The following is a 59,292-nucleotide window of genomic DNA, read 5'->3' on the forward strand; positions in this document are numbered from 1 at the left end:
GCAAAGGAAAATTGTAGGATATGATTTTAATTACTGAAAATAATGTCAAAAAATAGCTCAAAGTTAGATTCTCATGAAAAGTTGATTTTTTCTCGCTCGCTTCGCTCGCTCGGGACTTATATATAAAGCAGCTTTTTAGCACATGTGCTATACTGCGCCCCTCGTTGTTTTTTTGTTTTGTTTTGTTTTTTACTCTTCACGCTACTGCCGCAAAGAATCCTGTTCACAGTGGCGTACAGACCACCGTGATAAAAAAGGAATCTAAAGAGAGAAGAATTAAATATATTATTTTTTGGATATCATGTCAAAATCTATCACAAAATTTGATTTTTGTATTAAAAAGGTGAAACATTTTCCGACATGCGTTCTCAAATTGCCTCCACCAGCTGGCGCTGTTTAACTTATGATGACAGGCATCATAATATCATTACAATAACTTTCATGGATTTTCTGATGTCCAAAAGTATTCATACCCCTGTCATGAACCACAAGGTAATAATCAATTGAATAGCCTTTAATCGCAATGACTGCCTCCAGACGTCTCCTATAGTTTGTTACTAAGTTCTTGCATGTCTCTACTGGGATTTTGGCCCATTCATCCTTTGCAATCCTCTCCAAGTCCTTCAGGTTGCTGGGCTTCCTTGTGTTGACCTTCACCTTGAGCTCTTTCCAAAGGTTTTCGATTGGGTTCAAGTCAGGACTTTGGCTCGGCCACTCCAGAACGTTGACTGCATGCTCCTGAAACCATGTTTTGACCTTCTTGGCAGTGTGCTTTGGATCGTTGTCCTGTTGGAAGATCCAATAGGGGACAAGTTGAAGTGCTTCAGCAGACTCTTTCATGTTCTCTTGCAGGATTTGGAGGTAGTGCTCCTTCTTCATGATGCCATTGACCTATTAAAAGAAAGATGTTTTAATTTTACTTCAACATGGCTTTAAAAACTCCAAATACACTCAAATACACTAGGAAAAACATTCATAGGGGCATTTCAATGTAGAACTAAGCATACAAGGTAATTGGCATGTGAGTTAGTACTTAACCAGGGAATGTCGTAATTTACCTAAAATGAGAACTTTCAATTCATTTGACTCAAATTTTGGTGTAAGTTAAATATATACTCAAAGATAAGAAAGTCTGTATCATTCTTATTCAATAAAATAATTTCACTACTTGTAAAAAAAAAGAAAAAAGAATTGATGCATTGATAATGTTGTAAACTCACCTTAACAAGATTCCCTGTCCCACTTCCTGAAAAACAGCCCCAGGGTCATTCTCAAAAAAATGTTACAATTCACAAAAACCGTGTCTCGACTATCTTATGGCCGCTAGCTTCACAACCCTGAACATTTTCTACAAAAATATTATCAAGAAAAGGACAATAATAGACTAGCTCCACAAAGCATATGCAACCAGTGACTAATAAAGCTCTAATTTTTTTACAAAAGCCTTTTATTTTTGCTTTTTGTTAGAATCGACGCTGTCTCGGGTCAGTTTTAGATTTTACTATCATTCTCTTTCTTAAGTAGTCTGTATTTCTTACCTACATTAATGTCTGGTGAGGGCAGCTTGGTGTAAACGTCTGACATACTGCGCTTATCCTAGTACTTAATGATCCGTTTGTGATTAATTTCACTTTTAACTTTGTCCCAAATTCATTTTAACCTCCGTAACGAAGACTGCCACAAGTTTTTTCTCCCTTTCAAACTGAATGATATTATGTGATAATGTGTCTGCAAGTAGAGTGATATTCATCAATAAATAATTGATAGGGAATAATCATATGTGTTTCCTGTATTACACGGAAATAAAGGACTATTCTTAAAAAATGAAATGTATGACTATACAGCTTTAACATCCGTAACGCACCTTAAGAAAATATGCACTTTGGCAGTTCTGTTAGGGATTCAGTATTATATAGGATAAGAGACACCTTTCATGATAAATACAATTTTCAAAGTTAGGGCTGCTAAATAAGGACCACGTTGGACCATAAAGCATAAAGACATTAACTTCCGTAACGCATTAACTTCCGTAACTTTTTTTCTTGAATATGCTACAAATTTGTGCTTTACTTAATCACTCTGGATCATACAGATATAAATCATATAAGGTACCCTCCACCTAGGTACCCATAAAAATCATAGCTATTCATCATTGTCAAATTATTATTACACACCTTATTTTCAACATCACTTTGAAAAGAGGGAAAATTGCCAGCGAAAACAATTTCCCGAGAATTAAATATGATATTTAATGTTTTTGGAATTTTAAATGATTCATACTACAAATTTTGAATATTGGCATCTTCTTTAGAACTTAAAATTTCTAACTTCCTTTGCTATATAAAGCGCATTAACTTCCGTAACAATTACTGTTACGGAAGTTAATACACTTCTCTGCTGTACTTTGCTGAGATTGACAGTACGATTCTAGTTCCAGAACAGGTGACATGGCTTTGTCTAATGCTGAAGTCGGCAGAAATGGTGTAGAGGATGGGAAGGAGAAAAAATAAGCTTAAAGAGAAAGAAAAACTGTTTGCAATGACTCATGAGGAGGATTAATGTATCATCGATCAAAAATGTGAGCGCAAAGCGCGAGCTAAAACTTGTGTATAGTTTAACCTGAAAACTTGAAATTCTAGCATTTTTTGTAAAAATGATCAGGATGTTATCTGAATAAACTATTAATGCGAGTTCAAAGTGCTAGCTGATTTTTTTCGTATTCTGACTGAAAGCTTGACATTCTAAACACTCTTTGTACCAATTACAATAATGGGTATCTCTATTGACACGACTGATTTTTTTGGATCTGAAAACAATAATTTTTTGACGTTTTAATTTGAGAACAAGATATATCCAATAAACAATTATTGCAAAGGTAAAACGCGCGCTTTTTGAGGTTTAGTCCCCAAGACGGGACATTCTACTAACTTTTTGTAATCATAAAAAGGATGGATGTCTTGCTAAGGAAATAATGCGCAGTGTGTGCGAAGCGCGAGCTGAAAATATGTGTCATTCCAATATGAAAACCAGACATTTAAGCACACTTTCAAATAAAGAGGATATAAATTGAATAAAAAATAATTTCATGCAATATGATACATAAGAACAAGTGGGGATTACACGTACATGTATGTACACCATCAATCAACTCTTAATATTCATGAAGATATGCATAGACCAAACTGTGTCACTAAAATAATGCAAATCTTTAAAATGCCATAACTTCGTTATTCCTTGTTCGATTTTGATTTTCGATTTTGCAGTATTTTGTTTGTCTGATTATTATCTGTTCAGATCATATTTTCAGCCTGGTTGACCCCTTTACTGCGCATGAAAAGCGTTGAAATAATCGATATAAGCCTACTGACATGAAAACATGGAAAGGGGTATTTTAAACACTCACGGTTTGTTGGAATTTATAAATAAAATACGTACTTCGATAATCAAACATTTTGGCTATTCGTCATTTTTTTAAATCACGAACAGGATGCGTAATTGTGTATCTCGATGAAACAAAATAATAAAAATAAATCGCGATTAGATCATATAGATTCCGTTAATAATTTATGTATTTGTGAATTTTTAGCCTTATGTTTCATTCACCTTACTTTTTTATTATTCATTTCCCCATGTCCTTTTTTTAATGTTTTTTCTTCTTTTTTTTCTATCTTTATTTTGGCTTTTGGCAAGCGGCGGGATTCCTCGTAACCCAGAGAACTCATCCTGGTTACGGGACTGCGATTGCTATATTTTGTTTATTGCCAGAAAATTATAGATGAACTGCAATTCTGTGGCCCGGTTATTCAGTTTTCTCATTCCAACTTTGAACAAGAACGACAATAAAATTACAGTTTCCGTTTCCTGTTATGTTTTTCACATTTTCTTTTTTGGGGGAGGGGTAGCAAATTAAGCTATGCGTTCCACATTTATCTTTATTTATTGAAAAAGGTTATACGAATACCTAAATATGGATTTTCCTAAGCTAACAAATAAATACTACAATTTGTAACTTAATTTAACTTCCGTAACGAAGATTGATAAGGGTAAATGTCACTTGAGGATTTGATGGTAAAGTATCCTGGGATTACCAGAATTGGTCATGCATTGCTTAGGATCTTGCTTATGATTACTTAGGGCCAGAAACTTTTAAGATGAACTACAATTTTGTGGCCCGATTATTCGGTTTTCTCATTCCAACTGTGAACAAGAACGACAACAAAAATGACAGTTGTCCTTTTCCTGTTCTGTTTTTAACATTTAAAAAAAATGGGGGGGGGGATGGGAAAATTAAGCAATGCGTTCCACATTCATCTTCAATAAATAAATGAAAAATGTTATACCAATACATTAATATGGATGTTCAGCTGCTGCTGCTGAAGACTCCGCTCCGTTGGGCAGGACACATCTCAAGAATGGAAGACCATCGCCTGCCCAAGATAGCCCTGTACGGCGAACTTTCTACTGGCAATCGTGACAGAGGGGCTCCAAAGAAACGCTTCAAGGACATCCTGAAGAAGTCCCTCGGTACATGCCATATCGATCATTGCCAGTGGTCTACTCTGGCTGCTGACCGTGCTAGCTGGCGACATATAGTCCATCAGGCTGCCTCTTCTTTCGAGGAATCCCGAAAAGATCACCTGAGGGAGAAACGTCGCCGCAGAAAGAATCGCGAAGCCTCAGCAGCCACACCAAACGTGACTTTTGACTGCGGCCGCTGTGGCCGGGCCTGTCTATCACGTATCGGCCTTGTGAGTCACATGCGTGCCTGCAGTCGACGTGGACTGCCTTTATAAATCTTCGTTCGCGAAGCAAGCCAAGAGAATATGGATGTTCTTAAGCTAACAAAATAAGTATTGCAATTTGTAACTTGATTTTAACTTCCGTAACGAAGGTTGACATGGTTAAATGCCATCGAGAGGATTTAATGGTAAACTATCTTTGGATTCCCAGCATAGGTCATGCATTGCTTAGGATCTCAGGTTATAGATGAAAGTTATTTTAAGGTTGCCTCATTCAAATTATGAACAATAAACTGAACGAAAGATTGCAATATTTTTTATGGTACTTTTAGTTAAATGTTATTTGGTAAAATCCTGCTTCTGAAAAACAATATTGAATATTTTTTCTATCTTGCAAACATTTTGGCTTCAGTAAATAAAATTGTTGATACCACACTGAATCTAAATGGTGCGCATTTCTATTTAATCATTTCAAAAGTGATTTAATTGAGTAACATAAGTGAGCAATGCAAACGATTAACCTCCGTAACATTGATATACAGTGCTCGAGTTAATCCGGTCAGTACTTCAAATTGACGCAACAGCGACTTGCCCCTTTTCTGTTGCCACTTTCTCATACATGGTACTTTCACAATATCTATTTTTCAACCCATTCTGTAGACTTAATTTTTACGATTTTTTCCCCCATCAATTGTAGCATTTTTCTGAGAATGACCCCCCAAAGCATTATGCTCCCTCCACCATGTTTTACTGTGGGCAATGTGTTCTTTGGGTTGAAGGCTTCCACTTTCTTCCTCAAGACGTAGGCGACATTTCTGTGTCCGAAAAGCTCCATCTTCATTTCATCAGACCAAAGAACAGACCTCCAAAACGTTTCATCCTTTACCAAAAGATGTATTCTGGCAAAGTCCAAACGTGATCTTGTGTGGTTGGGTTTTAGGGGTGGAGTCTTCCGTGGCCGTCGTCCATTCAACCCTGCCTTATTCAAGGTCTACTGGATGGTTTGCCTCGAGATCTTGGTCCCTTGGCAATTGAGGTCTTTCAGCATCTCATTTGTGGTGATTATGGGGTTGACATCAGCAGCTCGAACTAAACATCTCGCTTGCCTTGCAGAGACTTTGGGCTTCCGTCCAGGTCTTTGAAGGTTCTGCACTTTGTTGAAACTCTTGAACTTCCTGATGATGCTCTGGACAGTAGCCACGTAACCCTCAAAACGTTTGGATATTGCCTTGTAGCCCAAACCATCTTTGTGAGCATTCACTATTCGTGATCTCAGATCGTCACTAAGTTTCTTCCGCTTGACCATGATGAAGTTTAAGCCGATTCCGATGAACTGACAAAGATCTTGCCACTGATTCTCAATTTATAGAACCACTGATGTTTCTGGAATTAAGACTTTGATTTTCTCAACAAAATTTCATTTAAAAAATTGCGAACCCCCCCCCCCCTTCCTCCCCCAATCTTGAATTGAATTGATTTTTAATCAATTTCATCAACATGGTAACTAACATCTGGACAAACCTCAGAAAAAGGAAGATTTCTGAGATCTCAGGAACTTCCTCTTCCTGGATACCATGCAACATGGCTTCAATTCTTTTGTATTCATGTCTGGCATTATAGGGTCCAGCTTGAAACCATTTGGGGGTAGTAAAGTATTTGAACTATGAAAAATATGGTGTCTTATGCTTGAGAAAGACAGGGGTATGAATAATTTTGAACATCAGAAAATTCAGAAAAGTCATCTTCTCTATCATTATGCAAATGAGATGAAAATAAAATCAGCATGCTTTTGTAGATAATGTCTATTAGTATATAACTACTATACAAGTTATCCAAGTTCAGCTTTCATTTTTATGAAAAATGCAAAAAACACATATTTTCCTAGGGGTATGAATACTTGTGAGCACAACTGTAGTACTATTCTCCCGAGCACTGGCGTAAATCCCGGGGGGATGGGGGGATATATCCCCCCCCCCCACTTTTCGAGGAGGGGGGATGGCCTGTACAAACATCCCCCCCCCCCCACTTTTTACGAAAGAAATGAAAAAAAAATCACAAGAGATGATTGTTTTATTGGTGAAAATTCTTCCTAAAATACCGCTTAACAAATAAAACAATATTATTGAATCATAAAATGCAAATAAAGAGCCAGTTCACCATTTCCAAACGAAATACTTATGTCCTTAATTGTTATAACATTGAAGAGAAACCCCCGTTTCTTGGGGTCTTTGGGAAGGGATTAAGATGGAATGTAAAAAAAAATTGAATGTAATCTCTAATAAAACCATTGAACCATCATGGGGTAAAAAGATAATATTGGAGGTGTATTTGCCATATGGACATACAGTGGCGTAACTACGGGGGGCATGGGGGCACATCCCCCCCCCCCCCCCCCCCATCGGCTGACCAAAAAAAAAACGGGGAAAAGGAGTAAAGAGGGAGAAAGGAAGAGAAACGTAGCGGGAAAGAATAAATTATTTATTGTAATGTTATATTATATTATAATTATGCTATGTTACATTACATAAGAAAGTTTTTTATCATAACTTTATGAAACATCATTTGCCCAGGGCCTACGTCTTCATTGTTCCTGGTGCTCGCATTGTCTGTTTAACGAGATATATAATCCTGTTGTAGTAAAACATTCCGTTTTCAAGTCAATATAAACGAAATATATTTCCTAGCACTTGAGTTATCACTGTTTTATGTAGTAACATGAATTATGCTTCTTTTACATGACTCAAAAAGTGATTGCCCCATGTTATGGTCTTCGTATATAATATGAAACATTTCTTGTCCATGATAACGTTCGCATTAGTGGATTGGTATGATATGTCTGCTCTTCATGAATTCCTGAAATCAGTCCTTAAAATGTCCCTTCTTCTGATCTGAATATAAAAAATTTTCAGCTCGCGCTTCGCGCTCGCATCCTTTGGTTAATGAAATACGTATGGTTCTAATTAATTCCTACAAACATGACAAAGAAACCTTAGAATGCCCCACTTCAGGTCTGAATTATCTAAATTTTCAGCTCGTGCTTCGCGGTCGCAATATTTGATTAGTGAGATGCGTATGATAATCATGATTGCAATGACTGAAAAAAGTGTTTCAAGTGTTCAGATGTTATTCTAATAAAATCAGCAAGCGCTTGTCACTCGTATTAGATGACTATGGTGAGATATGCATACTCTTAATGGATTCCTAAAATACATCCCTTAAAATCTCGCTGTTTGGGGTCAAAATATACGAAAATTTCAGCTCTCGTCTCGCGCTCGCATTGTTTAACGAGACAGGTACCTATAATGATTAAAAAAATTTTATTATAATCCTTTATATATAGCCCTTTTTAGGTGTGAATATAAAAAAATTCAGCTTGCGCTTCGCGCTCGCATTATTTGATCGGTGAGATACATATCCGTTTAATGACATTGTGCCCCCCCCCCATGCCGTGGCCCACGGTACGCCACTAAGGGCATATCAACGACAATTCCTTGCATATCTAAAAATATGATTGCAAAAAAATGCCAAAATATTTCAGTCATCCCCTCACCCATCAACACGGATTTACGCCAGTGCTCCCGAGGGCCAACTGAACACAGTAGAGTGTTGGGTAGTCCACCCCTTCGCTCACAGGATAGTTGACATGTTTAGTGTTAATTAAATGAGGTTTATTGAATGTTCTTCAAGACAACTTCCTCTAGGAAAACTGTGCTAAAACTGAGGCAGAATAATACACTGTTACCATGACAACGCAATTTCCAACACATGCAAAAAATATGTATTGGACATCTTTACCCCAAGACCAAAATATGTACATACACACCAACATTCAACCCCCTCCACCGTCACCCTTCGGCTTGTTTAGCATCTGCATTCAGATATGTGGTGCATTGAGATGTGAGGACAAACAGAACATCTGTTCAGAAGGGGTCTGAATTCAAGAACTAAGCCAATGAAAAATAATGCACTGCTATTGAGTTTTGCACTAGCGCTAGTCTATATATCAGACCAATCTAAACTCATAAATTCTGACATTTTCACCCATTTTTTCTCTGTTCCTGCAGCCAGATTTTTGGGAGCATACCCCATTTTTAATTCTTATACATAAACAAAGGTCTGGAGAAAAATCATGATTTTGTCCACCATGTCCACAAGTAGGGCATTTTTTACGCTAACAGACCGGACTATAAGGAAAAATAGAGTATGCGTGACGTCAGCAAAGAAAATGAATCTCATCATGGCAAACGTTTTTCGTAGTAAAACTATTCTTTTTCTCCTTGTGTAAACTCTCAATACAACAATCTTAAGTAAGGGATATAATAGGGATTGTAAAAGACTTTGTTGTTCAGAATAATGTAAAAATTACAATTATAATAGGTTTATATAGCTTTGAGAGTTGGGTTTTATGTTTGGGTTAGCGTGCAGATTTTCCATCTGAGCAATTGTTGCCTGAGCCCGGGGGGGGGGGCACTTCCATTCACGAGTGGATACCATGCGCGACCATGGGGTCTCGAAAAGCACCCTAAACACGTAATTTCCATATTCTGAAAATGCACCCCTTAACAAGTATTGGCATGTGAAACCCTACCCTTAACAAGTATTGGAAACAAAACGATACTCTTGGCAAATATTCCCTGAAATGAACCCCTAAACATGCAAGTACAGGAATGTTTTATTGTTACGGGTCCTTCGTCGTCGGCTTAACCTTATTTGGTTTAGTACGACCCCACCTTCTACACGTCGCGCAAATCGGACTCTAAACACGAAGTGTTGGGGCAAAAAGGACATCCTTTATAAAACATTTTAATTTTGTTTTATCATTCCCGCAAATTCGACCCTAAACACGTAAATTTCCTAGCGAAATAGACACCCTTTTTTCATTATTTTTGTGTTTTTGACACCCTTATCACGTTACGTACGTAACGTGCCCTATCGTAAAAAGGACATCCTTTTTACGTGTTTTTTTTGGTCGCGCATGGTATCCACTCGTCAATGTAAGTGCCCCCCCCCCCCCCCCGGGTACCTGAGCAAATGTTATCAGTGGAATCCAAAATCCGTTGAATGTTGCGATATCAAAACATGCATGTACCTGTCAATAAAAGTGTTGTAAGTTAATATAGTAAAATCTGGTGACTGACGATTGCAAACTATCAGGCACTCATTGTATACATATTTCCCCGCATGGTTTCATGGCATTATCCATATGATGTTTTGGAGCATGCATTTTGACGATTCATTTCTATTCGTTCTGCGACAAACAAATCTTTTCATGTCATTCTCATTTCCACCGTTTGGTCTGGTTTTCCCCGAACACGTACACTCGGCTCGCTGTGCAGCAAAACTCTGTGCATGTGGGTTTTCCCCGCGAGCATAATGCGCGTGCGCAGAACATGGTGAAAACAGTCAGTCTGCCTGATCGTTTGCCAAACGTGTATTGTTTTCAGTAGTTCAATTCTACAATCATGTTTACTTGACATACACAAAGCAATTTTCATTTAATTTTACAACTGTTACTTCAAACGACATCGTAAATAGGATCTTGTTACCATGGCGACACTGTGCTCTAATGCTGGTGCATACCTTCATCTGCGGCTGGCTGTGTACATCATACTTCTTACTTCGATTACAGGTAAAGCACTATATCACTCCAACATAAATGGCGGCGTGCCCTTTGCCATCATCAACATGAATGTCTCGCTTGCATGCCTTTGTCAAAGAAGCATTGCCCATGATAAATCTACATGGTACAAGCACGGGCAAGGTTAAACTCGATGCATATTGACGATGTATTCCTATTCGTTCTGCGTCAAAGAAATATTTACATGTTATTCCAATTCAATTACCGCCCCTTAGTACCCCACCCCACCCCCACTCCTTTCTATATCCCTACAAGTGCAACTAACTGTTACACCCAAAACAAGAGACAGAGAAATAGGGATGGGCAGATTTGTTGACCTCTGCATTACCAATTATTGAAAAGGTTGTCAGAAATTATATTCATTAACTTTTATTCACTAAAGCTTAAGAGATCAGGAGCAAAGGATGAATAGAAATTTAAGTTTAGATATGAACGTACACTCTTACCCACATTTGCAGAGGGTTAATTCCCGTATAAGGTCAGCACTACCATATTTATATTGTACAACTTTCAATAATCGCTGATTTTTGGTACATTAAATTCTTTTTATCGCGTCGTTTTGTTATGAATTATTCGGGGCGTTGTATAAGATAGGAAGGTGCATATAGTGCTCACTTTTTCAAAGTAAAAGTTGAAAAAATCACTTCGTAACATGCCAGAAATTCTATTAGTGTACCTATTATACATGTTTTATAAAGTTTTCATATTATTTGTATAAATTCCAAAGGTCTGATTATGATTCTCTATCTCTCTCTCTCTCTTTCCTTATGAACAATATTTGAAAATTCCTGGTTGGTTTAAGGAAATTTAATTATAATTTTATTTCTCTCTTTATTTTCTTTATTGAACCTTAATGTTTGATGCGTAAAATATGTAAAAGGCCTGTTCCGTGGGCTAAACTTGTACCCGACATTGCATCAAATAATTTTTTTTTTTTAATCATGTTATTGTTTCCAACAAACATAATGATGATTATTATGTTTTGCTTTGATAAAGAAATATTCATGGAGCTGTGATAAGACAGAGTGATGATAAATAGAAAATTGGGAGAAAAAAAAAATTGTAATTCATTCGCAAGTTCAAATAAAAGTAACGTGGCAGCTAAAGGTCAAAGGCTAAATCACGAAGCTAAAAGTGGGTTTACATGAAAGTGTAGTTATAGGCAAGCCTATTACACACTTTAACACGTACCTAGTATCTCATAAATACCTTTTTTTTAAATAGTTGTCATTATACATAATTTATACGCCTACACAACAAGTTGTTGCTCACTTTAAAAAGTCAACAAACAAGCTAATATTGGGTAAATATTGGGTACTAATTCATTAAGCTAACAAGGAAATGATTGTATTCATCGTATTGAAATTTACATAGACATGGTAGTCGGTAACTCACTGATTTATATCAAAACAAAAAGTTATAAAAAATTGCAACTAAAAGCCATCATCAATACATTTAGAATATGTATGTCATGTCTATAAAATGTGCGTAAGCTGAAATATTCATATTTATTATCAATGAAAAGACAATTGAAAGCGTATAATATCACAGATGATTATATCCCTATACTTCTAAATTGCTTTGAAACGTTATAAAGGACAAAAAGTTGGAAATTTTTATAGACACAGACACAGTATCGACACTTCACTTTCTATTGTGGCGGGGAATCCCCTAAATATTGGAAAACGAAGAGGAAATGAGAAATATTGAAACCATACCCCTTTTCCGGTTAGACATTGAAATAATGACTAAGAAGATCAACGATGACTAATTTTCGCCTGGGGGGAGGGCTTATAAACAAGCATAACAAAAATATTCTACAAATCTCATACTATGTTGAATAGATGACTTTGCCGTCATAATTATCTTTAGAAGAGAGTATCAATGATAAAATATTACATTCGATATAAAGTTTAAACGATAATCTTGGATTAAGTTGATTAATCAGTCACAAGTTAATATCAAAGTCTTCCCTACCAATTACTGTGCGTTTGTGTGTATGTTTGGGGTGAGGGTGTGTGTCAGTACTGGTGTGTGTATGTGTGCGTATTTCGGTTTTACATGTTTTACAGCACCGAAATGCGTGACCCACGGCTCCTTAACCACGATCCTTGCAGAATCAGTTAGAGGACTGTACGTGCATATGTACGCAAACAGCATTATAAAAGTTCAATTCATTTATTTGACATCGTTTAAAAATATACAACAATTATGCACAAGTATAATATGATACAACAACAAAAGAGTAAAAGTATGATTCAAAACAGTATTAGGCCTAAATATAAATGGTGAGAATGTGTCATGTATAAATAGCAATTTCTTGCCCAATGGCGTATACAAGCGACATTCATTTCTGCTCCTTATTCTTTTTATTTTGTTCCTTGTGGTGTATTTTTGTGCTTTTATGACTAGTCTCGAAATGTGAACTTTGCTTAATCACGTCAAAAGTTGAAATGAAGGGAAATGTAAATAATAGCCTGATCATGATGATGCTAAATGTGTATTAGCTGATAAAAGGATTCCCCCGTACTGATTCATACATGTATTTTGCACGTAACGATGGAGGATGGGGTTTCCCCAGCTGGCGAAAGCGCATGCGCCGACATTCTACTTAGACCTGATATGCATGAGATAGTTGTATTGATGTCAGGAATGTTCTTTACACATGCCCATCTTCAACGTTTCTGCTCGAAGCGAGAGTGAACATGATTCCTAATTTTGATCATTTCGGAAAGCCTTGCGAAAACCTATCTTCTACATGTAGCCTCACACAGCATTTATCTTTCAAAAGATGTCTTTACCTTGCCGCTCTGTTCTCATTTTGATTGCATTACACGTGATGATTGGCTCACTCTTTGGTAAGACAATGCATGCTGATGAGTATTTCGATTGTTATTCATAATGATGGCACATTTGCTCCGGCGCCAAATGCTCCAGGTTTAATTTCCTCCAAGATGTATGGTTAGGGCTGCAATACTGGGGGCGGAGGTATGTTAGCTTTAGGGTTAGGTTTAGGTTGCACGGGCCTAATCACAACTGGCAGACCATAGATATTCATTCGAGCCAACCCATTGCTCAATTTTTAAATTTGATATTGCTAATTGACAAAAATTAATGAGTATGACTGACAATCTAACACTGATTCTAAGGAGGGTACCTACTGAACTTACTTTTTCCAAATTGGAAAGATATATCACCACTATGGAACTATATTTTTACTGGCGGAAGAATTAGGGTCATTTTACTCTCTCAAGTGATGGATTTGGTCCCGTCAGGTGTAGTCTTCATAAATGCCGATTTATTTTTCAAATGAGCCGGTCGAGGTACCCCTTTTCTGGTCAGATATGGAATGTCAGACATTTACCCTATCCACTGGTAGTAAACATTCAACACTCGAATTTCCTCCTTATTTTTTATGAATTATTTTTAAGTGCCACGTTAACACATCAGTCTATGGGAAATGAATTAGGCCTGTGAGCCCTATAGTGTAGGGTATGGTATGATAACATTTAAAACCCGCGGTAGAAATTGATCATTCGATTAGTGTGTGGAATTTTGAGCTGAGCAAATGTCATGCACCATTGCTATTCAATTCAATAAAACTCTTTATTTCATTTCCATTTAGACATAATACAAAGTGATATAAATCGGATACAATGTTACAGTCTGTGGAATTTAGAGCTGAACAGTTATCATGGAACCATCCACATATTCAATTCAATTCAATTCTTTATTTCATTTGTATTTAGACATAATACAAAGTAATATAAATCTAATACAATTTTACAGATGAACATTCATTCTTACCTCGTAAAAAACAGTATAAAACTGAGCGTAAAAGGAAATGAGGTGGGTCCTCCAAAAGCAATGCTTGTAAAGTGTGGATCCCCCTTGGAAATGAAAAAAAAACAGTAAATTGTCGACTTAATCGTATAAGCGTATACAGGAAAAAAAAAGAAAAGGAACAAAAAGGTGGAAGTCAGATTGATGTAAATATATTTTACATTACTGACCAGATTCAGGGCTAGTACACAGCAAAAACTGTGGTGTTAACCGGTGTACATAGAGGACCACACCAGTTATTTTACACCGGTGTTAAATTGGTGGTGTTAGTTTTACACCTAAAGGTGTTATTACAACACCTATGGTTGTTACATTTACACTATTTGGTGTTATGTTCAATCTCTAGGGTGTTATTTTAACACCTCAGGGTGTGGTATTCTATTAACACCAATTGGTGTCAGTTTTAACATCACAGTTTTTACAGTGTAACACAAATAGGTCTCCGTATGCAATTAGATATTACCCTATAAAACTGTATAAGCTCATAGTTTTTTTGTTTTTTTTGCATTGATTTGTATTTCTGTATTTTCTATTCATATGTTGAAAATTGTTAAAGAACTGAAATAAACCAATGGATTTTTCAATATTGTTAAAAATAAGGAAAATTATTTGAATGATTATGATATTTAAAATAATCATATAATAGGAATAATAGTGATGATAATAACAATGATCACAATGTTAATATATTGCCAGTGTTGGTTAATATGTACATGTATGACTTTAAACATCTCCATGCACGATTAGAGTACAAAATCACAACAACAAAAACAAAATGAGTAAAAGTAATGGAAAATTGCAGAACAAAGACTCAAACACCTCTCACTGTGATTTAAACCATAAAGAAATACAATACTAATTATCTTTAATGTCTTAAACCTTTATTTCTTTGATATAAACAGATAATGGACTTGAATAAATTAGACAGGGCAGCCTTGCGTTCAACATACTACATAACACACAGTCATATTTTGCTAATCAACTGTTACAAAAATCTCAAACGGAATAAAAACGTAATTTTAGTAGTGTTAAACTGACCCGTTTACTGATGTATTATGGTTGAATGGAACAATCTAAATCGATGGGAATATCCCCACCCAAAAAAAAGAATAAGGAACTATTTTGATTTAAAAGTTAGGCATCATTTCGTTCCAGTATTTGCGACATATTAACAAGAACATACAACGATCGATTGGGCCGATGTTGGCATTTTCTTATTTCATTGTGTTAATTGTATTAAGTGTTAATTATATAATCATAATATATGCAAATTTCCAAAAAGCACGGTGCATAAAAAGTACATCTTATGTCTCAGTAGATCTCACACATTAAATCAGTATGTTATCCTATTTTTACAATCTTCGAGCAGAAAATTCACATAAAATGAAAATGCGGAGACATCATCGTTTCGGTCATTGCATAGACCGAATGCTAATGTAATGTATGTACATTTTGTATTTCATAATTTAAGATCTTGTAGAATTTGTTTTCATGTATTTTATTGTTTTTTGTGTGTATATATAGGAATTTTGTTGGGCTAGCGCCATGAGCATCTTCGGACGTTGTATGCGCTTTATAAGATAACACCAATGTTACATTTTCCTCGAGCCAATTGCTTATTTATTGAATATATATTTTGTGAGGGTACACTTAGACATTTCTTAAATTTTCCAACATTAGACCCTGTTACACCCACAAATGTAATAATCGCCCACAAATGTAATAACGCCCACAAATGTAATAACACTTTACCCACAAATGTAATAATTTCACCCACAAATGTAATAATGCACTTTACCCACAAATGTAATAATTTTTGATCGCCCACAAATGTAATAATGACTTTACCCACAAATGTAATAAATTTGAAGGGATTTTTGGCGAATCTGTTCTAAACTAAAATCCTATAGTAATGCGTTCATATAGCACAAAAGTGCAAAGTTTTTTTTCCAGACCTGCTTAATAAAACATTATAGTACAATTCCAAAGTCTTTTTCCAGACCCGGTTGTTTCAAAATTATAATATACGTCCAAAGTCTTTTTTCCAGACCCGGTTAATTCAAAAATTATAATGCAAGTCCAAAGTCTTTTTTCCAGACCCGGTTGTTTCAAAAATGATAATATACGTCCAAAGTCTTTTTTCCAGACACGGTTAATTAAAAAACTATAATATACGTCCAAAGTCTTTTTTCCAGACCCAGTTAATTAAAAAATTATAATATACGTCCAAATTCTTTTTTCCAGACCCGGTTAATTCAAAAATTATAATATAAGTCCAAAGTCTTTTTTCCAGACCCGGTTGTTTCAAAAATTATAATGCAAGTCCAAAGTCTTTTTTTTTCAGACCCGGTCGTTTCAAACATTATAATATAAGTCCAAAGTTTTTTTTCCAGACCCGGTGTTCCAAAAGTTATAATATACATCGAAAGTCTTTTCTCCAGACCCGGTTAATTAAAAAATTATAATATACGTCCAAAGTCTTTTTTCCAGACCCGGTTAATTAAAAAATTATAATATACGTCCAAAGTCTTTTTTCCAGACCCAGTTAATTAAGACTGGTGGAAAAGTAACAAAGACCCCAACTCTCTTGTAAATATTAAATAACATGGAAATATAGCGTAGTCTTCCATCCATACCCAAATCTTTCAAATAACAAATGAATAATAATAATAATAAATTAGTAATAATAAAAAGAAAGCAACCAAGGACCCATGATCCTATTTATGTTGAATAACATGGACATATAGCGTAGTCTTTCCTCCAGACCCAGATCTTTCAAGTAAGAAATGATGGATAATGAAAATAAATTAGTATTAATTAAAAAAAAAAGCAAACAAAGAACCACGATCCTCTTTATGATGAAAAAATGGAAATATAGCGTAGTCTTTCCTCCAGACCCAGTTATAAAAGTCATTTAAAACACAACAAAACAAAGACCCTGCAATCAACATTGAATAACATGGAAATATGATGTAGTCTTTCCTCCAGACCCAATTATTTCAAAATAACCAAAATCACTAAAAAAGAATAACAGAATCTAAGGCCCAACTATCCTTCAAACTAAGAACCTTCAATAAATAAAAGTTTAGAGAGTTTTCTTTATTCCAGACCTTGTCATTTCAAAAATAAGATAAATGAAATCCTCATAACTAAGACTCAATCATATTCTTGTGCCTGTTCAACATTAATAAGATGATTGGGGGAGTATTTCATCAACATTTATGTCCGACAAGTTGTCAGATGTGACAACTGTTCTTGATGTTGATTGGCTAAGAAGCAGTGCTACCAGTGTCGGATAAAACGTCAGACAACTCCTTTCATGAAATGCTCGCCGGGCTCTAAGTTTTGATTTTTTTTTTTTTATTATAAATTTCTTTGCCTGGAAGAAAAAATGAATTACATCATTTATTACAGGATGTTAGGCTGGAAGAGGGTTAATTTTTTTTTGTTCTGTTTTTTTTTTTTTTTAATAAACTGGTCTGGTCAAATTAAGTATGCGTTATCACAAGGGTTTTATAGTTTGTAAGATGCTGGGGTCTAAGTTTTAAGATTAATGTTTTGCTTAATTTGTATTTTAAAGAGAACTGGGTGAGGGGTAAAGACAACACTCTAAGCCCAAGCATTTTAAGTAGGTTTAATTTTGAAAATTGGTCTTAGCTGTGATTTTTTTTTCAATATTTGTTTATCTTTTAAATAACCGGGTCTAGACGAAAGACTAAGCATTTTTTTTTAACCCACCATGGGCATTTATTATATACATAATTGAACATTCAAAATCACATCACATGCTTACATATTTCTTTTTCAAACAAATATTCCAAATTAAATTCTCGACAATCTTTTCCTGTTTTATTTCTTATAAGTATACATTTATAAATGCACCAAAAAGCAATTGTAAGAAATGAATCAAGTCTGGTTTCTTTGTAAGCCTTGAGTAAATGCAGTTCTGTTATTTGAAGGTCGACATTGTATTCAAACTTAGCTACTGTTGTCAAATAAGAAAAGAATCTCTTATTTAGCTTACACTCAACGAAAGCATGTACATTATCTTCGTCCACGTAACAATGTGGGCATCTCCCATCTGTTACAGCATTCCATTTAAACAAATTCTTTCTTACTGGCAATAAATTATATATAAATTTAAAGTTGAATTCTTTCAGTTTATTTTCTTTACAGTGACACAAGTTTCTTTTAAAAGTTTTTGTCCAATCTAATGGTGACCCTATTATCTGTTCCCAATACAAATAGCATCTGTTAGTGCTCGATGAATCTAAGGATAATAGTCTATAGAATTGTTTGCTTGAAATATCATGAATATTTTTTATTTGATTTTTTGTTCCTACATCTACTTTGGGAAGCTCTAATGAAGGTTTATTATTGCGGTTAGTACAATGTGTTGTAATATCATTTATCCAAATTTTAGGGATAGCCTGACGTAATAAAGTGTAATCAAATATCAATCTTTGCTTACTCTTCTGCGATTTAAGAAGGGAATGAATCTCCATTGTAGGTAAGAAATTTCCATTCCTGAGAATATCTTTCAAAAATACTATCCCAGATTTATACCATCCTTCAAAAAATAGGGTGATGTTACGAAAGGTTACATTTTTATTGTGCCACAAAATTTCGTATTGTATACCATGTACTTTAGGGTGATATTTTAAACAAACATTATTTTTTATCTTTAACCAGGCCTGTAATATTTCAATGTAAAAGACTGGAAGATTGTGCTTGCATATATGTTTTATATTCCAAGCATCAAAGTCTGAATTAAGGAGTAGTTTCAAACCACCTAAAATATTAAACCAATAAAGGCTGAATTTACACCACATTCCTTTACTAGACGCAAGAGTGCGCCCCAGCCATCTTAGTCGAAAGCTCAATTTTTGGGTATATAGATCAATCATGTTGACCCCTCCATTGTCTAGTTTGTTGGTCATTATAGTTCTTTTCACTTTTTCAATCTTTGTTTGCCAAATAAAAGTATATATTAAAGAATTCAGTCTTTTTAACATTTTCTCAGGAATAATATCAACCATGAGAATATGTACTAACTGACTTAAACCTAGAGTTTTGACAATGGTTACTCTTCCAAAAATAGTAAGCTTTCTTTTTCTCCAATTATCTAATAATCTTTGCAATTTCGTTAGTTTATTTTCCCAGTTCATTTTACGTGCTTTTTCTATATCAGGTGAGATGTAAAACCCTAAGTATTTTGTAGGAATATCTGTCCATGATAGACCAATATCATTGAGTGACCATTTGGATTTACTTCTCCCTACCCACATGATCACTGTTTTAGTTTTATTAAGTTTTGGACCTGCTACATTCCCAAATAACTCAAGTTCTACATTTATCAATTCTAGTGATCTTTTATCTAACACAAAGAACAGGGTATCGTCAGCATATTGTAGTACTTTAACCTCACAATTATCTTCTGGTTTAAAAACAGGTATACCTCTTATGTGTTCATTATTTCTTATTTTGTTAGACATAAATTCTGCTGCGAGGACAAAAAGTAATGCTGAAAGTGGACAACCTTGTCTGATTCCTCTTTGTAATGAAAAGGACTCTGATATCCAGCCATTTACTAATACAGAGCTTCGAATATCTGTGTACAATATTTTTATCCATGTCTGGAAAATCTGGAAAAAAAAAAGACTAAGCATAATACTCGTGTTATTCCACAAGAATAAGAATATGACAAAGTCTTTTGTTTTTAAGATTGTTTAAATCATTTTTTAACTTCTGGGTCTGGAATAAAGACAACGCTCTAAACATGTGCTTTTCTACATGCATGGTCTTAATTTGGAGGATTGTTGGTTCTAAGATTCGTTTTGGGGAGTTGGGTTTTATTGATTTTTTATTCTGGAAATAATTGCATCTGGAGGAAAGTCGATCTTCGACAATCGGTCTTCATGTTATTCCACAGTAATTAGATTATAGGGTATTCGTTTTAGAATATTTGTTAAAACTATTTCATTTTTTTCAAATAATAACCAGGTCTGGAGAAAGGATGTTTGCTTTACCCATGCATTATTACAATGTTTTGTAGGGGTCGTATTATTATTTAAAAAACTGGGTGTGGGGTAAAGACATATTTTTTTACTGGGTGAAATCTTTGAAAATTGGTCTTAGATTTGAAGTTTTTAAAACTTTTTTTAGTACCCGGGTCTGGAGGAAAGACTTTGGACTAATATTGTAATTGTTTGATTATCCAGGTCTGGAAAAAAGACTGTGCACGTTTGTGCTATATGAACGCATTGCTATAGGGTTTAGTTTTTAGTTTTAAGTAACCGGGTCTGGAGAAAAGACTATGCTTGATTCTCTTAGCGCATATATTCACAATATACGCCGTATAAGTTGAAACAACAACAAAAACATTAATTCCACTAGTTTTAATTAACTGGGTTTTGGAGAAAAGACTAAGCTCGATTCTCATTTTTATTCCACTGGAATATCATTATCGTACCTTAGTATGGACTTATATTATAATTTTTGAAATAAACGGGTCTGGAAAAAGACTTTGGACTTATATTAAATTTTTTGAAACAACCAGGTCTTTAAAAAAGACTTTGGACTTGCATTATAATTTTTGAATTAACCGGGTCTGGAAAAAAGACTTTCGATTTATATTACAATTTTTGAAACAACCGGGTCTGGAAAAAAGACTTTGGACGTATATTATGATTTTTTTAACAACCGGGTCTGGAAAAAAGACTTTGGACTTATATTATAATTTTTGAAACAACCGGGTCTGAAAAAAAGACTTTGGACTTGCATTATAATTTTTGAATTAACCGGGTCTGGAAAAAGACTTTGGACGTATATTATAATTTTGAAACCACCGGGTCTGGAAAAAGAATTTGGACTTGTACTATAATGTTTGATTAACCGGGTTTGGAAAAAAAAACTTTGCACTTTTGTGCTATATGAACGCATTACTATAGGATTTTAGTTTAGAACGGACTCGCAAAAAATCCCTTCAAATTTATTACATTTGTGGGTAAAGTCATTATTACATTTGTGGGCGATCAAAAATTATTACATTTGTGGGTAAAGTGCATTATTACATTTGTGGGTGAAATTATTACATTTGTGGGTAAAGTGTTATTACATTTGTGGGCGTTGTTACATTTGTGGGTAAAGTGTTATTACATTTGTGGGCGTTATTACATTTGTGGGCGTTATTACATTTGTGGGCGTTATTACATTTGTGGGTGCAACAGACCCCCCCCCCCCCGAAACTGACGCCAGTGTACCTTTTTCAGGATTACTCATCTCTATATATGTGACATACATAGACTCTACACATTTAAAATGTTGGGCAACATACTGTCCACTGTGTTGGTTAATGCATGTTGGTTAAAAAAATATATATTCTGGGCAATTATTATCCAATTGAGCAAATTTATCACCCAATTATTATTTTTTATCCACTTTGGACAGACTTCAACCAATAGTTTTATGGACAGTATCTTGCCCAGGGTTGTTTAAAACTTTGCCATTTTTGCTCAACTATTTTAAGAGTCAACAATCAAGTTTTTGATATTCAAATTTTATGACGAGTAGGATTCATTAAAAAAAGATAAATAAATCATAACTATAATACCATGCAGTGGACACATATTTTTGTTAATTTTTTTCGGTTGTACCTGAATAGAAGGAGTAAACAGACAAACATAATCCCCAAAATATTCAGGTTTACGGGGATTTCTTTGTTAACGTCATATCACAACCCACGAATATAAGCTTCTCACAATTATGAGCAATACAATGGGATTTCGAAACCTCACATGCGAATGGTTTGTACAGTATTCGCTGTCACGCTGTACTGTGTGTACAATGATTACAGACATGGCTTGTTAGCTGTAGCACGAGCTCGAGCAAAGTCCAAAAGCCGCAAAATATCTTTATGATGTTTAAATGATGTGAATAGAAACATGTATATTAATGGACACGAGCGCCAGAAATGAATATATCCATATGAGCTGCACCGTGTAACCCCCGGGGTGTAACCTTAACATCTACGGGCTATGCCTAATGCGAGATGCGAGAGTTGTTGATCGTCGTGCACTAGGGGTCGCGGAGCCCGGACTGGCGGGGGTAATAACCAGGTACCAAACAAAGAAAATTATCGATCCCCAAAAGACAAGCAGAATCTTTAGAGATAATGTATAATCAAATATAATTTGAAAAAAGTAACTTTGAAAACATCGTGGTTTTGTGTGAGTTTTTTTTTTGGGGGGGATGCATTGCATATATTCCTAAGAGGAAAAATAAAATGTATATTCAAACATTAAAGCATTGAAAGTAAAAGTATTTTTATAAAATCCAATGGCATATGTATATATATATATATATACATATATACATGTATATATATAATGTAAGCAGACAGCTACTCATTAACATGACTCTTCTGTCTTGTGACAGATACGTATACGAAATTAGAAAATACAGAACAATTGGGCGTTGCTGATATAAACCAAAAATGTGTGGTCTATATCAGCAACGTCCAATTGTTTTGTCCTAATTTCGTCTACAATTATATTTTGAAAGAAATTAATGAAGATAATATACATTATTGGAGTTTGTAGGCCTTAGTATAGTGAGCCTATTTTGATGATGGTCAAGAACAAGATATGAATTTGACACTTTTCCTTCCAGATACCGTTCAAGCTTCTGAAAATATTCCCGACAATAAAGTCTGGACACCGCCAACAGCAACTTTCTTCTATGGCCAACAGAAGGCGAACATCACCTGTAAATTTCGAGGGACCCCCTACGCGGTTTACTGGATGAAAGGTGTGTTTTCCTCCTTTGGGTAATACCGGTGTTGACCTCTTTATTTAAGAAATTCGATCTGACTATCATGTTCTGTCAATTGCTTAATGTTACGGAGAGGACACTTTTGGACAGAATTTGATATGGCAACATTTGAACGTGAATTGTCTGAAGAGTACGTGGAAGTGGGTGCAGTGAGCATTCTACGTTTGTTGCATATATACAAATGTTCTTACAAGGAAAAAAAACATTAATCAAGTAACATCTAACAATGAATAAAAACATCGCATTCGGAAAGAATCAGGCGCGTAGCCAGGGGGGGCGGTGGGGGCGGTCACCCCCCCCCCCCAAAAAAAAAAAAAAAAAACGTCCCCAAAAAGAAAAAAAGAAGGGAAAAAAGAGAGGAGAAAAGGAAAAGGGAAGGGAGGAAAAGGAAGAAAGGTAGCTTTGTGTTTTTGGGGTTTTTTTATTCTTTTTTTTTCTCAAAAGAGAAACTCCTTCACTCTTGCTCTAAATTTATGATTATGAATTTTGCTTCCGCGCTGCACGCGGTTAAATGAAAATATTGAAGATCTCCATTGTTTCCCCCACCCTTTCTCTAACCCTGTTTTTCTACCTCAGCTATATGTGTTTATTGCCAGTTAAAGTTCAAATGTATACATTAGGGCATGGAATTAGAGTAAGGTTAGGCCGAAGTATATGAAGTTATCTTTTTTTTAATTGATCGCGCAACTTCTGGTCGGGTCGGCTCCGGGCGGGTAAAATCTTTATATCAATTTCTGCCGTCACCTCCATAAAGTCAACTTCTCCCGCTTTTCAGCTCATTACTAAACAACCATAATTTTTGGGGCAAACAGGTTCCTAATCCAAAAAGAGGAAGGTATAAAATTCGTATCGTATAAGGGTATTAAATAAAAAAGTACAATATTTTTTTATCAAATTCTATTCAACTTCATGTCATTTCCCTGTACATTCATCTCCTGTCCTGTTTTTCGCCCTCAGTTTGAAATTTTGAATGACTCTTAAGTTTCTTTATAATTCAAAATGAAGCGCTTCAGGATAAGTCAAAGAAATTAGGCATCCTTTTTATATAATTTCAATAAATCACAGAAGTTTCAACTTTTTGCGCACTATTTTCCTTTTAATGAAGTTCAATAATCTTAGAAAATTAATTGAATTAGAGCCGATGGGGTATTGGAGATATTTGCATTATTTTGATGAAACATCCGCCCTTTGAAATTTCAGAGTTTCGTTGCTCTGCGCGGGGAGAAATATCTTCCTCCTGGCATATACACTTCTTCTCTGTTTTGCGAGTTAAAGATATGCACTGTCGCTAAATTGTTTGTAATCAAATCTGATCTTTCCAAGGGAAGTATTCAATATATGTTTGAGAATATCCTTTTCTCGGGACCCTTTTCATGGCAAAAAAAATGATAAAACGCTTTAGCTTCCGCACTTCGCGCGGGGTTATTATCATTTTAATTTCCTCCATTGTATTCCTTTTTTGTGCGTTCACAATCTTTTTTGAAAACAAGGTTCATGAAAACCAGGTTCAAAATCACAATATAGTCAACTGAATTGGAGCTGATATAGATACTAGAGACAAGAGAGACGACTCCTTTTCATTTTAATTTATGAATCACCAAAAGCTTCGCGCTTCGCAAGGGAGGGGGAAACTCCCCCTCCCTGCACCCACCCCCTAGGGATCGCGCTTCGCGCGCTCTGTAAGCGTTGGCACGCTTCGCGTGCATTTACCGCCCCCTCCAAAATGAAATCCTGGCTACGCGGTTGGAAAGAATACTTTTGTACAGAATTGGCACCCCATTTTGGGGGTTGTAGTCTCACGAATGAAGTACCTTTACATATTTGGGGTTTTTCAGTTTGTAAACAATTGCATTTCAATAATCCATTCTGATAAATTGGTAGGCCTATACCATTGCGTATTGATTGCTTACAATAAAGATTCGAGGGCTCGAAATGGGGGACGAAGTGTCGCAAAATATTGAAATCCAAAAATGTGTACCTCTCAAACTCTTTCAAGGAAGCACTGCGGATACAGCGACCACCTTGATCTCACTGGTCAACGGAGAGGTAAAGAGACCAGCGTCTGATGCCGGATCGCTAAACATCGACGATGAGTATACTCTGATATTTAACAACATTCAGGCTGGAGATGCAGGCAATTACATCTGTAGAGTTTCAAATTATAGAGGGTTCCTCATCGTTAATAACACGGACGTCAGAGTTCTGGGTAAGCTTGGAGTACACTTTATTTTCATATTAATCTTAAGTGAATATGGGAAGTTTATCCCTCGTTCTTTAATGCAATCATCGTTCTTGTGTGTGTGTGTGTGTGTGTGTGTGTGTGTGTGTGTGTGTGTGTGTGTGTTACCGATCAGTGGATGACTCATTTATCATCAAGCATCCCAAAACATTATTAACTGCCTGGGCAGGATAAGTATGACAGTTGTCTTCACCATTAAATAATCAGTAAAGAGTACAGTAAACATGAGAAGCATACACTGTAGACAAAATTTTGAAATGTTTGGCTTCCCATAATAGTAGCACATAGTTAGACCATGGTCTAAGTTAAACCCGACTTCAGAATACGGGCCATTATATCTAGTATCACATTTAACTGAACCAGTCGCATGTCATCTTCTTCCAAATATCTCAAATACCTAGACCCTGATGTAGTCAGCATATTCACTGAGCCTAACATGACAGGATGGGCTGGATCTTCCATCAGTATCCAGTGCACCTTCGTGGGCACCCCAGAACGGGTCCTATGGAACAGAGCTCAGAAAAACTCTGAGATCAACAGTGTAGAAACTGTCATGAGGTACACAACTAATGGATATGAGGTCTTGGGCGATCGGAGATATACTTGGAGCAACAGCTTTGGCCTGATCATCAAGGATCTGCAGATCATGGACGAGGGCAATTTCACCTGTATGGTCTCCAAGCCAGGGGGTACTGAAATTGAGAATACTACGGTCCTGAACGTAAACGGTGAGACTTCTATACCTATATCTTGGGAGCAACATTACTTTTGTCCATAAGTTTAAAAAAAAGCTTGATTAATTTATTCAATGTACCAAGTGCCTTTGGGACTGGAGCTATTGCCGGAGTAATACAAACTGCGCCATTGAATAGGCAACTAGATAATCGGCGCCTCATAAATGCTATATTATTATTATTACCATCATTATTATTATTATTATTGTTTAGTGACGAGAGCAAAGCGTTGTTGGCCTATGGTTCTGACTCGCACCTTTAAAACCGAGGGTTGTGGGTTGTAGGTTCGAATCCCATCCATGGCGTAATTTCATTCAAAAAGAAATTGATCCACAATGGGTTTCTGCATTCAGGTGAGGGAAAGTCTCTGCTCAAAAAGTTGTGAGCACCGGAATCGGTAGCCTGACTTAGATATAGACGGAGTAATATTCGATCGCCTTGAGCACCTAAAAGGCGGGCATATATGAATGAATCATACACATCCTCTATTATTGTTAAGATAATTAGTTTGGTCAGCGAAAACATTACAATCACAAGGAAGTTCGCTTTCAAAGGCATTACAATAAGATACATAAATGCACCATGTCCAACGTGGCAAAATTTCAACTTAAAAAAATATAATGTATAAACTTATTTTGGAAAGATAAGCACACATCAAAGGGACACAATGAAATGTCATCAAAGTAATCGTAACAAAATTTTAAAAAGTGACTACTATTTCATCGTTTAATCATTACCCCGATGTTTTAGTTATTAATAAAATCAGATGTTCTTTTCTGATGACGAATGGTTGTTCAAAATGTGTTACTAGATATTTACTCAGCATATCTTGCTACCTCGTTCAAACTCAAGTTTAGACAATGGTGTGCAAAAGGATGGTAAATTTTAAGATTACCATCCTTACGTTATTATTATTACTTTCTAATTAAAACTATCGTATTAAGTGTATATAACCTGTAATTTCTTTCTAATATATGTGCTGTATTTCATTTCATTTAGCTCGTGCTGAGAAGCCGTATTTTCAGATCCCAGGGTGTAGTCATGATCCTGAGAGAGAAATGAATAAATCAACTCCTGAACCCTGTGAGATCAAGGTGTCCAAGGATGAGGAATTCTTTGATCTTCAGTGCTCAGTCATACGAGTCAAGCCACAGGTTGATCTGCTTTGGCAAGAAGGATCAAGGAACCTAACTGAACTTACACCAATCATCACAGCTAGGAAAGATGGCGGATTTGACATCTCGGTCACACTTACTAGGCGGACGAAGCAAACCTCAACTCACCCAATGTCTTTCAAGTGCCTTGCGTCTGGGATAGCTGTCGATGGCACTGCAGAGCAAACTGTGATTGTTACAATCACAGAGCCAGAAGGTACGAAGGTTACCCAAAATATGAGAATAGGGAGTCTCCTAAGAAATGGAGCTATAGAAATGTTCGTATTATTGTTACTATTTCTATTATTTTATTATTATCATCATTATGATTGCTTTTATCATTACCAATAGTAGTAGTATTGTTGTGATTACTATTTTTATCATTAATGTCATTTTTCTTTGTGTGGTATTCAAGCACCCCCATCGAAATCGAAAGGACCACTGGTTGAAATCATTTTCATCGTCATCATTTTCCTGGCTATTCTTGTGTTTCTGATATTCATTGTTGTTAGGTGGTGGCAGTATCATCAAAGCCAAACTGAGTCAGGTAAATGCTTAGTATTTTATTCTTCTGTCTTTAATATTTGTCTTATCATATGTGATCATGATTATAAAGCTTTGTGTTCTATCATCCTGTTTCTCTATGATAACATATTATCCTTCTGTGAATTTATTAGTTTTCTAGTATATAACTATCACGTATCATAAGTATTCACGTTTCAATATTGTCCATAGTAGAAAAGATTATCATTTCGCATATAGCTTGTAAACAAAAATCGAATAAAATAATCGTAGGTATGAAATCGACTAAAGTAACACCAGGGAAATGCTTCACATAGGTTTAAGTGTGACTTCAAGTTCATTTAAATTCCTCGTTGCGCGCTATAGGATTTAAAGGTATGTTTTGTTGTTGTTTTTGTTTAAGGTTACTCTGAGGTTGAGTCACAAGCCAATGGCGAACCGAGAAACAGATTTGGCTTTAGATTGCCATTATCGAAAGGTAAATTTACTTGTGAATGATCTTGATTGACACATGATTTAAGATCACGGTCTCCCCAGTGTTCACAGTGTGGAACACAATGTGAAATCGCCTTCACATTGTTCAATTTGAGTATTTCAACAATGTGAATCACATAGTCGACCATGTGAACACGATGTGAACAGTCACACTGCTGGGGCGTCCACAGTATGAAAATATATTCGCGCTGTTGAATTTGAGCATTTTAACAGTGTGCACAATATTTTCACATAGCCCACTATGTGAACACACGAACAGTCACACTGTCGAGGTATCCACAGTGTGAAAATATCTTCACACTGTTGAAATTGAGCATTTGAACAGTGTGAATCACAACTTTACATAGTCCACAATGTAAACACACTCCGAACACAATGTGAACATACTTTTAACACACTTTGAACACATTGTGTGACACTGTTCTTTCCAGCAGGGTTATCATGACTATAAAGACGTGTAAGGATTGTTTTACAATCAGGGTATACCTATGATGAATGTGATGAATTTTATATTATCTAGCTATTCTCTGGTCTCCAGAAGATACTGCAGAGGCCGTTTATAGAATTGTTGTTATATATTTTTATTCGAATTAATAGTTGTTATTCATATGTTTTCAAGTTCCGAACATTAAATCTAAATAACATGTTTGTGAACCGGAATTGTGACAGACTTACTTTTGTAGCAAAACTTAGATATATGATATCACGTTTGAATTTGAATAGTGTAAAAATCAACATATTGATTAAATAATTGTTAGAAAGTAATTGCTTTGGCATACTGGCCGCCCATATATTTTGACATAAAGTTCAAGTCAAGTGAAGTATAACAACATGATCTCGACTGGTATCCACATCAGCGTCACCAATCTTTTATCTTTCAGATTGTATTAGCTGGATGTTCTGTTGCGGTACCAAAGTGGGTACGTCAGGTGGCACCGATCTGGAAGAAGTAAAAGGACTGAGTAAGTGTACAGAGTAGATCGACACGCTGAAATGACGAAATGACTTTGATTGAATATGCTAAAAAAATGCATTGGGGTTATATTTGTGTGTAAGGGTGTGTTTGGAGGGTCGAAATGGTGGGTGTGTGTGTGAGAGAGAGAGAGAGAAAGTCGGTGGGTGTGGGTATGTGTGCGTGTTAATCTAATATCTGCAATACTGTAGAAAGTACGAGTTAAAAGAAAGTCTTGTCGTTTCCAGAACCCATCTTCAGATTCACATACAATTTATCTGGTTATGTGATACCTCTTAAGATCTCACGTGTCATCTAGAATAAGCCTACAATTAACCATGTCCTCAATTAATATCTGTTTTATCACACTGGTACTAGCTAACCATGGCCTCTTACCCAGGTGTCCTCAGTATGTCCCAAGAACATCGGCGATTGTTATGTATGGAAGGTGTCCTCATAGCTTGAGTGGTTGTATAATTACCAAGTCCTTTACCTAACGATGTCCTCATAACATAGATTGTTGTTATAATAGCACTAGATAACAAGTCTATTACCCGCCAAAGTCCTCAGAACATAGATGATTTCTATGCTTGAAATAATATAAATGGTTATGTGTACAGAACAATCCAGTCAGAGCATTTTCTTTCTATAGTCACTGACAGTTAACAAGTTGGTGTGATGATGTCCTCGGAATGTAGATGATTGTTATGTGAAGTTTACAGGTCTCGTACCATACTATACTTCGGAAACATAGATGATAGATGGTAGTTATGTGTACATAACGAGTCTCTTACCAAACAATGTCCTCAAAAAGTAGATGGTTGTAGTGTAGTTAACACGTCTCTAACGTATTAAAGTCCCCAGGAAACATAGATGTTAGTCATTTAACTGGTCTTTTGATTATTTATGTCATCATATTGGTTGTTATGCATAGTTAACAAGTCTATGTCCTCAGAACATAGTTGTAAAGTCTCTTACCCATCATGTCCTCAAAACGTATAGGCACATTTCTCTTACTTGTTTATGGATTCAGAACATAATTGTTATGTGTACTTAAGAAGTTTCTTCCCTATCGATGTCTTAAAAATGAAAATGACCACAACTTTAGACTAGAGTCTGAATTAAAAACGAATTCATAATACGGGTCCAAATGTCTGCCCTTTTACGGCTTTTACATGTACCATCTTAGCCACATGATATTTTTTCATAGAAAAAAAGGAAAACACAAATCGGGATAATAATCAATCAACATCGGAGGGGTCAACAACATTTTCTAAAGAGATAAATAAACTAATCCGAAATATCTTAAGTAAAATGTTACAGGAATTATCGATCATTGTTTATGTTAATTTTTGTCAGCTGCGGAAGAGACAGAATTGAGAGACCTTCGAGAAAAGCTCGAGAAATATCGACCAGGCAGACACGGAATGGCACGGGTCGACATACCAGACTCGTCTGTCCACATCGGTGTTTTCGGCATCATGGGTGCAGGGAAGTCATCGTTCATCAATTCATTGAACTTCGCTCTAACGGGTAAGTGATACCCCTGTAACGAATCCACCCTTTTTCATAAACCCAAAACCTTTGTAACACAACCGGAACACAGCAAAAATTGCGGTGTTAACCGGTGCAGATTGGCCAAGATGGGCCACATTAGTCACTTTAATCCGGTGTTCATGGTGTTATATTAACAGAGTTAGTTCAACTCCTATGGGTGATATTACAACACATTTGGTCGGGCTTATTATAATCACTCGGGTCGCGTTCGCGTTCGAAATCACTCGGGTCGCGTTCGAAATCACTCGGGTTTTTTATTTTTGGCGATTTTTTTTTATTTCGATGCGATTTTTTTTCTAACGGTGTCTTCAATGGGACAAACACGCTGGGCAAATAAAATGAAATTGAAATTCTAGTTTCGTTTTAAGCCAGCAAATGCCTTAAATATAATGCATCATCTTAAAGGCGCAAGTGCAATTAAAATGTAATAGAAGTCGCAAGCACGCGCGATGATTCGGAACATGTTATTAAAATGCTTTGGGGAGCTAACGTTTTCAAATCAATTTATTACTATCTTCAGAAATTAACTTTTGATAACCAAGAACAAATATAAAAGAAGCGGGGTCCGCTATCACCACGAGGTTGAAGAGAAGTGTCTATCATCATAAAGGAGGTAAGAGAGTAGTGCAGTGATGTCCGTCGGTAATACGAGCTTTAAAAGTTCACGGCGGCGTCCGCTATCACCACGAGGTTGAAGAGAAGATATCTATCCTCGTAAACATCGTCAGAGATAATACTGCGTCTTTCTCCCTGATTAATGCGACCTCTAAATAGCTAGCACCTCAAAACAATCTTGAAATATGTTCTGAACGATCACGCACTGTAACTAGATCTACGCCGATATTTTATATCCGATTTTTCCTTCAAGGGGCATGATCGAAGATTGGCAGGTGATCGCGCCGATTGTGGTAAAATCGGGAGCCGATTTTAAAATCGGTTAATTAGAACAGGTACAATTACGATTTTAAAATTAATTTAAAATCGATTTCCAAAATCAATTTTAAAATCGATCTAAGATCAATTTTAGATCAGTTTTAGTATTAGTTTTTAAAAGCCCATTCACATTTTTACTGATGCTGACGAAAAGTTAGTTTGGTTGTCAGAGCATTATTTGTCCTGCGTCTAAATAACTATGTCCGATCGAAGGACCGTTTTAATTTCGGAAAGGTAGGAGAGACAGAGAGAGAGACTGATCCCCGTTCAGCTCAACGTATACGTTTGGCACGCGAGCACAAAGAAGATCAATTAAGCACATCACCTAATGCAATTTTTCGAGAATTTAGGTAGGGAATTTTTTAGGTCTCCAGTTACTTAAAACATGATATGGCGATTTTATCTATAAAATAAGACAAATTTTATGAGAAATGGACAATAGTTAAGAGCAGAATTTTAAAACGCCTATCGGAAAGATCGTCCTCAAAGCTCATTACGTATTAGACAGCTGGCAGCCGTCTGTTTCGAGTTTTTTAACATTTTTATTTCTCCTCGTACACAGACGGCTCGCTATGGTGCAACCATCATTACGGGGTTAACAATGCAAAATCCCCCAGACAGCGCTCATCGATTTTTGTCTTTATTTCATAAAAATATATGGAAAGAACTGTATCAAATAAATATCATTATTCCGTTTTGTCCTAAAATGCACCAAAAAAAGAGAAAATAAACTTAAAAGGGGAAAAACAGTAACTAATTGCATCGGCTGTCGCGCAACTTCACTTCCCCGTTTTATTGGAACTTAATGCATAAACATATGGCCATTGAGTCCCTGTACAGATCGAGCTAGAACTTCGGTCTCTGTATTGGTGAGTGGAGCTAATGGAGTTCAGCGGAACAACGAACATTACAGACTGGAGACCGAAGCTTTTGGTCTAACTGCGTATATATGCATTAAACCACGGATGGCTGGCTATGCATACCGCTGAATAAAATACTTTCGGACGAGCTGCAGACTGACTGGAACTATAACGTGGGATCTAACTCGGCTGGACTCACGTTACATTGCTCCATGCTACCGATGCACGCCGTGTCCGACCGTGGCCGGGTCCCGCCTTGGGGCCATTGCATGCAGGCATACATGTCCGTACATGTGAATGACGATGTAATATCGATGTGGCAGATATGGCAAGTTCCGACTCGGAGTCCTCGCCTAAAAACAGTAGAAGTCTGGATGTATTCTAGGATAGTTGAGCCACATGGCTGATTTGCTTGTTTGTTATGTTAAGCAGTAGGCGAGTGCCTTTTTTTTAAGGCACTTGCCGGCTTAAAACGAAACTAGAATTTGAATTTCATTTTATTTTCCCAGCGTGTTTGTCCCATTGAAGACACCGTTAGAAAAAAAAATCGCATCGAAATAAAAAAAAAATCGCCAAAAATCCAAAACCCGAGTGATTTCGAACGCGAACGCGACCCGAGTGATTATAACAAGCCTTTGGTCGTTACTGTTACTCTTTGGTGTTCAGACCCTAAGGTGTTATTTTTTTTCAAATAACACCATAAAGTAACGACGTTAAAACATTGTAGGTTGTGGCTCTCCTGGGACACCAACCTTTTCGGAATGTAAGTGTATCACTTTCTGTGTCTTCGTTGTTAAAGATGAGTATAAGAATGTTAATTGCTTAAATCTACTAGGAATGTAATTGTACCACTTGCTATGTTTTTTTTGTTATAGAAGAGTATAAAAACGTTTCGATCGAGGCTGACAGAGAACAAGGGGGTAGTGAGACCAAGTTCCGAGATGTCATTCAGCTAACAGAATACATACACGTAGTAGACAATAGAGGAATGAAGGACCTCAACATTAAACAGATCGAGAAAGACCTCATGCCTCAGATTCGTAAGTTACCTTCTAAACATTTTATCTTTAATTTTTGACTAGTCATCCGAAAACAATGGTCGGCTGAAATAAATTTTGCGACTTTAATTGAGTTTGAATAAGCACATCCTAAGACCAAGTTAGGAAAGGATAAACAACTTTCAACTCTTAAAAACTGATCAACAACAACCCAAACAAAAGGTAGGAATGCAGAAGAAAATAAGGACTTCGAGGAATAAGGAGAAAACATTTGAACTTTTTTGTTCATTCAAGCATGGGATCTGGGGCCCGTAACACAAAACTTAGCAATAATCGTAGTACATTTTTCTGCGATTGATTGCATTGACTACAATGTACAATCAATCGTAAAAATCAAGCGTACGATCAATTGCTATCCTCTGTGTTACAGGACCCTGCAAACTGTACAATCTCTTTGAAATTTCCAGCAGTCCGCAAAAACCTGTGTCAGAAAACCTCTCGTACCTTTTTTATTTTTGTATTCAACTTCACGACATGAAGTTTCGATATTTCAATAAGAATTGGTTTTCAGATAAGCCTTTTTTTTTCATTTCTGCTTTTTGAATGACTATTTACAGAGAACCTTCCAAGGTGACATATTGTTGGTTTTGGGGATAGCTGTTCACAGTGGCGTAACTACGGGGGGAACGCGCCCCAATCGACTCGCAAAAAAAAAACAGGGGAACATTTAGGATCTGAATATAAAACATTTCTAGTCCATGCTTACGTTTGCATTAGTAGATTGGTAATATATGTCTACTCTTCTTAAATTCCTAAAAACAGTCTTTAACATGTCCCTTTTCTGATCTAAATATCAAAATTTTTAAGCTCGCGCTTAGTGCTCACACTGTTTTAGTTAGTGAAATACGTGTGGTCTTAATAAATTCCTACAAACAAGCCTTAAGGTCTGAATAGAAAAAAAATAGCACGCGCTGCGCGTTCGCAATATTTGATTAGTGAAATACGTGTCATATTCATGATTACAATGACTACAAACGTTCTTCATGTGTTTAGATGTAATTCTTTGAAAAATAGATGACTGGTGAGACATGTATGCTTTATGAATTCCGAAAGAATAGTCCTTGATATATCCATGTTTAGGTTCGCATTGTTTGTTTAGTGTCTAGTTACGTATCGTTTTTTTTTAAATTGCTTAAAATGTCCCTTTTTTAGTTCTGCATATCAAAAATTTTCAGCTCGCGCTTCGCGCTCGCATTATTTGATCAATGAGATACATATTTTTTTCTGCATTATGTCAGTATTCCGGACTAGTAACTCAAATTTTTGCTGGTGCCCTCCTTACAACACACCAATTCCTTTGAAAATGCATGTTAAGTCACAATGGATAGTTAAAAGGCTTTTGTCGAAAGTTGGTGGACCGAGACAGCATCAAAATCTCTTGACGCTGGACAACGACATATTTGCAATTGTTTGTCTGGTGCAAATCTCTAGATGATCTGCTGTCCCAATCCACCAACTTTCGAAAAAAGCCTCCCTGCTCTCCATTGTGATTTTAATTGCATTTTCAAAGGAATCGATGCGTTCTAGAGTTTCCCTCGTGGTGAATTTCCTTCAAACTTATTTTGTTTACAAAGAACATTGAATTAGGAAATATATAAAAACTCTATAAGGACTATATAATTTAACCTCTTGGTTTTGTTCTGTTATAAAACTGTCACAGTTATAATCATAACGCAAAGCACAGGGCTTATGTGGTCATTACTAGTAGTATTAACTTTCATAATTTTCGTAAAGAATATAATTCTTATAATTAAACTCTTTCATTTCTTTTCATATACCAATAAAATCACACAAAATACTTTCATAATAGAAGGCATATATAGAAGAATAAACATACAAAAACAAAATAATATACTCGGAAGGGTACCTTGTACATAAACTCAACCGAGTTGGAAATCACACAGTTGATAAAATTGATAAACTGTCCAAATAGTATAGTTAAACAGTGAATGACATCGTTAAATTGACGTTTAATCAATATTTCATACCCAGGTGGAAAACGTGGACTTAATCCAGAGGATAAAGTAAAGGGAGGAAAGAAGATTCACTGTCCGGTCATTGTGTGCGATCCAAGGTAACTACTTTCTTTCAACACCAAACTTTCATTTTGTACTAATAATTCTGACAGTGGTTTACTCCAGGCTGAAAGATTATGACTTACACAAAAAGTAGTAGGATCTGACAGAAAAAAATGCAAAAAACTCCAATATGAGGAAAAACAGAAGAATTTTTTTTTACTTTTTCCATTAAAATTATGCATGTTTCCAAATTATTTTTACGCGATGGGGGAGCGTTTCATCAACCTTTTTCGTCCGACAAGTTGTCAAGTCTGACAACTTTCCTTGATTATGATTGGCTGAGAGGCGCTGTTACCATTGTAACTGTCGGAGTAAACAGAACTTGTCGGATAAAACGTCTAGTGACAACTCCTTTCATGAAACGCTACCCGGAAGATGCCGTTTCCCAGTTGATTATATGGCTATAATTATTATATTTATTCCCAAAGATTGTCGTTTAAGAACATGAATAATTTGTAAGATTGAGTTTTGATTACGCGTGTGTCAAATTCTGAGGCAAATATCGAGAATTTTAGGACTTTGAAACTTTTTTTATTTATCGAAGAGAGTAATGATATGTTCATCCGTTTGTTGTCGAAGATAACAAAATATTTAACAAAGTGCCCCCCCCTCCCATCTTGATCAATATCGTTGTCATTCTTATTATCATTATAATGCAAAAACGCCAGTTTTAATTCAACACCAGTCCGGAATCTATTATGTCTACACCAGAGAAAAGTTACAACAACACCAGTTTGGTTTTAATCTAACACCAGATAGGTGTTTATACAACACCAATTAGTATTAACACGGCATCGGTTTGATTCCAAACTGGTGTTGTTTAAATACTGCTCTGGTGTGGACATATATAGGTTCCGGGCTGGTGTTGAACTAACACCGGCGTTTTTTGCAGTGTACATTGATAACCATCATTTTCTCTTTTATCAATACAGTGGCCCGGTTAAGTTTGATGACACTCTGAGGTTTATCAATGCCTTTACTCAAGCTGTTAATGATTCCTTTGGTATGTAAAACTATGTAAATTTTATATTTCCCCCATTGAAAATGAATTTAAGGTCATCTAATCCATTTTTTTTTTTTTTTTTTTTACCATTTTTAAACTAGGTTTTAATAAAATGTCGACTAGACACGACGTGCCAAATTATTTTGATTGATGCAAAAAGCAGAGTTTTCTTCTATGTGTTATCACAAAATCACCGATCATGAAAAAAAAACTAGATTTATATTCCACTAAATCATTCTCTAGTCACATTTTGTTATGATTAATATTAAAAGATAATTTTGTGGTAAAGTATTCTTAAGGTCCTTATTTAGTTCAAAAAATGGTCGTCAGTCCTGCTTTACAGCTCACGATGGCGGTCTCCTGCGTTCATAATCATACTAGTAATAATACTTTATAATACTTCTAGTGATCATTTCTATAGTATGTATTGTTCTCTTACGACACACTAGGGTTCCACACTAGTGTTCACTACAAAACAAAAGTTCCAACACCTAGTATATCATTATTAGTATGATTATTAATAAGATTATACTCACATCATTATTTTGTATATGCATTATGTATAATGACTACATTGTTTATTTTATGGATTATTTTTGATATTGCATTATTTTAATGCAGAAATAAAAGCAAATAAACAAACGTCGTTCTTAAAGGTCAAGTCCACCCCAGAAAATTGTCGATTTGAATCGATAGAGAAAAATCAAACAAACATAACGCTGCAAATGTCATCGAAATCGGATGTAAAATAAGAAAGTTATGACATTTCGCTTATTTTTCATAAAACAGTTAAATGCACAACTCAGCGATATGCAAATAAAAAAGTCGATGATGTCCGTCACTTACTATTTCTTTTGCCTTTTATTGTTTGAATTTTACAATATTTCAATTTTTACAGCTTTGACAGTCAAGGCAACTTGACTTAACCATAAACTGCTAAAATAATGGTAATTCTGCATATTCAGGGAGGAATAAAATTTTGTTTCACATTACAATGAGGAGAATATTACACTTTTTATATTTCATATAATAAAATACAAAAGAAATAGTGAGTGTGTGACATAATTCCACCAATTTACATACCGACCAAGATGTGTATAACTGTTTTGTGAAATTAAACGAAACTTTAAAATGTCATAACTTTCTTATTTTACATGCGATTTTAATGAAATTTTCAGTTTTTGCTAATTGTTTTTTTCTCTATTTATTCAAATCAACCTATTGTTGGGTGGACTTGTCCTTTAACTTACTAACAGCTTTTATAATGATAAAGCACCCACCGGGTCCTCGGAAATGACCTTAACCCAGAGAAAAGCCCGTGGTCCTCTGTTTGCTTGTAAGCATTATTGTTTGATAATTAGCTAGTATCAGGTTTTTAAAAAAAAGAACTCCATCATCATCAATTATATCCATTTGATTTTCTAGGTCGTCATCTAATGGTAGTCATCACCCATGAAAGTAAGCTCCGTAATCCAGACATGCCAGAAGAACCGGATAGTCTAACCGTTGAGGGTGCTGTGGAGAAGATCAAGCAACAAGGAGGTGTCCCAAAGAACTATATCCAGACATTCGAGAACTACACTGAAGCCTCTCACGAGCCTGATATCAAACGGAACACGGAATATTTGAAGTTTCTGGTTCGCTGTTTGGACATAGGGGAAAGAAATATTCGTTTTAGATTGGATCATGAAGCTGAGCGTCCGTCGTTTTCGAGTCGCGTTCGAAAGAGTTTTTCCCGCCCCATCAGTGCATTAAAGGGTAACGCAGAATGATTGTACATCGCATGGTATTTTAATATGGCCATTTAGCTTGAAAAGCAATGAGAGACATGAGAGCTTCGTAATGTTTGAAGTTTGGGGTTCACTCAAACATGGACGTGATGTGCACACTTTCTGCAATTGGTGTCAAAGAACCTCTTGAATCTTGTCTTTTTTGCAACTTTCCAACTTTTTTACAAGTTTGACAGTATGGAGAAAAGAATTACTCAGTCACATAACTAAATTTTCTCTTCTTTGATACCGATCTTCTCTTTTTGGCTATTACAAAGAACCTTCCCTGGCGAATTATTGGGGTGGTTGCATTTGGCTGAATATCTTGAATATCTTGGAATTGAAATTTACATTTGGTATTATATTGTATACAGTGCATGTATATACTGACTTTCCTGAGCATTGATTCCTCGGCCGTATTCCAAAATACAATGTATACATGTATATATAAAAACAAGTTTTGGTATAACTTGTACATAATGCACATTTCCTTGCATGTACATGTATTAGAGATGTGTATTATTATTCGGTTCCCATGGTATGTGTAGCAGTTATATACATATAATTAAGAATAGCACAGAATATGACAATACCAATAATGATATTGCACTGTATTCCATAACAAAATATAGTTATTTGAAGTTATAAATTTCCCCTGTATATCTTATTCTGTGTCGTACAAAGTCATGTACATAATTCAAGCTACATGTAAATGCAATGAAATGGGAAGTTGTGAGTTGATTCAGATCGAGTTTCGAGCCCATCAGGGGCCCGTTACACAAAGCTTAGCGATCATCGTAAAACATATTTTACGATTGATTGCATTGAATACAATGAAGAGTAATCGTGATAATCAAGTGTACGATTAATCGCTAACCTTTGTGTTATACACTGTAAAAAAAATCTTTGAATCAGTAGTTAACACTTAATGTATTTAAGTAGAATTTACAACTTGTAATTATTTTTCGTTGTTTTTAAGTAGTTTCAACTTGTCTTTTAATTTACTTGATTTATTTGGGTTCAATATACATTTAAGAAAATTCACGTATTGATAGCTTGCTTTGATTGAGTAAATCTAACTCAATTAGGCAAAGATGATTGTTACTTATAAAATCATGTTGAATGTACTTATATTTTTCAATTAACGCCATATTTAAATAATGCATGAATATTCATTAGAGCAAGTAAATGTTTTTTTTTTTTTTAATAACTGTCATATCTATTTGTGTTTGAAATTGTTTTGGATAAGGGTGTGCTAACTATTGTATTCTTTTGTTGAATCAATGAAAAGGCAATATTAAATAGTCATTTAGCAGAAAATTATTCTCACTGTTTTATTTGTAAGAATGAAACGATCGCGTATAAATATAAATGTCAGTACCTATACATGTACAGGTAAGTGACAATTCACAAAGTCTAATATTTGGATAAAACATGTCTAAAATGAAAATGATGCCACCAAAAGTGGGACGATGGGGGAGCGGACTTTCGAATCACGAAAGTCCACTCCCCCATTTGATATTTTCAAATATTTTGTTGATTGTTTTACTTAATTGAATTAAGTTATTGTAACTTAATTTTCTTGAGTAAAATGGAAGCAAAGAAAATAAGTAAATTTTACTTAAAACTGCCAAAGTCATAAATACTTGAAAAAATTAAGGCAATTTTTTGCCACAATTTTATTAAGTAATTTCTACTAATTTTGTTTTACAGTGTACGGCGCCCTGCATGATCACATCATTCGAGTTGTGACCGCAAACGTTGGTCCCAAACGAATTATGTGACTGTTTTGTTTTTTTTTTTCAAATGATATCTTATTCATTCCTCTTCAAACATGAAAATCATTACAAGAAATCGTATACCATCAATGAACTTTTAAACGTTCAATTATACATAGATGTTTTTAAACCAAACACTTAGAACAATAAAATAGTTATTCAAAACTACTTAACATTAAATACATGTAATAACAAAATTAGTGAAAATTACGTTTTTCTTCCTTTTCCATTAAAGACGTTCATTAAGCCTAATTTTCCAAACTAACAGTTTAAGCAAATTAAGAGGTAGATACACGTTGGTAAATATTCAGCCACCCCCCCTCCCCCTACATACACACACACATCCACGCACCCCCACTCACATTCACACACATACCCACACACGCGCATGTACCATCTTTCATTGATTTATTTATTAAGAATGTATGTATTTTTTCCACATGACCTGTGAATATTTGTAAATTTTCTTGTTAGGTCTTGTTTTAATTGTCAAAGTCTATCACAATTTGTAAATATAGTTCTGATGTTTAGATAGAAGTGTGTAAATTTTATGAAGTACGTGCTATCTAATGCAAAAGAATATTGTATTTTAAACATTTCTTTGTTTCTGTTAATGTTGTCGATGATGATGATGATTGATGATGATTCATGCTCTAAATGGGAGTTAGAGCAAATGCAGTGCGTGGTTGACACTGTCGCAACATTTGACAATATCTTACTCCCAGCATTATTCGCAAAATTATGAAAACAAGGAAACTGAGGTCATTTAAACAGTATCAATATATTCCAGATATAAGTCTATCAGACCTCAGCAGAACAGCCTGTGGCTGAAGAGGGTCATCCAGCCCACGAGTGGAAAATAAATAAATCAATCAATCAATAAATAAAAATCACAAATCTTTGAAATAGGTATTGCGTCTTACATGCTTAAGTGATGTTTATGTGTGTCTTTAACGCAATACGTTATCTTAATGAGTTAACATGGGTGAAATGAATTTGTAGATATGATGTAGATAATGTATGATATCATTAACAAAAAGACAATGAGCTTATTTGCATACTTGGGACAAGTTGTGAATAATAGGCCTACACTGTAAAAACGCTGTTTAAAATTTTAAGAATGTTGTTTAAGCCCATCACTCTTACAACTATTGTTTAAACTTTTAAACAAGTTGTTTAAAAAGTTGTTTAAGCAAGTTGTTTAAAAAGTTGTTTAAATAAGTTTTAAAAGATGTTTAAACAAGTTGTTTAAAAAGGTTTAAACAATTACAAAATAAAGTTTTAAACAGGTGTTAGAGTGATGAGCTTAAACAACGTGCTTAAAATTTTAAACAGCGTTTTTACAGTGTATATAATAAGTTCTGAAACTTGTTTGTAGTTTTGTTGACATTGAGATATATCTTTGTTTTATATGCATGTACACGATCATGATTAATAGGATATGTGATTGTAAACTTATTGATTTGCAGATGTGGAAATCAAATATGATTTAGAACGAAAATGACCATAATAAACATATGATTAGATAAAAATGGTAATGATAATGATGATGATAATAATGTTGATGATAATAAGTAATGATGATGATAATATAGTAATTTTGATAAAAATGATAACAAAATAATATAGATAATAATATCAATTATGATAAAAGAACAAGAATGATATTATTAATAATGATGTAAAGAAATAATGATAATGATAACCAAAGCAATAACTATGGTCATGGGCGGAAATCCCAGGAGGGACAGGGGGACGTGTCCCCCCTACCCAAAATAGTCGGGGGACATAATATCAAATGTCCCATCTTCTATTTCTGGTCTTTTATGATGGAGCAAAATACATCACTTCACGATCGAAAAAATACATGTATTTTGGACTAAATGCCCTTACATTTTGGGTGAAAACCTTTTTTTTTTTTTTTTTTTTTGCTTGTCAAATTTTTTGTATTAAAATTACCCCTAACATTTTGGGTGATAACCTTTTTTTTTTGCTTGTTAAATTTTCCAGACCCTGGTCCCCCTACCTCTGGGGACAGATTTCCGCCCATGACTATGGTTCATGTCGAAATAAACATGATGATAATTACATTAGAGTGAGAAATATTAATTAAAAAAATGATGCACCGTATTATATTGTAATTATAAACTGGTTCATAAGATGGCTTATGTATATCACCCTTTTGTTCTGTTGTAGAAGAAAATCTTCGTTCAGATTGCCCTTATTTATACTGATTTGAATAGCTTTCAAAAGATATGTTTTTTTTTATTATTCGTGTTTTGATTGTTATAGGCCTATTGCTTGCAAATATAATTATTGATTTATGTAAAAATCTTGCTTTGTGAAATACAATAACTATAACAATGTACTTATTATACCTTTGTTATGAATATGGTGTATTGAATTCCGAATAAAGGCAAAAATATTATAGCCAGGCCTTCGAGTGGTAGTATTCATTTCTCTTTCGCCCCACCCCCTCTCCCCTCCCCTGCCCTTCATATCCCCTCTCTCTCTCTCTCTCTCTGAAATTCTTATGTGAGACAAATTTTACGGTTACAATTCATTTGTAGTCTTTTGAGCCTGAAATTGCTTTGTTTTTAAATGGTTTCTTGTACAAGATCTTGATTTATGATTACAAACAATGATTTGAAGAGGAAGAAATGAAATATATTAAACGAAAATAACCACAATAAAATATATTAGTAATAATGGTAATAATGACACTACTCATAAGAGAAAGAATGATGATGATACTGATACTAATAATAAGATAGATTGATAATCTAGTGTACCCCCCCCCCCCCCAACCGAGTTTGTCTACACTATTGAGTATTGGTATATGAATTTCAATAATTAATAGCCTACATGTATTTGATTTATCGCTTTGTCTAAATTCCACTTATAGACTTTACTCATTTCTTGTAATAAAAAACTGATCAACTAAATGAATAAATAGATAAGATTATTAACAAATATGCATTATTATTAAATTTCCAATAAACTTAATACTCACCATTCCAGTTCATCCAATGAATTAGATCCGAAATGTATCCACACCATCAAAACTCGACTAAAAGAAGCAGTCATCAAACATCCAGTATAACTGATAGAACGAGTCGTTGAGGGCACTATACAGATTGCAACGCGAATAACATGAACTTCAAGAGCTCTTTCTAGATCTACGGGGCTTTCACAATTGCTCATGTGACCGTTTGCAGTCAAAATATTCAAAATATATTTTGTACACGATCGCAACGGTAGTAAGCAGTCGCATCATTGTGAAAATACGTCGTTTAGTTTAGTTTATTGCAGCGATGTTGTAGGACTAAGCCTGTTCATCGATCAAAGTAGAATGTCTATTGCTGCTCTCATAGCTTTAGTTAAGTCGTAGTTGATAATATTAGTACCGTTTAAATCTCTGCGAAAGTGAAATCCAAGGTTGTTGCACAAATCTCAACATTGTAAAATAAACGTATCGGGTTATAGAAGTGGACTCCTCAAGATCGTAAGAAGTGAAGCTAAAACGTTCTTCAAAAAATGGTTCCGATCAAGCCACGCCTTTAAGTAAAATGATTGGTTAAACGAAGTTTGTTGACCGTAAACAATAGCTGTAATTCGTTGGTAGCTTGAAAACAATTGTTCAGAAAATGGTGTGCCAGCTTTGGAATTCGCGTACATGTAAAGGCATCACAAAACAGGAATGTTTGTACGTTCAAAAATATGTGAAACATGTACCTTACAAAGGTGAACGGACTTAAAAAAAAAAAAAAAAAGTTATGTGCGATGCACTTGCTACGATTGTATTATGAACCAAACTTTCATTTCAAAAGGTGGAATTTAGAACATCTTTCCATTACACTAAATTCCAGTCAGGCCACCGCACACCTTACGACTTGTCCACGATCCGGTTTTGAAAGAAACCGCATTTTGCTCATTTTATGAAAATGTGAATTTGAGGCTCAAATTAACTGAAAGAATACTAATAGAACGATTTTGGATAATTGCAAGCCTACATGTTGGAGTAAAGGCAAAATTAGCTTCAAATCGCAGCCAATCGTGCGATTGTTTTGATGGCATTACGACTAGGCCCTAAGTATTAACTTTTATTCTAAGGATGATCAAGCTGGTCACAGATTTGAACATAGGTATTCTTAAGATGATTTAGAACATTACACAGTAAGATATTCCATGTCTCAATATTAGCATCACATTCTACTACGTTTTATTCCAAAATCGGGTCGCAGACCTATGGTGAGGTGTGCGGTGGCCTTTAAAGGGATGGTCCATGCTGGAGATATTTATATCTCAATAAATAGAGTAAACTTCACAGAGCAAAATGATGCTCAAAATTTGATCAAAATCGGAAAACAAATAAAGTTATTGAATTTTAAACATTTGCATTATTCTGGTGAAACAGTTCTAGGCATGTCTTCATGAATATTCATGAGGTGGGCTGATGATGTCATATCCCCACTTGTTCTTTTGTATTTTATTACATGAAATTAGGTTTATTCAACATTTTTCTCTCAAGACCTAAAACAATTGGATTGACAACTGATTAGGTGCATTAGTTATTCATTGCCGCAACTTATTTAATCATAATGGAGACACATCATTTACACATGTACGAAAAAATGAAACAATTATGATTTCATGTAATAACATTAAAAACAGGAAAGTGGGGATGTGACATCATCAGCCCACCCAATGAATATTCATGACGATGTGCATTTAACTGTTTTCACAAAATATTGATAAACTTTAAAATTCAATAACTTCGTTATCCAATTTTGATGAAATTTTCAGCATTGTGCTCTGTGAATTTTACTCTTTTTTATTTATAATTATTTTCAGCCCGGACCATCCCTTTAAACCAAGTAATGGTTCAACCAAATAGTAAGAAACCAAGTGGGTTTAGCCATGATGGTGTCAGAAGACCCAAGAATGAGCCCAAGTGGATTTAGCCATGGTGGTGTCAGAAGATCCAAGAATTAGACCAAGTGGGTTTAGCCATGATGGTGTCAGAAGATCCAAGAATTAGACCAAGTGGGTTTAGCCATGGTGGTGTCAGAAGATCCAAGAATTAGACCAAGTGGGTTTAGCCATGGTGGTGTCAGAAGACCCAAGAATGAGCCCAAGTGGATTTAGCCATGGTGGTGTCAGAAGATCCAAGAATTAGACCAAGTGGGTTTAGCCATGGTGGTGTCAGAAGATCCAAGAATTAGACCAAGTGGGTTTAGCCATGATGGTGTCAGAAGATCCAAGAATTAGACCAAGTGGGTTTAGCCATGGTGGTGTCAGAAGATCCAAGAATTAGACCAAGTGGGTTTAGCCATGGTGGTGTCAGAAGACCCAAGAATGAGCCCAAGTGGATTTAGCCATGGTGGTGTCAGAAGATCCAAGAATTAGACCAAGTGGGTTTAGCCATGGTGGTGTCAGAAGATCCAAGAATTAGACCAAGTGGGTTTAGCCATGATGGTGTCAGAAGATCCCAGAATTAGACCAAGTGGGTTTAGCCATGATGGTATCAAAAGATCCAAGAATTAGCCCATCTGCTTGTAGACCAAGCAGATATAAACTGGAGACCAGTGGGATATTTTGAAGGTTTAAGAAAACTTTTCATCTCATCCATGTCGATCAATGAAAAACATCAAACATCTCATCCTGCATTCACAACTCATAGGTGTTCGTAAGTTAAAGGGGTATATACTCCAGGCTGAAAATGATATGATTTGAACAGATTATTAAAGAAAAATTAGACAAACAAACACTGAAAATTTGATCAAAATGGGACAAGAATAACAAAGTTATGGTGTTTTCAAGATTTGCATAATATTCCAGTGGAACAGTTCTAGGCATGTCTCCATGAATATTTAATGAGCAAACTGAAGTCATATCCCCCACTTGTTCTTTTTATTATATGAAATTAGGTTTGTTCATTTTTTTTCTTTCAAGAACCAAAAATATTGGAATAACTGATTACTTGCATAAGATATTCGTTGCTGTAAATGTTCCATTATAAGGGAGACATATCATTCACACAAGTATGAAAAATGAGAGAATTCTGATTTCATGTAATAACATAAAAAAATGAAAGTGGGGATGTGACATCATCAGCCTATCTAATGAATATTCATGACAACGTACATACAACTTTTTTTCGCAATATATTGCTAATCTTTAAAATTAAATAACTTTATTTGTTATCAGATTTTGTTGAAATTTTCAGCATTTTGCTCTGAATTTTACTCTATTCATCGAGGTATAAATATTCTCAGCCCAGAGCATCCCTTTAAGAGTGACTAGTGATCCTTTCTTGTGGTTAATTATATTCACCATCAAATGTTCATTGGTGATTATTTAGTGCGTATGAAAGGTTCAGTCGCTCTTAATTTATAAACAGCTTTATGAAACACCTACCAGGGATGTAGTCGAGGCCTGCCTTGAGGCCAAATCTTGCCAGCCTTGGCCTCGGCCCCAGTCAAGTGTACAAAGTCTATGAGAGAAGAAATTCTCCAGCAGCGTCTTGACTCAAAGTACTACCAGCCTCAACTACATCAATGCAACCGATTCTCAATCTCCTCTTGCTCTTTCTTGCTAGATACTTTCATCTGTATCACTACACCACCCAACAGTCCTCTTAGCAGGGATGTAGTCGAAGCCGGTACTTTCGAGTCGTGATGCTAATGGAGAATAAAAAACCTTCTCCCATACGCTTGGTACAATACAGTATGTGAATCAGGCTGAGGCCGAGGCCAATGCTGGCAAAAATATGGCCTCGACGACGTCCCTGCCTTTTTGGACTACCCACATGGTGAACTGCAAGCCTCTCCCACATCTCTTGCATTTTCCTTTTCTATTCTTCTCTCTTGCCAAAATTTCTTCTTGATATTCTCATCTCTTCTCTTCTGATTACAAAAGAGGTGGAATACTTCTGATCGTTCTGATGCAAATGTCAGTAGATGATAGGGGCAGTCTCAATTTAAGCATTTCCTAATTCATGTGCCAGCAATGTTTATTATCGCGAGAGGCTATTTTGGTTGACCACTTTTTTTCCCTTAAGAAATACAAACTAACACAGGTTGCAAATGAGAAAGGAAAGAATAAAAAAATTGAACTTAAGGCTGAATCCCAAGCGCAGAGAATATGAATTAATCAGTAGAATAAGCAATGAGATCCCAATGAAAATGATAGTGCTTGAATAAGGTCATAGTCAGATTAACGGAGAAACACTGTGATATATTCTTTGTGTTGGGTTGGTCGACCAAACTCTCAGGATGAACGTATATTAGTGACGTCACAAGAAGGGCACAACTTGCGTGTATGGACTATGAATGGCGCAAGCTTAAACTCCCAGGGGAGCGTTTCATCAACATTTTGTCCGATAAGTTGTCAGATCTGACACTTTTCCTTACATTTGATTGGCCGAGAGGCATGGTTACTATGGTAACAGTTGGATGAAACGGGACTTGTCTGATAAAACGCATGACAAGTCCTTTCATGAAACGCTCCCCATGTCAAAAATATCCAGAGACAAAGTTTGACATGCAGCTTTTTCAAACAGCGTTTGTCAATGGTACATGTATACAAGTAACGCACAGCCCTGCGGACTTGTCAGACGTTTTATCCAATGAGTCTTTTTATCCGACAGTTGCCACAGTTTAAGAACAGTGCTTCTCAGTCAATATCAAGGAAAGCTGTCAAATCCGAATGTCGATGAAACGCTCCCCTCAGTGCATTGGGTCAAATTAGCACATACAAGATTTAATTCTCTATAGTGCAGCAGAGTGACTTACTTTGGAGTGGACAATTTTGAAGTTATCAAATGAGCTTGTTTGAAAAGATGCATGAACAAGAACACAAACATGGATAAAGTCTATACATCATTTATTCAAACACTGATAGAATTTCAGTGCATTGCTACGATATCTTCACATGTATAAATTCAATATAACACTCTTCCAATCCTATAACATGGCGTGAATCAACCCCAAATGCTCACAAATGCATCAAATAGCATCTCTATTCAATTTTTTTCATCGAATCAAATTGCCATTCTGTCATATCCGGTCATGTACAGTATGTAAAAATACCCCCCCCCCCCCCCACTTCAAAAAAGAGATGAAGAGATAATACTCCTAAAAGCAGATTACGTGCTTAAGAGCCCATCAAATGCAATCTTGATATTACAGAGGTTCATGGAAATGATGAAATGTTGCTGCTACAAGAGTACGTTGCTGCCAAAATGGGTATGTTGCTCTCAAAATGAGTACGCTGCTGCCAAATAAACTATGTTGCTGCAACAGAGTATTTTACTCCCCCAATAGAATATGTTGCTGCAACACAGAGACGGTTGCTGCCAAATGGAGTACGTTGCTGACACATACAATATGTTGCTACCACATATATTATGTTGCTGCCACATAGAGTATATGCCTGGATGGATGAGACGAGATCATTTCTCTCTGGTATTCACTGCACAAAGGTATATAGATAATGAATGGCATTTATCTATTTCATTGAGTCTCTATGTACACAATGATGACTTCTCACTTATTTCTTCTCTTCCACGGCAAAGTCAATATCTATAAACAGAAAAGAGAAAATAAAGATCAAATTATGAATAGGAGATATATAATAGACGATGATCAGATGTTAGAAATTACAAACAAAAATCATATCCTGAAATTTTCTGCCAATTCCATGGATTGGAATATGTTTTACATCAAAATGAAAAAAAAAATACACAAAGAGTACCTGATGTCCTGATCAAAATATTTTTTAGTGAAATTGAAAATTTACAATGTAAAACACATAGATCCTATCATCCACATCAAACCTGTTTTGGGTCATTTAGAATTACATTCATATTATCTTGTATTAGTAATGTAAGCAAGAGCATGGATTTACCAACAGTCTTTAATATCGTTACTCTGCCATTACATTTATAGTAATTACTCGGGCTCCACAGTATTGCATGTTTGGGTATTCAATTCACCATAACTGTAAAAATAACCCTATGACAGGCAGTATACTATTATTTTGCATTAATTTCTTTTTTTTCGGGGGGGGGGGGCTACTTTTCATTCACAATTTACTGTCTAAATCTGCAATACAGGATAAGCTTTAACACTGAGATGAATGGGGATTTTCAGGGATCCTTTTCTTAAGTTTCAAAATTTTGGCTTTTTTCATCATTTTGTGGGCAAAATCACCCCCAGCCCCCATGCATCTTTTTTACCTGCCCATGATAATGAATAAGTCACATATTGTTATTTAAAGTTATGTTCACATGCCACCTTTTTTTTGGGGGGGGTGAGGGGGGGGGGGCAAAGAACTACAGAATGTAGATGGGAGAAGGTATATATATATATATATTGGTTGGGTGACACATTCATGATCCTTTTGCTGGGACCCTAGCTTGAATAAGAATGACGGGAATACTGTCCATGTTTAATAACAGCTCAAAGTACATTTCTTGTATGAAATGTATAAAACTTAAGTTGTTTATAATATCGGGAATGGAGATATATAATTGACCTAAAATTGACTACTAAATATAATAATGTCACAGAATTTTAGTATTATCATCTTGTGCTGCCTTATTAATTACTAAATACAGTTGTGCTCAAAAGGTTAGTGAACCCCACCACAAAATGCACTCCTTATCGCTGAGTGTCAAATGAAGACAACAGCACTACAATGTTCGACAAGCCCAGAAAAACAAACTTGATTTAATGTACTAGTAATATGTTCTCATCTGACTTTACATTTAAACATCTAAAACATGGCAGAACTTGAATACTTTGAATATGTCCATTTTCTGGTGGGATTCCCTAACTTTTGAGCAGCAATGTACAAACCTTAATTTTCATTGGCAACTTTGGTTCTGTTATGGCATAGTGTAAAATTCACTTTAATGCAGAATGGCGGTTAAGAAGATCTCACCTTTGAATTCAAATGTAGGGAATTGCGTCATGTCACCTCCTCCAAACATCTTGTTGAGTTTTCCGATCTCCGTCTGCATCTGTTTCTCTGTCTGAGCGTCAGAGTCTACCAATTTACCGCCAGCTGACCTGTAATATCATGACACGTGAGAGTAAATTGCAAAGCGTGACCTGCCACCCAAAAATCATACATGTACATGTAAGTCGCCAAGAACAGTGTATTAGCTACAGTGGACGGCGGTGGTCAGGGCAAAACCAGCACAGATTTCTTGCTTATGTCAGAGTGTTATTACATTGATATTCCTTCACTTTTGGCTTTAAGACCGCTATCTCAGCCTGAAAAAAAATCTGTAATGCCGTGAAATAGCAACCATCAGTAAATGAGTATAGCTAGAACACTGGCCCAGAATGATATTTAAGATTTCGATTGAACTTGAAAAAAACGCATCCTTAGCTTTGAAATGAAGAATAGCTTGTCAAAATTGATCAACAATACCCAACACACGTGCTTGGTTGAATGTAGAATCAAATGAGTGAGAGCTTCAAACAATATAAGGAGAAAACAAGTTTTAAAGTGTAAGGTTCTCTCAAGCATGAGATGTGCACACTGTACAAATCTCATTGAAACTTCCAAGCAGTTCACAAAACGTGATATCAGATAAACTCTCGTATCTTTCCGTTTTTAACTTTACAACTTCAGATTTTGACGGTAGGAAGAAATTGTTCTTTCAGATAAGCTTATTTTCTCACTAGTGCTGCAAGTCAGGCGGCATGTTCGGGTTCTGTTCGGTTCGGCAGGGTTCGGCAAATTTTTTCCGAACTTTGGTTCGGTTCGGCGTTCGGCAATAAATGCGCAATTAAATTATCAACATATAAAACCAAGGATTGCCAACCCTCGATAAAATTATCATATGCAATTTCTGTCGTTTATTTATAATAAATTTTGTTTCTAAAAAGAATGGTTATAAAAATTGCTGCATAACTTTCTTTTATTTATTTCAATCTTGAAACCAAAAATAAGAGTCATTTCTACTTTCATTTTTAAATTGAATAAAAAAAAACAAAGAAAATAATATTGATAACGAGAGAATGAGGACAGAAACAGAATTACAAAGAACAGAATATTTTTTGTTCATTGATTATTCCATGTAGATATGATCATGATTGATTACAATGCCATTGCAAACGCAGCTTCTCCGATTGGAAAGTGTTGATCGGGATTGTCGGAACAGTAGACAAACAACCTCCACTCAACTGTTATTATACTGGTAAAATTCACATTCCAACGAATATGAAATCTTTTAGAAAGTCCCTATTTTCTGAAAAGTGGTTAAATCTGGTCAATCAATTACTTTAAAAAGATAAAATATCAGTCCATTCTTGGTCCCGAAAGATCGACACTCGAGTGACTTCAAACATATTTCCAACACGAAAATGAGTACATGGGACTGTACTGTGTATTTTAGTGTTATGAAATCACTCGGCGTTGATCGTCAGAACCAAGACGGAACTGAAAGTTTATCATTTCATTTTCAGTAAATGACCAGATTAAACCACTTTTTAGCAAATATTGACAATGGAAAAACATTTCAAATTCGGAATATGAATTTTACCAGCGTAATAGCAACTGAGAGCAGGTTGTTTGGACTTCCTGTTTCAACTTTCCTTATCAACCATTTCCAGTACACGATCAGGGAACATGCGTTGACTTGCTTTGAATTTTTATCATTTCTGTTTTTTCTAACCTCATTCCTTCATCTCTTATTAATTTATTTTTAATATTGATATGTATATTTCAGAAGGTGAAATATACATACTTTACCATTACTTTGTCAGTCACAAGGAATGAATTTATGTCATTTTTTTTCTATTATTAAATACAAAACAATTACATGGACGCCCGATCACAATCATGATCGATTACACTTATACGTAATTCAACTTCACTTTTTAACCGAGTTTAGCTTAAATGTCCCCACATTTTATGAGAAAAAAATAAATTCATGGTAATAAAAAAATTGAGACTGATAAAAATTCAATCAAAGACGAGACCAAAGCTGTCATACTTTGTCATTTACGAGGAATGAATTTATGTCTTGTCCTTTTTCTTAAATAGAAAACAATTAGGTCCGATTACGATCATGATCGATTACGGCAATACGTAATTCAACCACACTTTTATACCGAGTTTAGCTTCAAATGTCCCCTCATTTAATGAAGAAAAAATATATTCATGTTAATAAATATTCTTAAGTTGATAACAATTCAATCAAAGACAAGATGTGAGCTTAAATGGTGGATTTAAAAAATATTTTGTGTGGAATTCTTATTGTGCACAATCACTAACCAATATTTTTTTTTCATTTTATATTTAAATATATGTAGTCCCCACTTTTATTCATATAATGTAGTGAATAAATATGCCAAATTTTTTTTTTTTACCGAACCACCGAACCAGGCCTTTGTGTTCGGTTCGGTTCGGTCCGGTTCGGAAGTGCCAAGTTCGGCGAACTTCCGTTCGGTTCGGCAGTTCGGCTACAGCACTATTTCTCACTCTCATGGGGTGAAGTGATACACAAAATGTTCCATCACCACTCACCAGGATTCCAGATTGACAGCGGACGACAGACCTTCCATGGGCTCAACTTAAAAAACATGCCCAGCATTATAGTTATTTTAATTCTGAACTACTCAAAACTCACTTCTTCTTGTTACTGTATTCCCTGATTTTATCCACAAAGAGCTTCTGGACCGGGTCTGCGGGGGCTGCAGCTTTGGTCTTGGCCATGACGACGCTACTGACCCCGAGGTTGCGCCTCACCAGCACGGTTAAAGCCGGCCTCACCTGGCTTCCTGTACGTAATACCTGCTGCAGCATGATAGGTCTACATAGAAGGATAGAAAAAATAATAATAGTTACATTTATATCTTCTAGATCTTCATACACTTTGTTCTAGAAGTGCTTTACTGTACATTGCAATTATCATAACCCCTGGTCATCGGATCCTGGCATGCCCGCACGCAATGTATGCACTTTCTGCACTCCCTGGGGGGTATTCCAACAAGAGTTCAAAGACTCTATTTCTAGGCATAAGAATAAGGCCTCAAAACAATCGTTACTGTATGTTGCCCTCATACATGTAAGTCAATAATTAGGAAGTTGGATCAATTAGATTTTTTTCATACCTTCACTGCCGCAATGCACAAAGAAAATCATCCATGGAATGATTTATTTGTGCAGTCAAAACAAGTGCTTTTTTTAAGCTCAAATACATATTATATTTGCAAATTCTTTGCCCTAATCTGACATTTTCTAACAAGAACAATGCATTTGTAAATTTCAGGTCTGCTAGAAAAATAATTAAATGAATAAAAAAGTAACTATATTTTGCACTTTTATGGTTGGTTGGATGAGGGCAATATAAAACTAGTTTTTAGGCCTAAAAAATGCATGATCAAGGATGATTAATATAAGTGCAATTCAAGTAGACTCCAACTGAAGCCAGTGCTGTCATAAGATAATGATGTGATCGCTCTATGATATCGCTCTATGATATGATACAGTGTTTTAATTGATAGCATTCACTGTCATGTTTGTAATACAGCTGAGCATACAAACGTGACTGGCTGGCGCGTAAGTACAAACATGACGACAAACGATCAAACTTTGAAGAGTAACCTGATCCTGAATGTTTATCATAAAGATTGGCTATTTTCCAGCATATATTTCAGAAAAGTGGTAAGCCCGGGGGGCCACTTCCATTGACATTGGATACCATGGGTGACCATGGGGTTTCGAAAAGCACCCTAAACAAGTATTTTCCATGTTCTGAAAATGCACCACTTAACAAGTATTGGAAACAGGTCGATACCCTTGACCTCAGGCGGATCAAGGGGGGGGGGACATGGGCCGGTTGTGCCCCACCCCCCCCCCCCCCATTGAGGCACAAATAAAAGTTGTAATGTAAAAATGCAGTTGAAACACAAATGTGCCTCCCCCCCCCCTTTGAAAGTGAAGACCAATTTTTTTTTTGCTTGTCAAATTTTTTCGTGGATGAAAATCCCTTAATTTTTGGTTAAAACCCTTTCTTTTCTTTTTTTTTGCTAGTCAAATATTTCCTCGGGGAAAATGACCTCCTAAACAAGTACAACGATATCTTAAATGTTATGTCACAGATGTTGGCTTTACGTTTACCACCCCACACACCTCGCTCAAATCGGACCCTAATTCCTCGGTCACATTTGCTGTATGGCAGCCGTACGGTAAGTCGAAATAAGCTGTTCAATTCATTTTTATTAAAACCACCTAGCTGGTACAAAAATATTAAAACGGCTGTTTTCCACTTGCCGTATGGCAGCCGTAGAGCAAATGTGACCAAGGTATAAACATGTTCACTGTAGTGTTGGGGCAAGTTACATCCTTAAGTATTTAGGTCTTTTTATACCCTCGCAAATTGGACCGTAAACACTTAGTTTTCATAGCGAAATATATGTACCCTTCTTTTCATTATTTAGTGTTTTTGACAATTATGTTATATATACATAATGTGCCCTATCTTGGAAAAGAGATCCGTTTTACATGTTTTTGGGGGGTTACTTATGGTATCCACATGTCAATGGAAGTGCCCCCCCCCCCCTCCCCGGTGTGGTAAGCTGATTGTATTAATTTTCTCCGGCATAGACCCTGCAGTTAGGGGTCGGTCAAACCTCCATTACAACCCCAATGGCAATGCCAAAATGACAGACATCCGTCTGCTTATGAGGACAAAAAAATATGAAAATGTTTTTTAAAAAACCTCACAAACAGCGGATAGATCCAATAGTCTACTAGGCCTAGTACTAGTATAGTCTTCAGTCTAAATACCTGCAATACCATTAAGCCTGAGTCGAATCGATTTTAAAATCGGTGTTCGATCGATGTCATCGAACGCCGATGCAGATTTTGCAAAATCGGTGCATCGAAAAAAATAAATAAATACGTCGGCCGGCCGATTCATTTGGTTCACACAATCAAACATCAAAATAAACAGTAATATCCGTCTTGACTACTACTTACTTCATTTATATTGCCCCCAAAATGAAACGGATTGTGTAATTATGATGCCTATTCACCATTAATTTGAAGTTTATTTCGATCATAGTTCGAGTCTTACTCATCTGCATGGCTCGTCTGCTCGTGCCGAGATAATTTATGCACGATGAATTTATGAATGGAAGTCGCCATTGATCGTGCATGCGCAGTACTGTGCTTTAATTCAAATCAGAAAATGGCCGGAAAATTGATGCGATCAACGTATAAAAGTAAATCTTGCTTTCATGAACAATATTAATATCATGACCATAGAACATGATTTAATCGTAATATTTAACAATAATTTGCATATGATAATCATTAATATGAATTTAGAGCTTGATGTGAAACGTTTGTATTTCGTTTCAATTTTCAATGGCGGACATCACATGACGATCGACTTGAGTGAGTGGAATCGCACTTGTCTAAAAAAATAATTACACGTCAGGATTGATTATTGAACATTGTCAACATGTAGAAACTCTTTTGATGATCGTAATATCACCATATGATAATATTTTACATGACACAACAGAGAAAAATTACATTTGATATTTTTTCCCATCAATTAGAAGCTTGTTTGTGCCCAACTTTGGGCTCTGATTTCATGAATGGAAAATATGTCAGACGTCATCGAACGCGCATGCGCATTGTGCTTCTTTTCTCGGAGCTCGGAGACGTCCAGAGATGGAATAAAAAATAAAAATAATGCCAGTATAATACTATTAATTCTTCCATATGAACATAACATACTTTGCTGACATCGTCAATATTTTTAGTATGGCCATAAAATCTTATTAAATCGTAATTATTTTACATCCAATAATAATTTATATGAAGTTAGAGCTCGATCCGAGACATTCGTATTTATTTCGATCACAAGCTCTTGTGTCTAATTAATATAAATGGATTATCATCAGGATTAAGTCTCGAACATCGTCAGAACTCATATTCCACAATCTTTCCTCACAATCGTTATATCAGCATTGAATACCAATTCAAATGACCATCCAGAGAAAATTACGTATTTATTTCCATCAATTTATTTGGAGCTAATTTTGGGTCCAACTACCCCGCCAACTACACAATCTCAGGCAAGTTACAGCGCTCTCCCCGCTGTTTGCACTTGTTAGATGGCGCTGGCAAGCATGCCTGTCGTTTCGGGAGAGTGAGTGAATGGGGCTGGTGTGTGCGAGGTTGGACTGCGAATGCTAGTTGACCGAAAATCATTCGGATCGACTCTGCGTGATTCATGTCTTTAAAATTGTTTCATTTTAAACTTATATGTTATCATCTGCAAATATCATTGTTGAAGATATTTTGGGAAGAATTCTGCATTGCCCCCGGCCTTTTTTGTGTTTTGTGATCATGGAAAATACAAACGAACTTTGCTCTGTCATCTGCTTTTGCAACGCTCACCCGGCGCGGCCAGCGCAGACCGTCAGTGCATGTAGCTTAGTGCATGCATAGCTATAGCGCATGCATCGACGGCCGGCCGGCCGGAGCAAAAAAAATGACTCGATTTTCCCCGCCTTCAAATTTCGATGCATCGATGTTCGATCGAATTAAAGCTGTCGAACACCGGTTTTCAAAATAATCGATATGACTCAGGCTTAAATACCATACTAGACAGATATTCATTAGACATTAATAAATCAGACTAAAAATTATTGAATCGTGTGGAAAACTTAGTCTAACGTTAACAGTAAGGGCCTAGATTAAATTTGGTGCGCAAACGCCGGCAACGCAACGCCAACGGGCGTGAAAATTGACGCCGGGCACCATTCATTTTTGTTTTTCAATCTGAAAATAACTGGTGAAGGATTTTTTAAAGAAAATCATATTTGGGCACAGTTGCTCAAATAAGAAACTTAGGCCGAAACTTATAAGGAACATTGTCAACTCAATTTTTTGTGAACAAAAACTTTGCCTGTGCCTACCGGCTGCGAGCTGCCCGGCGCGTCGACAAACGCCGTGTGGAGCTAGCGACGAAGTTCGGGGAGATGTGCATGCCGGTTAACCTGCCCGTGCGGTTGCCGGTGGGCCGTAGCCGGTAGCGCCATGGCATGAGCGGTGGGCATTTAATTGTATTTTAGCAAACTATTTCTTTCTTGAAATTAGTCTTTTTACAGCAAGATGTTCAACGTTACTGATATATTGGCCAGTACCGTCATCACTTACCGTTTCCAGGCGAAAATTCAAGATAAACTTCGATCTTCCGTCTGATCTCACGTCGGACGTTGTCGGAGAGCTAGAGGTCGATGGGTCATGTCATCCAAATCGACGAACGTAGAGGGCGTCAACAATTCGTCAACTCTTGAGAGAGAGATATAATTATTATCTCTAGTCTATGTTTTCCCTTCATTTTTCTTTTCCACCATTTTTTTAAAATAAATTTTTGGTCATGGACTCTTAGGTGGCTCCAAGCCCAAAACTCCCATCTATAGCATCTGCAAGTAATAAACAGACAGTTGAGATGGCTTTATTTATAAATGTCTAATGAAGACAAAGATAAAGTAGGGCTAATTGTGTTGGTGACAGTTGATCACTAACAGTTTAAACAACTTCTGGTTTAAAGGCATTCACCGAAGATAATCAGATCAATTCAACCTTAACAAACCAAGCATGATCAAGAACAAAAAAATACAGTTAGAAATTCAGGGGCGGATCCAGGATTTTCGAAAAGGGGGGCACAATTTTCCGAGGATATAATTTTGACAACCTCAAAAAAAAAGGTTTTCAACCAAAAATTAAGGATAGTCTTTATATTTCGTCGCGTCTGTTTCAACGGCCTTTTTCTTTTGCTTCTCAAAAGGGGGGCACGGGCAGGCTGCCCCTCTCCCTGGATCCGCCAGTGGCATGATACGCAGGTCGAGATCATGATCGGTGGCCGTTATTTCCTTTATTTGTTCTAGTTTTTTATTAATTTTAACCGAAAACCTGATTTCACCTCTAAAAAAGATAGGCCTATTTCATTTTGATAAAGGCATTTTTTCCTATGGGGATTTTTTTTTCCAGTTCCGCCGCCCCTGACCTATCCTATAAATTGTTTGGCATGAATACGTGAGGTGTTTAAAATGTAACTTCGTCGCTCTTATTAATTTCAAGAAACATCGTTTTTTTAAGCTGCAAACTACATTTAGCAATCGGTTCTCATGTTATTAAACACTCTTCTCTTGTAGTTTATTACTATATGTTTAATCTTTCTTTTATTTTGGGGTTGAATTTTACTTCTGGAAATAAAAGATTTGGCACCATTGATGGTAGTGATATTTATCTCTAATAAAAGAATTCCAAACAATACTTTCATCCATTTTATTCAAGAATGATTTGACCGATCTTACGTCAGACTTAAAACTCTCTAAATACTTTTTTCCGAACTTGTCTTCCTCATCCAAAAATGCGTGTAAGATTATTGCTTATTATCAGCACGGAAATTTCCGTGATTATCAGTCTGATCAGGGGAAAACCCCGGGGGGGCCACTTACATTGACGAGTGGATACCATGCGCGACCAAAAAAACACGTAAAAAGGATGTCTTTTTCACGATAGGGCACGTTACGTACGTAACGTGATAAGGGTGTCAAAATCACAAAAATAATGAAAAAAGGGTATCTATTTCGCTAGGAAAATTACGTGTTTAGGGTCGAATTTGCGGGGATGATAAAACAAAATTAAAATGTTTTATAAAGGATGTCCTTTTCGCCCCAACACTTCGTGTTTAGAGTCCGATTTGCGCGAGGTGTAGAAGGTGGGGTCGTACTAAACCAAATAAATTAAAGACGAAGACCGAAGGACCCGTAACAATAAAACATTCCTGTACTTGTTTAGGGGTTCATTTCAGGAAATATTTGCCAAGAGTATCGTTTTATTTCCAATACTTGTTAAGGGTAGGGTTTTAGACGCCAATACTTGTTAAGGGGTGCATTTTCAGAATATGGAAATTACGTGTTTAGGGTGCTTTTCGAGACCCCATGGTCGCGCATGGTATCCACTCGTGAATGGAAGTGGCCCCCCCGGGGGGAAAACTAACGCTCAACTTAGCCATGATTTTAGACGTTTTAGTCGTAATAGGCCCTGTTATCCATTT

The 59,292-nt window shown here is 35.9% G+C and overlaps 2 protein-coding genes across 3 annotated transcripts; one reads left to right on the forward strand and one right to left on the reverse strand.

Annotated features, from left to right (window-relative positions):
- Positions 1-12,913: 12,913 nt before the first annotated feature.
- Positions 12,914-39,726, forward strand: LOC129266299 (uncharacterized). The gene is made up of 13 exons (XM_054904136.2): positions 12,914-13,235; positions 22,891-23,028; positions 25,049-25,258; positions 25,693-26,019; positions 27,025-27,396; positions 27,595-27,726; positions 28,105-28,179; positions 29,078-29,158; positions 30,508-30,681; positions 33,374-33,538; positions 35,549-35,630; positions 36,567-36,637; positions 38,063-39,726. Exons 1-13 carry the CDS (start codon positions 13,169-13,171, stop codon positions 38,407-38,409), a joined length of 2,241 nt encoding a protein of 746 aa, XP_054760111.2. The 5' UTR covers positions 12,914-13,168; the 3' UTR covers positions 38,410-39,726.
- Positions 39,727-48,054: 8,328 nt separating this feature from the next.
- Positions 48,055-57,478, reverse strand: LOC129266298 (ATP synthase-coupling factor 6, mitochondrial-like). Of its 2 annotated transcripts, none has more exons than XM_064103631.1 (4): positions 57,384-57,478; positions 52,834-53,016; positions 50,133-50,260; positions 48,055-48,769 (listed from the first exon to the last, which is right to left on the reverse strand). In XM_064103631.1, the coding sequence occupies exons 2-4, from the start codon at positions 53,007-53,009 to the stop codon at positions 48,738-48,740; spliced, it is 336 nt and encodes a 111-aa protein (XP_063959701.1). In that variant the 5' UTR covers positions 53,010-53,016; positions 57,384-57,478; the 3' UTR covers positions 48,055-48,737. The 2 variants fall into 2 exon arrangements, with proteins under 2 accessions (XP_063959701.1, XP_063959702.1); XM_064103632.1 differs by having other exon boundaries at positions 52,834-53,137; positions 57,353-57,475.
- Between the last annotated feature and the right edge of the window lie 1,814 nt (positions 57,479-59,292).

Source organism: Lytechinus pictus, chromosome 8 (assembly GCF_037042905.1).
Source record: "Lytechinus pictus isolate F3 Inbred chromosome 8, Lp3.0, whole genome shotgun sequence".
Lineage (NCBI taxonomy): Eukaryota > Metazoa > Echinodermata > Echinoidea > Temnopleuroida > Toxopneustidae > Lytechinus > Lytechinus pictus.

Bases quoted from the DNA above. Each gene is read 5' to 3' on its own strand.
- LOC129266299 (XM_054904136.2), top strand. From the start codon at position 13,169: ATGTCTTTACCTTGCCGCTCTGTTCTCATTTTGATTGCATTACACGTG. The intron at 33,539-35,548 runs GTAAGTTACCTT...TTTCATACCCAG, and splicing joins AGACCTCATGCCTCAGATTC to GTGGAAAACGTGGACTTAAT. The intron at 36,638-38,062 runs GTATGTAAAACT...TTGATTTTCTAG, and splicing joins AGCTGTTAATGATTCCTTTG to GTCGTCATCTAATGGTAGTC.
- LOC129266298 (XM_064103631.1), bottom strand. From the start codon at position 53,009: ATGCTGCAGCAGGTATTACGTACAGGAAGCCAGGTGAGGCCGGCTTTA. The intron at 50,261-52,833 runs GTGAGTTTTGAG...ATGATATTACAG, and splicing joins GAATACAGTAACAAGAAGAA to GTCAGCTGGCGGTAAATTGG. The intron at 48,770-50,132 runs GTGAGATCTTCT...TTCTGTTTATAG, and splicing joins CCCTACATTTGAATTCAAAG to ATATTGACTTTGCCGTGGAA.